The sequence below is a fragment of the Drosophila kikkawai genome, unplaced genomic scaffold (assembly GCF_030179895.1).
Source record: "Drosophila kikkawai strain 14028-0561.14 unplaced genomic scaffold, DkikHiC1v2 scaffold_180, whole genome shotgun sequence".
Lineage (NCBI taxonomy): Eukaryota > Metazoa > Arthropoda > Insecta > Diptera > Drosophilidae > Drosophila > Drosophila kikkawai.
This window is the reverse complement of record NW_027222516.1, coordinates 3,195-75,283: the sequence shown is the minus strand read 5'-3', so window position 1 is coordinate 75,283 and position 72,089 is coordinate 3,195. Positions and strand designations below refer to the sequence as shown.

Below are 72,089 nucleotides of genomic sequence, written 5' to 3'. Positions count from 1 at the left end.
AATTCTCGCGCCGGTGCAGAGTAGGGATTAGCTGCCTCTACGAAGCGCGGGGTGCTGGCGGAATGCAAGTCGCCCCCAGCTTGTGTCACGCAGCCGCGACTCCGCGCGGGCTGTGCTCCGTTGTTTCCGGAGCGGTCGCCCAGCATAGTCCTCTCAAAGGACGCCCACATCTGCTCGAACTTCTTCTCCAGCTTTAGGTTGAACGACTGATCCAGGTCCTCCATTTTCCGCTCGAGCAGCCGGACGGAGTGGTCGACGGCTCTATTTACGGCGTCCATCGCGGCGGCATCATCCTGTGGTTCTTCCTGGTTATGCCCTTCAGGGGAGGCTTGACGGCGGTGGCGGGCGGAGTTCTTAGGCATTTTCATAGGTCAGGGTTTTCGCAAACCCTAGGGACCCCACACCTGACACCAATGTAACGAATCTCGGCCGGGAGTAGAAGTGCCGGCCGAGTTCGCTACGGAAAGCCGAGCGGAACTTTTATTTAAAGGTGTGGCTGCCAAGAACTCAGCTGTGCCAATTGCCCCGTCGAAGCCACCCAGTGATCACACGAGGATTTCGGGATTATTTCCTTGACTTTATTTTGCACCCAATTGGCGTGTTGTTTTTCAGGAAGTCGGGCGAAGAACAAGAATAGAATCAGAGGGACCAGGCATCCTGGCTGTCAGATTCTCGGGATTGCGCAGCTTAGCTCGTTTTGAGTTCTGTGCCTTATTGCGCAGCTGCTCGCGCTGCCAACTGGCTTGAGGATCAAAAGCTCTATTTGGGCGGCTTTCGTTACAAAACTAACTTACAAAACTAAATAACAAAAAGGAAAACATTTTCAGTAGTTGCACAAATAGATTTGGTTTGATTTGGTTTAAGACCGTGCTGCCAAGAAAGCGAATATACGACTTAGGAATGGCGCAAACAAATTTTACATACATTTTCATGATATCAAAAATAATAATTAATTAGTTACATTTTGTCAGCAACAAAAAAGGAAGATATTTTTTAAACTATTAAAATCGTAAAGATTTACCTAGTTTAAATAATTAACGCGTCAAGAAAACATTTTTTAATTTAATGTAGCTGCCTCCCCTCCCCTCGCAGCGGTCATCTCAGTTATTGGCGGCTCTCTTAACTTCGAAGTTCTCTTAGCAGATCGGTCCGTAGAAGCTCTCTCAGCTCTTGTCATCTCTTTCTAACAACAGCCGTCAATGGTAAGAGTTTACTTAATGGCAGCGAACACATACATAAGCTCCTCCTCTGCCCATCCGCAGTCCGTACAAACAGAGATAATCGTCGTAAGGCAAATTATTTCATTTATTCGCCTCGAGTCTAATTCGCGATCGGTATCCAGCGCAGCAGTCAGTGAATGTAATTAATTTTTTTTTAAAGTGAGTGAGAGTGAGGTGAGTGAATAGAATATTTAAAGAGTGACAGTGGGAGTATGAAAGTCGGGGAAAATGGATATATATATGTAGAGTTTGTATTAAGTAGTTTATTTAAATATATTAAGTAAGGCTGAGATGGATTATAATAAGTGGGGAATAACATAAACTTTTAGCAACTTCTGTGATTTAACAACTGTAGGCGACTTTAGCAACTTTGACAACTGATATTTAACTTCATACGACTTTAGTAGCTTTCTTAACAATTTAATAGAATAACTCCGGAAACACGACTGCTTCTTACGACTTCTCTCAGCGACTGACTCTCTTCTCCTCTCGGCACTCTGCAACTCTCCCTCTTGGACTCGCTGCTCTCATGATCGGCTGATTGCCATTCGCAACGACGCAAAATGTGTACTCGCTGCCAGACTGTACCTCAACACCTTACACTCGGCCCTCCTGCTCATCTTCATCTGACCCAGATGAAGCCAACTCGTCGTCGTTATCGGCTATAAACCTCCATAGCTTCATGTTATCGCAGCTGGTACTTGTTAAGTTTGGCCCTTCGACTTGGGCTGCTTTTCGAACGTCGTACCGGCCATTTCGCTTTATTTGGATGACTTCGTACGGTCCTAAATACGGACTAGCCAGCTTTCTTCCTGCTACAAATTGAGTCCTCTTGATTGCGACGAGATCACCCAACCTGTAGATATGAGCACGCTTGCGCTTTTTGTCGTAGTTTCGCTTATATACCTGCTGGGCCTCTTCGATGTTCTTTTTGGCTTCGTCTCGCATTTAATGTCGCTCAAGATTAAATCATTCAGAATCTCTTGTAAACGCTCTTCTACCTGGCTGTACATTTTTGTGCCAAACAATAGCTCAAACGGCGACAGCTTTGTTGAGGAGTTAACATGTGAGTTAATTGCCTTTTGCACCTGAGGCACATATTTGAACCACTTGCTAGGTTCTTCTGCGGATATTTTGGCGATGACAGCAAGAATCGATCTGTTAATGCGCTCGACTTGGCCGTTTCCACGAGCTACTCCTGTAGTAGAGCAAATGTGTTCCACTTTGTTGGTATTCAGCCACTCTTCAAACGCTTCCGATGTAAAGGCCGAACCACGATCGCTGACAACTCGCTTTGGAAATCCAAATACATTCGACCATTCATTGAATCTCCTGATGACCTCTTCCTGCCCTGTTGTTTTCGTCGGGTAGAGCCACACAAACTTGGCGAAGCCATCCACAATTGCCCATATATATTTGTACTGCTTCGATGTGGCGTCCATTGGTCCCAAGTGGTCAATGTGTACTGTGTGCAACGGCATATCTCCTTTGGCAATGCAGTGTAAGAGCCCTTCTTGCTTTCCCAGCTTTTTGCTGTAAATAATGCATTTAATACAGTTGGCTATAAACTCTGTTACCTTCCGCTCCAGGTGGGGGATCCAAAACTGCTGCTTTACGGAATGAACCGTTTTTTGAACTGCAAAGTGGCCGGCTTCATGTGATTCACGAATGACATCTCTTTCCATTGATTTCGGAACAACTATAAGATCGTTGCCTTCAACTGTTCGGTATAGAATATCGCCTTTCATCTTGAAGTTTTGGTATGGACGATCCTGAAGAATGACCAGAATTGCTTTGATGTAGTCATCATTCTGCTGTGCGTTCTTGATGCGTGCTGCAACCTCCGATGCTACGATCCAAACCGACTCTGGATGGCGGCTTAAGTGATCTACGTGCTTCATCTTGTCCCCTGGCTTGTGGACCACATCGCAGCTGAAATCCTGTAGATACATCACGTAAGCTGCAACTTCCCTCGGAATATCGTCTTTTCTGGTCGTGTCCTTGTACGCTGAGCAATCCGTGACAAGCTTGAAGTAAATTCCCATGAGGTAATGCCGAAATTTTTTGAGCGCCAAATAAATCGCCTTCGCCTCTAAAATGTAGCTATGTCTTTCGGCCTCTGAAGGTGACGTCTTCTTACTCCAGAAATAGACTGGGTGCAGTTGACCATCAAATATCTGCAGAAGAACTGCCCCAAATCCGTCCTTACATGCATCAGTGTGCAGCTCAGTGTATGCCGTTCTCGAGTATATGTGTAGGACCGGTTCGCTGGTCAGAATAATCTTGAGCTCCTGAAGTGATTCCAATTCTGCATTTCCGATTTGGAATTCGACGTCCTTCCTGAGGAGATTAGTCAATGGTCGGGCAATATTTGCGTAACCTGGAATGAATTTTCTGAAGAAACCAGTTAAACCGAGAAATGACTGCACCGCTCGTATATTTTTCGGCGTTTTAAATCTGTTTACTGCTGATGTTTTTTCTTCGCCTGGCCATATCTTTCCATTTTCCACAGTATGTCCCAGAAAATGTATACGGGATTGCATAAATTGCATTTGATTGCATTTGATCTTCAGTCCAAACTGCATGGCTGTCTCTAGTACGCGTCTGGTTTTCCCCATGCATTCGTCAGCTGTGGATGCATATACGATAATATCATCCATATACAACTGCATAACATCGTCGTTGATCAAATCTTGAAATATGTGGTTGACAAATCTGATAAATGCAGCCGGCGAATTCTTAAAACCGAATGGAGTTCTGTTAAATTCATAGAGCCCTTCTTTTGTTACAAACGCAGTTAGCGGCTTGCTAGCATCTTCCACAGCCACGTGGAAAAACCCATTCTCCAGATCCAGAGTTGAAAAAAATGCTGCCTCTTGTAGCTTTTCCAATACCTCCTCCATAAGAGGTACAGGAAAACGATACGCCAATACCATGCTGTTAAGTTTCCTGTAGTCAATGCAGACTCGAAGGGTACCGTCTTTCTTCTTCACTACCACCACTCTGCTGGCTACGTTTGATGCTGACTTTCGTATTATTCCTTGGGCCAACCATTCATCGATTTGTTTCTTAACGGCCACCGCTTCGTTCGCACCCAGACGAGATGGTGACTGGTGAAATGGTTTTATTACGCCATCCGGGGTTATCTTTAGTTCGATTGGACACTTCTTTGAAGGTTTTGATGGCATCCCCTGAACTTCTTCGATGAGTTTTGTCACAGCTTCTTCATGCTGGCTGGAAACAGTAAACAAATTAGATGCTTCTACAATATTGTAAACATCGGAGCCAAACCCATCTGCTTCTTTTTGTTCAGCTCTCAAACCTGTCAATTTAAAGCCATTGTCGTCGCAGCAAAATGTAAACTTTTTAGTAAAGTCATATCCTAGCAAAGCGCCACAATCCATCACGTCATCGGGCACAACCAAAAATTTTTGTTGTGTGAGTAACTGGTCTGCAACAACATCAGCGGTAAAAAACCCAATCGGCTTTGTTTTCTTCTGGCCCAGACCACTTAACAAAGACGCACTTTTATAGATTTCAATGTTTTCAATTTTTTCAGCAATATTCTTGGTGACAAGCGATACGTCCGATCCTGTATCGATCAAGCAATCAATTTCGACTCCATTTACAGAGATCAACTTAAAACGACTTTGGTCGACAACCTTGCGAACACTTGGCTCTACAACCGGACAGTTTTTGGCAATATGACCGTTTTCATTGCATTTGAAGCACTTCGTCGGAGACTGGCAATCTTTGATTTTATGCTCTGCTGAACCACACTTGAAACAAAATTCCGATCTCTTCTGTTTTTCAAAAGGTGATGCACTCCGCTTGTTCCATAAATTGCGCGGCTTATCGTCCAGCTGCATTATAATATCATACTGAGTAGTTAAATAAGCCTGGTTTCGGGACCTTTGATGTCGGTAAAAAGGGTAATAAAAATGCAATTAATGGATTAGCTGTCAAAATTAGAGTGGTTTAGATAATAAAAATGCACTTAGTTAGGGGGAGATATGAACCTGTCATAAGAGGGGGTAATAAAGATGGAATAAATTAGGGTCAGTGCATGTAAAAGGACACTTGAGATCAAGTGTTCAAGGGGTTCCCACAGGGATATGGATACGAGTCTGAATGCAACGGAGCGATCCCGGTAGCGACCCCGGATCGATGCACGTGCACCGACGACCCCTCACTTAGAGGGTGAGGCAATTGAAAAAGGGCGCACGGCGGCGGTCCTGCTCCGCCCGGAGTGATCCTGAGCATCCCGTGTACGTTCACCCACGATCCTCGTTTGAAAAAGGGACAGGGTGTAAGTGAAGAAGGGCGCCAGACGTGAACGTTCAGGCAACATCCATCGCTTGATAAAGGGACGGGGTGTAAGTGAACAAGGGCGCCAGAGTCGAAACATGTTCCCACCCACGACTCAGGACTGTGATTTTCCCTGTGAGATACCTCACTTGATAAAGGTCACTTGTTTTCCCACTGAAGGGCCGCTGGAAAGAGGATCAGAGCAGTCAAATTTTCCCACCCTCAACCCACCTACACTAGATCAAGTGCGTGCAACAACCTGCTCAATTAGCTCACCAAAGTAGGGATGGTGAAGGATGCACTTGTAACGGTTTCTCAACGAAGTTGGATCACACATCAAAAAAGGATGGAAAGGTTGGGAATGGACATCAAGTGTTTGTCCCACATTTTTCGTATTTGTTTGTTGATCTTTTTGTGGGTCTACGAAAAGACTAGTTGTGACTTAAGAATCACTTCTAGTTTTGTGTCTCAACCGTCACCATCAACCGCCGCCGCAACCGCAACCGAAAATTTCAAAGTGAAATAAAAATCAAGTGCAAAGTGTAAAAAAGTTTGTAAAATATAATTTACAAAATACACAAAATCGAAAAAAACCTTAAAAAAATTAATAACAAAAAACCAAAAGTTTTTAAAAACAATCAAAAACAAACAAAACCAAAAACCTTAAAAAAAAATTAATATCAAAAAAACAAAAGTTTTTTAAAACAATCAAAAACGAACAAAACCAAAAATCTTAAAAAAATAATAACAAAAAACCAAAAGTTTTTAAAAACAAACAAATACAAAAATGTACGCCAACAACAACAACAACATCATCAACAACAACATGAATGCAATTTATTGCAACTCCTGCCAGCGGTACCTACCCCTATCCACTCAATGGCACAACCATGTGCGGACGGAGCAGCACAAATATTTTGCTACCCGACCCCTGGATGGGAGTGTAAAGCAAATCGTCGATGGATACAAGGGACGCATCCTTCAGTATATGTTCATAAATGAGGGAGCAGCTCTTAGGATTCCTGTTGAATTCCTAAATGAAGCGGGCCAAGCGCTGCTCCCTCATATCGAAAGAGTGCTATCGTTCCACACAGCTTCAAAAATAAATTTTGAACTGTTTGCAGAATACATGTTAATTAAAGAACATGAAACACAAGTGGAAATGAAATCGTTTCAGAGTAAGATGACTCTGCTTACGATTGGCTCAAATTTATCCGATTTATATAATTCCCACACTGAAGCCATTATTACGAAAATGGGTGAGTTCCAAGAGAAGGACAGTGGATGGACCCTAACACGCATAGTTAGGGTCGAGTTGAACATGATGCAATGTGTTCCTCTCAAGGGATCTGAGTATTTCGATCTCCCTCCCTCTCTTAAAAAACGCAGAGCATGCATCAATGTGCAGAATAGGGATGTTTTCTGCTTCAAGTGGGCAATAGTCTCAGCACTTAACCCCTTAAAAGAGAAAGGAGAAAGGTGCAATGCCTATGGTGTGGATATTAAATCACCAATTATCCACACCAATAATATAAAAATCGATTTTACTGGGTTGACGTTCCCAATGAAAATAAAGAGCATTGACAATTTCGTGCTTCAAAACCCTCACATAAGTGTAAATGTGTTTGGGTATGATGAGGAGAAGGACACCGTATACGGCCCACTATATTCGAATGGAAAGGAGAAGGAGAACCACGTAAATATGCTTTTCCTCGATGGACCAACCCCCGATAATTATGGCCATTACATGTGGATTAAAAATATGTCCGGGTAAGAAAAAACATAAATATATCAAAAAAAAATATATATATGAAATAATTATATTTTTATGTCAATCCACTTATACATATAAATACATTTTTGTTTTACAGACTTCTATCATCACAATTGGGAAAAAACGGTGATAAGCGTTGGTTCTGCAACAAGTGCCTCTCATACTCAACAAATGAGGCCAGAGCTCAACGCCATGCAGAAAGATGCACCAACATTGTGAGCGAAGCACCCAAGGAAGGAGATGTCATCAAATTCGACCATATTAACCGCCAGCTGGAGGTACCCTTTGCTGTGTATGCCGACTTCGAGTGTATACTCGAGCCCACAACGATAGATGTAAGTGAGAAGACGCAAATAGTAAATAAGCATATTCCGATTGCCTTCGGGTATTATATTAAGTGTTCATTTGACCCTGCCTTAGACAAATATGTTTCAAAGACAGGTTCAAATGTCGGGCGCACTTTTGTAGATAGTTTAACGTCTGATTTGTCTGCTATTTACGAGAAGTACATGAATTATATAGTCCCCCTTCAAATGAGTGCACAGGATGCTTATGATTTCGATGAGGCCCTTAACTGCCACATATGTAAGGGAGTTTTAGGAAATGATAGAGTGAGAGATCACTGTCATTTTACAGGTCAATTTCGAGGGGCTGCACATAGCGAGTGTAACCTTAAGTATAAGACAGGAGATTTCATACCTGTTTTCTTTCACAATATGTCTAAATACGATGCTCATTTATTTGTGAAAGAACTCGGGGAGATTGAGGGTGAAATTAAAATAATTCCCTTGAATAAGGAGGTATATATTTCAATTTCAAAATATATTCCTATAGGAAAAAATAAATTAGAAATTAGATTTTTAGATACTATTCGTTTCATGCCCTCTAGCCTAGACAACCTTGCAGGAACTTTAAATGAAGGGGATTTCAAAGTTCTTCGAAAACAATTTCCAAATAGTACTGATTTTAGTTTGCTTCGTAGGAAAGGTGTATTTCCCTATGAATATTTAGATTCTGAGCGCAAGCTGATGGAAACTTGTCTCCCACCAAGGAGTGCATTTTTCAGCAAATTAACAGACTCAGAATGTTCTGAAGCTGATTATCTCCATGCAGTTCAGGTTTGGTCCCACTTCAAGTGTAAAACACTTAGAGATTATTTAGAGCTATATTTGAAGACAGACGTTTTGTTGCTGACAGATGTCTTTCAGAATTTTAGGGCTATCTGTAAAGGTATCTACGAACTCGATCCTGCCCATTATTATACAACTCCGGGCTTCTCATGGGATGCGATGTTGAAGACTACCAAAATATCCCTCGAGTTAATATCGGATATAGACATGATTTCATTTATTCAAAGTGGAATTCGGGGGGGTTTAGTTCAAAGTAGTCATCGATATACAAAAGCGAACCACAAATACCTCAAAGATTTCGATCCAACTAAGGAATCGGAATATTTGATGTATGTGGACGCGAACAATTTATATGGATGGGCAATGTCTGAACCACTCCCCTATGGCGATTTTAAATGGATGGAACCTTCAGAAATAGAATCATTTAATATTAATTCTATTTCTGAAAGTAGTGAGTATGGATACATTCTAGAGGTCGACTTGAAGTACCCATATGCACTTCACGACCAACACAATGACCTGCCTTTCTGTCCCGCAAATAGACGTCCTTCAAAAAATCCAAGACTGCAAAGTTAATAGCGGATCTTTGCGATAAAAATAAATACATTATGCACTACAGAACTTTGCAGCAATGCTTACTTAATGGATTGAAACTTGAAAAGATTCACAATATCCTTCGATTCAAGCAAAAACCCTGGCTTAAAGAAAATATTGACATTAACACTGCACACAGGACTAGGGCTAAAAGTAACTTCGAAAAAGACTTGTATAAGCTTTTAAACAACAGCGTCTATGGTAAAACAATGGAAAACAGCTTAAAGCGCAAAGATATTCGGATAGTGACAGAATGGGAAGCTCCACCTGTGGGTCCAAAAGGTGGGCGTCCGAGATTATGTGCTAGGGACCTAATAGCTAAATCAAATTTTCACAGTGCAACTAAGTTTAGTGAAAACATGTACGCAATTCAAATGAATAGGTTGCGTAACGTTTGTGATAAGCCAACATATCTAGGTTTTGTAGTGTTGGAGTTATCCAAATGGAAAATGTACGATTTTCACTACTCTTATATGAAACCAAAATTTCAAGATGCACTGAAATTAAACTATATGGATACAGATTCATTTATCTATTCCATAAAGACAGAGGATTTATATAAGGACATTCGAGATGATATTCAATTAAAATTTGATACATCTGAATACCCTGATGAATTGGCTAGGCAATATGGTTTTCCGCAGTGTAACAAGAAGCGCTTAGGGTACTTTAAGGATGAGCTGCATGGCAGGCCAATGACAGAGTTTGTGGGTCTAAGGTCTAAGATGTACGCCTATACAGCGTCAAGTGCAGGTAGCGAGCCCGAAAAATGTGTCAAAAAAAATAAGGGCGTGAAGCGAAGTGCCTTGGAGAAAATTACATTCGAGAAATATAAAAATTGTTTGTTCACAGGACAACAAGAAAGTGATAGCATGTATTTGTTTCGGTCTAGGGGGCATGAAATTAATACATACAAAATTACAAAAATTACATTAGATAATAAGGATGACAAGAGGTTAATATGTGAAGACGGAATTGCCACAAAAGCGATAGGACACTATTCGACAAGAGAAGGGGAACTTATGGGGTGTATCTCATCTCTAGCAGACAGAGCACGGGGGTTAAATAATGAAACTCTTGCGATAATGAGTGAAAGAAAGAGAGAAGACTTAAAAAGAAAGTTGGAGGAAACAAACAGTGCGCTCGACGAATATGAACGAGATTTAATTTGGCATTATATTAAAATAGCTAAACTAGAAAATCCAGAATTTGTGATAGAAAATATAAATTCAAATTTGTAAATAAAACATTGTATTTAAGTTTTAAACTAAAATAGTTTATTCAAAATGTTTAGATCTAAGATTAAAATATAATCTATAATGTAAAGTTAAAATTAAAAATAAATAAAAATTAAAAAAATAAAAAAATAAAAATAAAATGTGATGTATGTGTATGTTTATTTCATTACAAAATTTCAGATGTATTTATCCAGCTGTCGTCACTTTTCGGGAAGCCCAACCAACGTACGAGTGCTCTTTTGCCTTGTCTTTTAAGTACCTTTTCAACTAGATATGTGTTGGGAAATCGGGTTTTTTTCAGCTCTTCCTTATAGAATCCGCCTTTTACGGGATTTCCATTCAAGTCCTTTAATAGGTATGTTACCGGATAAGTGTTTTGAATTTTGTATATTGTAAAAATTTCAACATTCCAATTCGGAGTAAATCCTTTTTCAAAAACTCCCTTATATTTCGAAATTCGAACATTGTCACCAATTTTCAGTTTGCTACCTGCAAACATTTTGATATTATTGTACACCGTTTGCAAGATATGCCTCTCATTCTCGGCGTTTACTTCTACGGGAGCCATTTTTATAGTCCTGTGTACTTTATTGTTGTAAAAGTTAATTAAGGCTTGATACATATCGATCCATTTATAGGTCCCATTGTAAGAAAACTCCTTCCACATTAGTTCTTTTAATGTCCTGTTGAATCGTTCCACAATGGAAGCCTTTAGAGTACTAAATGTCGAATAATGATTTATTTCATAACGATTCATCAACGACTTAAATTGTATGTTAAAAAACTCTTTCCCGTCATCTGTTTGTAGATGCTTAGGTACTCCATACCCAGAGTTGAAAATTTTTTCCATTGCTTCAGAAACATGTGAAGCAGTCTTAGACTTAAGTGCTTCGCCAAAGGCGAACTTTGAGAAGGTGTCAATAACTGTAAGAAGGTAGCGATATCCCTTATTCGTGGGAGAGTACTTTTGCATATCCACCAAGTCAGCCTGCCATAACCAATTTATTCCCTTTGTAATAACTCTCCGACGTAGAAAATGTTTTCGTGCAGGAGCATGTAATTCATTAATAATACCCCGTCTACTCATTTTCACACAAGTTACTTAGAATATCCTTTTTTTTCAATAATACTTGAAATAATAACCTCAAGTCTGTCTAAACGATCCTCAATATCGGTGGCCCTCACATCAGGAATACTAATAATTAACTCCTCTTGATGTGACATTAGCGATGCTCTTATATCGAGTATAGCCTTGTCAACATATTCTTTAATGACTAAGTCCGAATTCTCTTTTGGAAAGTCTCCATTTTTTAAGCGCCTTCGCTGAATATTAAAGTTTCCATCCGTATCTATGAAGAGTCCTGTCCCAGTTTTTTCATATCGTTTTAAATTAGTGTTCTGCTTGTCATGTAAAAAACATCCAAACCTGTCAACGGACATTATGATTATAATATTATTTGTAAATGTTTCATAATTATATACTTAATTAGAATATAATTTTAGCCTCTCTTAGTTCCTCAATTATCGATGTAATCTCATTATTGTGGTTTTGATTGCCTGCTGATTCCGATGCTATTAAGAGCTGAAGTCGTTCCACTAATTCGTTTGGGTCGTCCCAGTATATGAACTTAGGCTTATTCATCTCAAGTGTCATGAAACCAGACCCACTTATTATTTCTTTTTTCCCTTTGGGTGTAGATTCGGCGACGGGTACCTTAGCTAAAAGTGGTTTAATAATTTTCGAATATTTCAATGCTCTCGTTCCTTTCACTTGTCCATTTGGTTGAAAATTTCTTCGATACACATTTGTTTTTATTAATATTTCTCGATATATTTCCAGGTCATCTGCACTATAATTATTTGGGAGGTGGTGACATATTAGAGAATATAATCCGCTTGTGAGTCGCCAGTTTTGACCATCATCAAATTCAATTATATTGTTGGTTACATTTATTTTGTTATTTCCCAACATTAATTGCCCAGCTTCATTTTTGTATGGTCCATATGTCTTATCCAAAATTCGTTCTCGTGCCAGTTCACTAACATTAAAATTTTTCGGGCTCTCTTCAAACAGAGGTTGAGTTGCTATCAATGGAGATGAATTGGGGGAGGATTGCCTTGATAATACACTTGCTGCGTGGAGAGACGTTTGACTTGATATTGCAGGTGATTTATTTAAGTGGTGATCGGGTGGTGAGAATGAAAAATCATCGTCTATAGCGGGTTGGGAGTAAAATTGATCATCATCATCATCATCATCTCTATTATCATTGCGAGTATTCTCATAATCATCTTCTTCAGCACTTTTCAACCTCCAATCCGATAGATTGTATTCATCTTCTTCAGCATTTGAATTTTTGTTAGGCGCAGTATAAAATGTAAGTTTCCTCTTTTTCATATGCGGAGTTTTATTTTCAATCTCCATCTTAGTTTTATCATATTGGTTCTCTTTGTGTTTATTGTACTCAATTTTTTTGGTATTATTAACAAGTTCATTTAGCGGTTCAGTTATCGGCTTAAATGTTTCTTCTAAACCCATAGTATTCTGACTTTTAAATTGTTTTAGCTCAAAAAAATTTTTTTTTTAAAGCATTTCGAGTTTTATTCAATTGTGATAAAATATTTTGGTTCATTGTGATGAAATTTTAGAATGTTTCAATCGAAAGAACAATACTGGTTATATCTGTCTCGGAGTCCGGTATGCACTGAGAAATAATTAATAAATCATGATCATATATACCTAATCTGATAAACCGACCTGATAATCAGACCTGATAATCAGACCTGATCTGTTTACCAGGTCTGATAAACCGTATCAGGTCTGATAAACCGACCTGATAATCAGACCTGATCTGTTTACCAGGTCTGATAAACCGTATCAGGTCTGATAAACCGACCTGATAATCAGACCTGATCTGTTTACCAGGTCTGATAAACCGTATCAGGTCTGATAAACCGACCTGATAATCAGACCTGATCTGTTTACCAGGTCTGATAAACCGTATCAGGTCTGATAAACCGACCTGATAATCAGACCTGATCTGTTTACCAGGTCTGATAAACCGTATCAGGTCTGATAAACCGACCTGATAATCAGACCTGATCTGTTTACCAGGTCTGATAAACCGTATCAGGTCTGATAAACCGACCTGATAATCAGACCTGATCTGTTTACCAGGTCTGATAAACCGTATCAGGTCTGATAAACCGACCTGATAATCAGCTCTGATCTGATCTGAAATATAAAGGCTGAAAAATAAATTTCCCAAGTCCCCTTTCCCAATTAAAAATTTGTAATATTTTTTATATATATATAAATTTTTTTTTATTTATTTTTGTTTTCATTTTTTAACTGAAATATAAAGGCTGAAAAAGAATTTTCCCAAGTCCCTTTTCCCAATAAAAAATTTGTAATTTTTTTTTTTAATTTTAATTTTTTTTTTTTTTTTATTTAATTATTTTTGTTTTCATTTTTTAACTGAAATATAAAGGCTGAAAAACAATTTTCCCAAGTCCCTTTTCCCAATAAAAAATTTGTAATTTTTTTTTTTAATTTTAATTTTTTTTTTTTATTATTTATTGAAATTTGTACTTAAATCTATTATAACGTTCCCATCCTTCAGCTTTTGGAGAGAATACGACCCTGAAGAAATGTTTTGGATTACCTCATCACTAAGGTGCGAGAACCTCTGCGGGAGGAATACATTCCTTCTATCCAGTTCCACCATAATATTGGTGCCGTACCTTCCCGTCACCCGCCTGGCCGAATAAATATGAAACGGTATATTCATCGGCAGCTTGTGAAAGGTTAACTTCCTTTTCACTCTGCAGGCGTTGAAGGCCTGCATCTGAGGGTCTTCCTCAATATCCCTCAAAAGGGCATCGATGTCCTCCTGCGTGACCCCAGTGGGGAGGTTGGAGGCGGTTGAGTTGGAGCTGGTGGAGCTGGTAGAGCTGCCGGAGCTGGTAGAGCTGGTGGAGCTGGTAGAGCTGGTGGAGCTGGTAGAGCTGGTGGTGGTGGTGGTGAACTGGTTCATGATGCTGCTGTTGCTGCTACTGTTGTTGCTGCTGATGCTGGTGGCTGAATGATATTTTTCCTAGACGAGGTCCCTGAATTTATACCCGCCAAGGAGCATATTTCTCCTCCCACTGCTATCCACTTGTACTATGGTATTCGCTCTCAAGGGATAGAACGTCTAGCTTTGTAAAAGGTCAAAGTGTCCACTTCATGTGAAGTGGTTACGAAGGGTATGGGAAGAATTACAGTCTAGCAAAAATTTAAGGCATAAATGCCCACAGTTAAAAGTACCAAATTTTTGGAAACGCTGATAATTATATCTTATTTTTTCCCCTAAATATCTAATTATTTCTAAAGGCGGCTGCAAGTTACCAAAACTGTCAAAGTAGTACGAGTCTGATCCTTTCTTATAATACGCCACCCAATGCGTTCCTTCTGATGATGAGTCTGCTAAATTTATTATTCCACACTCGGAATAATGTGGTACTTTGGGTATCTCATCTCTCATATAAACCCCCCGAAAATGTGGAATATTTTTAAAGGCAAACTTCAATATATCAAAATTGGAAAGTGCTCTCTTGGGTAGCTCATTTAATAGTTTTTTTGTTTATTATTATTTTTTGAAAATGATATGCCATAGCCTTTCTTGTATGGTTGCAGGTACAAGCCTTTACCCAACGATACAGATTCCATTTTTCTGTTATGTCTCTGGTTTTCCTCAAGTTGTGCCTTTGCCATCTTTGCATTGTTAATTGATTTTACAATTGCAGCGCTACCTGACGCTAAACTACCCACAGCGCTAAGGGCTGTTAAAATAGGTACCAATGGTAAAAAACCACCAACTTTTGGAACTGCTATTACCCGTGGAATTACAACATTTTTCTTACATCCCATTGATTTCGATACTGCACTGCGTGCCACTTTAACAGCATTCAATATGTCAAGTGGCTTATGCTTTCGCAATTCGGTGGTTGCCTTTTTGATGATTGATGCAAGAGATTTTTTCACCACTTTCTTTTTCTGTTGCTTTGCTCCCATACCAAATTTCTTTTTTTAGCTTCATCATGTTTTTAACAAAATATGATGCAGCCCTCTCACTAATGCTGCTATCCGCTGCTTTTACTCGATCCCAAGCCCTATCAATTAAAATCGAGTCTGCTTTATGACGTTCCCCCAAATCCTTTGTATTTGAATATGCTATATCGTGTTCCCTACAAGCTTCGTCTAAGCCGTTGATCCCCCGATCACCGCGAGCTAATCGTTTCTCTAGCTTCGTACCAGGTCCACAGTAATTATACCCAGGTATATGAGCCTCAAAGGGAAGAGTGTTTATTAAATTATTTATGAGACCTGTACCCTGTTTGACATTTGATTTATGACTGGTAATATTATAAAAATGTTTACCCATTTTATATCAACCTCAATTAACGACTGGTTGTCTTTGAATGAAGTACTTATCTCTAAAACATGCGTTTATTAAGCCAAAATAAAAAAATCATAGTAAAAAACATTGAAAGTGGTGGTGATGGGGAGAGTAAACATCGACGTCATAGTTCGCTGCTCCCAAACACGATCAGAGCTTTGGTGGTAGGTCCGTCCAATTGCGGAAAAACTAATGTGATGATTGCCTTAATCGAGGACCCAAACGGCCTGAAATTCGAAAATATATACGTCTATTCAAAGAGTTTATATCAACCGAAATATGAGTATTTGGAAAAACTTGTAAAACCAATACGAGGAATGGGATATTATACATTTTCAGCGAATGACAGCGTTTTGTCACCAGAGGAAGCTAAAAACAATTCCATCATGGTGTTTGATGACGTAGCGTGTGAAAAGCAAACTGCTATTCGCAATTATTTTTGTATGGGGCGACATAGAAATATTGATTCATTCTATTTATGTCAAACGTATACACATATTCCAAAACATTTAATACGAGATAATGCAAATTTTATTATAATGTTTAAGCAGGACGATATGAACCTTCGTCACATATATCGAGATCATGTTCATTCTGATATGAATTTTGAAACATTCATGGAAATTTCACGAAAGTGTTGGGTCGATAAATTTGGATTTCTTGTAATCTCTAAAGACGATGATATGAAAGCTGGACGATATAGAAAAGGATTCGATCAATTTATTATACTTGAATAAATAATAATGATAATATAAATATAATAATATTATTGTGAATAAAGTCAGTTCAGACTCAAGCATCATAATGACTACATCATTGACAATAGCTCTAAATGGGAATACATCTGTACTTAGCGAGAATTTTTTCCCACAAATTGAGCTAAAACGTAATTATGAATGTGCTCTAATTGATTTTTATACATTCAATTCTATACCGAATGTTGATAAGGGGAACAACTTATTTCATATTGGGAACAAAGTCATTGAAATACCAATTGGCTCATATGAGTTTGATGATATTTCAAAATATATTATTAATAAGCTCAAGGAGTATGAGCTTCAAGACAGTATAAAAATAGAGTGTAATATCAACACTTTACAAGTTCAAGTTATTACTAAAAATGAGACCGTATATTTTAATCATGAACGATCAATTGGTCGTTTATTCGGATTTAATAAACGAAAATTAAGACCACATGAGAAAGAAGTTTACATCTCGGATAATCCCGTCAATATTTTAAAAATAAATTCTGTTAGATTGGAATGCAACATTATAAGCGGGTCATATGTAGGGAATAAACCAAATCATGTGCTTCATGAATTTGGAATCAATGTCCCCCCTGGATATAAAATGAACATAACACCACGAAATTTGATTTATTTGCCTGTGAACACCAGAGAAATAAGCACACTAGAAATACGGATAACTGATCAGGACGGAGATTTAGTTAATTTGCGTGGGGAAACTGTATCAATCCGTCTCCACTTACGACCGACAGAATGATTATTTACAATAAAAGGGGTACTCATCGATCCTTTGATAACATTATCAAATCTAAAGCTGAAGTGAAAGCACCATCATCTTCACATCAACGCCCGGCCCTCACATTAAAAATAAATTGATTTTGAAATCGTTGGGATTTAATATTAAATAAAGTTTATCAACTAATATTCAAATGAATGAGATCTTTTATGTCCAGGAAAAGCCTGCTAACGATGAATCTATTATTAAAAAAGAGTTTCATTCATATTATCCATATCAGCAGAACTTCAAAGCAAATGATGAAGTACGGATCAGTTTGCAAAACCAAGATTTGTATGTCCTTCCATGTGAAAGTTTTCTCCATTTTGAAGGAACGCTTAGCAAAATTATTGACTCAAATACAGGAAAGACTAGTACAAATGGCGTTAGCGGTTTGCTCAAAAATAATTGCATGGCCTATTTTCTGGATGAAATAAGATATGAGTTGAATGGGTGTGAATTGGATAGGACGCGTTTTACTGGAATAACAACGACTATTAAGAACTTTCTCTCAGTCGGCCAACAGGAAGGAGCGGCTTATCGCAATGCGGGGTGGAGTGGCGGGGACAATATCCCTTCTGGAGGACATTTCAGTTTTTCTGTACCTTTAAAAATGTTGATGGGGTTCGCTGAAGACTATAAGAAAGTCGTCTTAAACTGTAAACATGAGCTCGTTCTGTTACTTACGAAAAACCCTGATGATATGTTTGTGAAAAATGTTGATGGAAAAATCCATAACATTGCTATAAATAGTATAAGTTGGAAGATCCCCCACATCGTTCCAAGTGACAGTGCTAAAATTAAAATGTTTAATGTAGTAAAGAGTGGAGCTAGCCTCCCACTCGCATTCCGGAGTTGGGATTGTTATATAAATCCGACATTGGTTCAGGGAACACATCATATATGGAATGTCAAGATGTCTGCAAACAGAGAACGTCCACGTTTTGCTGTTATTGCATTTACATTGAATGGAGAACTAATTACAAACAATTTGAGAAATGCAAAGGTATATCTTAATTCTGAAGTATATCCCTATGAGGATTTGAATGTTAAATATAATGAGAATCGGTTTGCTGTCTTGTATGACATGTATACAAAATTTCAAGAGAGCTATTACAATCGAGAACCCCGAGCTCTTTTATCTCCGATGGAATTCATGTCGAAGGCTCCTATTGTGGTTGTAGATCTCTCATACCAGAACGAGAGTGTCAAATCAGGAGCGACTGATATAAAAATTTCCACTGAGCTAACTGTTGCGAGTGAGATAAATACAAAGGCATATTGCCTTCTCATCCATGATCGACTAGTTGAATACTCGCCACTAACTGGATTGGTTCAACGTATCGTCTAACAATTTGGAAAGGATTACTTCATTTAAATTTTTGAATTCATTGCAAGTAGACGTACACGGATCCATCAAAATGCTAGCACTAAAAAACAAAGACATCATCTCAACCAGTAATAGCATTCAACAACTTGTAATAAAAATAAATAATTTCATGAAAATGTTTAAACATCAAATTTTCCCCGAACATGAGCAATATCTGGAGGAGTCGCTCAAATATTTTTATAAAAGGATGGCTGATACACCGCTGGTTTCCAATATTCATGGGCAACATTTCTCATCTTGTTGTTGGGCACATGATAATGTCGAGGATGGAGTTGATACATGTGCTTGCCATTTCTTTACTGTACGCTCACAAAAATCATTAAAAATTATGAAAATGTATGTTAATTTGGAACATCGCTTTTGATTATTATACTTGAAAAATAAAATTATATTTACAAAAAAAATAAATAAATTGATAGCATTTTTTTAATGGTGGAAATGGGATATGGGATATTTCTTTTGCAGCCTTTACTTTTCAGATTGACTGTGGATTTGAGTTTGGGTGGATGGGGTGTTTCACATTGCACCGACTGTTGAGAAACCGTTACAAGTGCATCCTTCACCATCCCTACTTTGGTGAGCTAATTGAGCAGGTTGTTGCACGCACTTGATCTAGTGTAGGTGGGATGAGGGTGGGAAAATTTGACTGCTCTGATCCTCTTTCCAGCGGCCTTCAGTGGGAAAACAAGTGACCTTTTTCAAGTGAGGTATCTCACAGGGAAAATCACTGTCCTGAGTCATGGGTGGGAACATGTTTCGACTCTGGCGCCCTTGTTCACTTACACCCCGTCCCTTTTTCAAGCGATGGATGTTGCCTGAACGATCACGTCTGGCGCCCTTCTTCAAACGAGGATCCACCCCGTCCCTTTTTCAAACGAGGATCGTGGGTGAACGTACACGGGATGCACCGCCGCCGTGCGCCCTTTTTCAATTGCCTTATCCGGGCGGAGCAGGACCGCCGCCGTGCGCCCTTTTTCAATTGCCTTAAGTGGGTGAACGTACACGTGTGGGTCAGGATCACTCCTGTCGGTGCAGGATCTCCCCGGTGCGCCCTTTTTCAATTGCCTCACCCTCTAAGTGAGGGGTCGTCGGTGCACGTGCATCGATCCGGGGTCGCTACCGGGATCGCTCCGTTGCATTCGCACTCGTATCCATATCCCTGTGGGAACCCCTTGAACACTTGATCTCAAGTGTCCTTTTACATGCATTGACCCTAATTTATTCCATCTTTATTACCCCCTCTTATGACAGGTTCATATCTCCCCCTAACTAAGTGCATTTTTATTATCTAAACCACTCTAATTTTGACAGCTAATCCATTAATTGCATTTTTATTACCCTTTTTACCGACATCAAAGGTCCCGAAACCAGGCTTATTTAACTACTATACTGCTCTCTGAGTGATTTGTACGTCTTGCACGAATAAAGTATAGCCTTATACTCGTTTTTAACATCAATCAGCCCGTTGACAATGTACTGTAGCACCGCTGCTTCCTCTACATTTCCTGCCGCTGCCATCTGACGTAATTCTAGTATGTACTCATGGAAGGTCTCGCTCTGCCTTTTCTTCCTGCTTTGCAACTGGCGATGCACGTCGGCACTGTTGGTGCTGCACTCGTCGATCAGTACTCTCTTTAGCTCTTGATAATCGCTCACACACACTGACTGCAAAAACAATTTGGCCGCGCCCGTCATTTTGCCTCTGGCTTGTACATACATTTGTTTCAGCGTGAGATCGTATGCATCTGCATTTTTTTCAAATATATCAAACCACTGCTGCACTAATTGACCGTCAAAATCGTTGACCACTTTCTCAAAATTATCAATTTGAGGCTTAGCGCGATTATTTTGTTGTTCGTCAACTTGAATTTTTAATGACAGCAACTGCAATATGTTGTCGATTTTATTCTGCATGTCTGAAACTTCCAGTACGTTCTTTTCTTCCTTCTCTACCACTGTATTGTTCTGTTCATCTTCGACGTCTTCCAATTCCTGTGTTCCTTTTCTATTTCTTGCCGGGGTTCGACGCGTCATTTTGGGACAGTTCTGTGTCTATATCAGCGTCCAAATACCGAATACCGAACACCGAGTTTAACTGCGCAGTTTCTTTGTTTTTGTTCGATCGTGTCTCTTCACCAATCTCTTTAATGCGCAGTTTCCTTATTCTTGTTCAATCTTGTCTGTTCGCCTATAACTTTAATGCGCAGTTTCTTTCTGTTAAATGAATATCACAACTTCTGTTCTTCTTTCTTTAAGGCATTCACTTAATTAGTTTAACTCTGTTCATTACGTTTTCCGACACTTAATTGGTTATCTCAGACCCGGCACGAGCCCCCAAATGTAGAGTTTGTATTAAGTAGTTTATTTAAATATATTAAGTAAGGCTGAGATGGATTATAATAAGTGGGGAATAACATAAACTTTTAGCAACTTCTGTGATTTAACAACTGTAGGCGACTTTAGCAACTTTGACAACTGATATTTAACTTCATACGACTTTAGTAGCTTTCTTAACAATTTAATGAAATAACTCCGGAAACACGACTGCTCCTTACGACTTCTCTCAGCGACTGACTCTCTTCTCCTCTCGGCACTCTGCAACTCTCCCTCTTGGACTCCCTGCTCTCATGATCGGCTGATTGCCATTCGCAACGACGCAAAATGTGTACTCGCTGCCAGACTGTACGTCAACACCTTACATATATAAATATACTAGCGGACCCGGCGAACTTTATCTCGCCCCAACTTCGACTGATTAAAACAAATTAAATTGAGACGTTCTGTTTCTACTTTGACGTACATGTCGAAACAGTACTGTTGAAACATCATCAATCGATACGCATAAAAATTCATAGAGCTGACCTTATTCCTATCTTCTCCTAAAAATTTTAGGCTAAAATTTGAATTCAAAATTAGTTGAGAATCAAAAAGAAGTGATGACTTTTAAACACACCTGTCGTTGGATTGACAAATTTGAAATCAGTGGAGAGCGATCTGATAAACAATATTTTTTGTTTTATTATCCGGTGTAAAAATAAATAATGATGACGGCTTTCCCACACGCGAACAGGCTACGTATAGCTCGCCATGTGAAAAATATGGATATTTCAGATTTATCCCGCGGACTTCCAACGATTGGCCTTGCGATTTATTGATTGTCATCGCAAATGCCAATCAAACTGGGAACTGAATCCTCTTGAATCGGAAAGGAAGATCTGTTGGAATAATCGGAATTCGTGGGATACGAACTTCCTCTCCTTTAAATTTGCTCTTGCATATGGCGCGGACTTCCAACATAAGAAGCTGGGAGATTGGTCAAACAACCGATGTTGGCCGCGTGTCCTTCAGTAGCGATGGCGTCACGCATCTTGACCATCTTTATGTTGAAGTGATACCCATCTTCTCCACGACAGAACATCAACGGGTATTGAAGAGCATCATATGACCGATGAGTCTCATAAACTCGCTGCACTTGGACATTATCCCGACGCTTAAAAACAATATCGCGTGATTCCACATTCTCGCCAACAATCACCACTGCGACTTCATTGATAGTGGAAGCATTAAATTGCCTTGCATGGCTACCAATGGGTTTTTCGTCAGCGCTTATAATGATTTTGTGTTCGTCATAATGCATTATATCCAATGCGGCTTTGAACAATCTGACCAATTCATTATGCTCATGGAGAAGATTTTTCACTTGTTCGATAATTTCACGTTTAGTAGCGGTGAATTACCAATGAAATAGATCTGAAGGAATTCAAGATCTTTGTTTTGTGGTGATATTTGCCCTTGAATCTGAATGTTGGAATGCAATTTCGAAAAAATGTGAGTTGTTCATTTTGATAATAAAGAGACGCCATTACCTTATAACTTGGATTGTAGCCTGATTGATGAAAAACCTCGACTCCAAATGACGTAATTGGAAAGCATCCGTTATATTTTTGTGCAAGCTTTAGGAAACTGTTTGATTGTGCTGAATTTCCATATAGTAGCGAATACAATGGCCCTGGTGGATGAGCCAAGACGGGCAATTTAATTTTGCCACCTGCACAGCATAAGCCGGGGGTTTCCAACCGAAACTTCAGTGCATTGCAATGCTGACATACAACAGACAATGAACCAATAACAACGCAGGTAAGATCCTTGTAGGATGTTTCAGGATTGTATGCGAATGAAGCGCGATTCAAGTTTTCATTTGCGGCTCGTCTTTCTCTATTATTATGTCGGGCTTGAGGTGATCTTTGAGGAGCGCGAAGCTGTGCCATTTGGGCACGTATCGATGCATTTATTTCTGTACGTTCCTCTTGCGTCCGACTATTACGGGAATTCTGAATACTTATTGCATTGCGTGAACGCCGTCCAAGTCTTGATCGTTTAACAGCAGGCATTACTTCCAATTGGTAATGCTTCGTTAGCTCGATTTTTTTTGTTTAAATATTTTTTTACCGAGTTCATTGTGTAACAAACACACTCACCGAGCGTTGTCCACCTCAACACGCTCTGTCTACTTTTTCTGCTCGGCAGGCTCAGGGAAAATGGGCGTGGGTTTTGTGTTGACATGAACAATGGTGCTACATAACTAATATTGTAGACAGAGATACTCTAGCTGGGGATATGGTAAATAATATGAATCAGACGAAGGAAGTGTACCTATTGAAGATGAGGCTCCGATGTTATTGGCCTCAATCTAAACCCTCCCAACCTGTGAAGTCCATTCAGGCTCCACCCTTATACAACCAATGCTCTACATCCCCTTAGGTGCCCAACAAGATATCAAATTAGTTCATTTTCAAAGTCATATAATTGCAGGCTGAGATAATATTGAAAGACATTTTCCTAAATCTAATCCTTAAGCCTAAGTTTACGTTATTTACGTTACGAGACCTCTTATTGAGTCAGTTTGTTTTAGATCCAATGAAAGGAAATAAAATTTAAGATAAGAAAGAACGCTTTTTCCTTTTTTACTTTACATTAAATAGATTAACTTATTAATATTCTTTTGAATCAATTAGTTAATTAAGATGTGCAAACTATTTCAGAAGTCTTGGCGAAATTATAAGGATGGGTTCAGTTTTATTTTGTTGTTTTGCGGCTAGGCCGTACTCACGCTTTCTCCATCGACGTCAGCAGGCCTGATGACTGGTGATGTGTAGCTGTATGTGTTTTAAGTTATTTGAGGGACAAAACGATATTATAATTGCCAAATCTCCCAAAAAAAAAATTGCTAAATTACGACCGAAAAGGTTTATAAGTACGAATTCTTAAATCAAAAGCTCCTATATGCAAAATTAATTATATTTTAGACACTATCATTCATGTTTATCCGCTCCTGGAGCAGAGTGTGGGCCGGATCAGCCACCAGCTCTCAATACGGATATGTAATGCTACTTCCGTCGTTCGCGCTGATGAAGATGACACGCACTATGTGCGACAGGGATGGCCGCAATCCCTTGCGTGAGGCGTGAGCGGAACGAGACCAGCCCGCCAAGGTGTGGATGCGGCAGAGCGCACGCGATGTGGCAAAGATGCACGGCGATGTGGCAAAGAACGATGTGGCCACGAAAAAGACACACGGCGATCCAATAGGTGCGCCGAAGAAAAGCACGGTGATCCAATATGTGCACCGTGTGAGGGAACGGCGATCCAATATGCGCGCCGTGTGAGGGAACGGTGACACGTTAGCGAGGCGGTAAAGAAAATCCAAATCGAGGATCACCGCAATCGGCACGTGTATGGCCGCCGAAATGGGAAGCGCAGCCCCACGCTGTGCGTGCGAATGCTCCGATGACACGTGGCGTTGATCCCGCTGAGAAGCCACAGACAATGCCAACGATGAATGCCACAAATGACTGCCACCTCACGTGGTGGGCAATTGCTGGCAAAAACAATGCCGGTCGCTTGGACGACTCTGCCGATACGGCTGACGCTGTTTTGAAAAGGCAAAATTAGCACTCCGGCGATCGATTATTCACACAAGCTTACCAATATACGTTAGAGCACTAAATTTACTTAATATGGGTATGATTCGCTTTAACAAATACTGTCGGATCGACACGATGCTTGCGGATTTAGGATCGACAAAAATTAATCCGAACTCGGGGACGCCTTGTGAGAAAGAGAACGGAAGTGAGGGGATCCAATGTGACCGTGGCTTGCAAAAATCCTGTTCGCGAATTTTTGTGGTCTTTTTTAGGTCCTATCGCATATTAGCGATTTGGCAGGATCGTAACTTTAACAGCCCGGTTGTTTGAAAAATGTGGGCGATAAAACTTATCGAGTTGCCACACTGGCTCGATTCCCACAACCACAGCTTTGATTTTTAGTCCCTGTGATTAACAATAAAAGCTGAAAAAGGAATCAAGAGCAATCACCAGATATCCTTGGCATGAAATCTACCCAGTTCCTTTCCGTTCATGTCCTCTAAGAGGTAAATTGACTGTCCAATTCTTGCCTTCACTCGGGCCTTGATACCTACAGGAGCGAGTTTCGCATTAAAATCCTTTGCTGCGTTGCTAAGTACAAAATTCCTTTTGACTACTTCTTGGCCAACCTCAAAAGAACGGGGTCTTGTTCGAAGATTGTAAGACTTTTGGTTTGCCTCGTAAGCCTTATTCAAATGTTTGCCGATGTTAGAACGAATCCTTTGGAATTCGTCAGTTTTTGTCAGGCTTACTTCGCCTTCTGCAAGAAGGTTTAGTTTACGCAGCAGTTTGTAGTCATGACCGTGGGATATCATGTGTTGACCAAAAAACAACATGATAAGGCGATAAACCGATGGATTGGTGAATCGAGTTACGAAGAGAGCAGTTGATGCTACTGAGAAATGTGTCCCATTCGCGTTGGTCGGTGCGAATATATGCTCTTAAAGCAGCATTGATTGAACGGTTGACTCTCTCAGCACTGTTGGATTGTGGAGCATAGGCACCAGTAAACATATGACGAACGCCATATTTCGAAAGGAAGTCAGAGAAATCACGGCTTTTAAATTGAGTTCCGTTATCACTGACGACTGTTTCGGGTACACCAAAGCATGAAATATTTCATCGCGCAATATATTGATGACCACTTTAGCCGTAAACTTTTTTCACTGCTTTTAGAAAGGTGAATTTGGAAAAGTGATCAAGAATAATCAATATTCCAATATTGCCGGACTTGGAGCGCGGAAATGGCCCTATAAAATCGAGATAAAGTCTTTGGAATATCCTTTCACTTTGCACTTGTGCTCCCATTGGTGGTTTTAAAGAATGGGTAGGATATTTTGTGGTCTGGCATGTTTCGCAATTTCGAATGTAATCACGAACGTTGATAACCATGTTTGGCCAATAGAAACGTCGTCTGATACGCTCTAGGCATTTGGCCATTCCACAATGAGCAGATGTTGGTTGGTCGTGAGCCGAACTAATTACACTTTGACGCAACGACTCAGGAACGAAAAGTTTCCAGCAATCGTCTGGTGAAACGTCATAAGAATTGGGGAACGTTGCACGATGATAGATGAACTCATCTATGACTTTGAAATCCGGTGATTTCAGAGATTTGAATTTGTCTCTGAGAGCGGAGTACTCTTCCGATTGAAAAGCGCTTGATGATAGGTCAATTTCGGGATAAATTTCAAGGTCTATTGCAGAGATGTCAATCTCTTCGAACGATCGAGACAAAGCATCTGCCACCACATTTTCGGTTCCTTTGCGATGTTCGATTTGGAAAGAAAAACCCTGTAGCTTGATAGCCCATCTTGCCAATCTACCGCTTAGATCCGATTGGTTCATTAGCCATCGAAGACTTGAGTGATCGGTTACTACCTTAAAGCTATGACCGTCAATGTACATTCTGAACTTTTTAATTGCTAACACTACAGCCATGCATTCGAGTTCCGTAACTGTATAGTTACGCTGGGCTTTGTTTAGCTTTTTGGACATGAACGCTATGGGACGCTCACAACCGGAATCGTCGCATTGAGCTAGAACTGCACCCACTCCATGTAGTGAAGCATCACACTGCAAAATGAATGGTTTGTCGTAATTGGGATGAACAAGGCAAGGAGCAGAGCATAACTTGGCCTTGATGTTTTCGAAAGCTTCTTGGGCATTATCGTTCCAACTTAGTGTTTTGCCACGTAGTTGTTCCGTCAGATGGAAAATGACTGTGGAATAGTTGGATATGAACCGCTGGTACCAACCAGTCATACCAAGAAATCTTCGGAGCTGTTTTTGGGTCTTCGGAACCGGAAATTCGCTCACGGCTGCGATTTTGTTTGGATTTATTTGAAGAGTACCTTCACCCACCAGGTAACCAAGGTAGTCTACAGTTTTCAGGCAGAATTGACTTTTCTGAACGTTTATTGTTAATCCAGCCTTACGCAATTGGGTAGCTACTTCGGATAAATGCAGAAGATGTTCTTCGAAGTTGTTTGACAAAACAAGCAGGTCATCGAGGTAGACTAACACATGCGATTTTAATTGATAGGGAATAACCAAGTCCATTAATCGGCACATGGTTTGTGGAGCGTTTGACAATCCAAAAGGCATCCTCTTGAATTGATATAGCGGACGATTCGGAACGGTAAAAGCAGTTTTGGCACGAGATTCTTGATCTAAACAGATCTGCCAAAAGGCATCTTTGAGGTCAATTTTGGATATGCAGTGTACGGGTGGAAGTCGACTCAGCAATCCATCCATTATAGGGATGGGGTATGCGTCCTTCACCGTGACTGCATTCAATTTCCTTGCATCGAGACAAAATCGTACCTTGCCAGGCTTGATGTGCAAGATAACTGGAGAAGACCAAGGCGATGAAGGAGCCTCTTCGATGACATCCATTTTAATCATGCGGTCGATTTCTTCACATAAAAGTTTTTCTTTAGCTGGTGAAAGTGGATAGAATCGTTGCTTTATTGCCTTTGCATTGGATGTGTCGATATTGTGCTCTAACAACCTAGTTAATCCTAAGCCCTCGTTCTCGAATGATGGAAAAAAGTCTATTACTTTCTGCAATTTTGATTTTTGTAAATCGGACAATCTCACATTATTCGAGTGTTCTTCCGGTTCACAGTTAATTTCGTTGATCGCAACTGTTTGCTTGATCGAAATGCCAAAATTTTGCCAAAAATCCATTCCGCATATAACTTCATGCTTTATCGAAGGTACTATCAGGAATTCAAAGTTGTCACTAATTGAGTTATAAGTCAGGGGAATGTGTATCGTGCCTGCAACATATTGCGATTGCCCATCAGCGGTTCTCACTACCGATTTTAAATTTATTAAACGGCTTAGCTGAAATTATTTGTTTTGCTAGCTCACCACCTATAACGCTTTTGTTGGCGCCACTGTCCAAGAGAGCTAAATACGGTTGACCAAATATTTCTATGTTTGTAAAAGGCCGAATATCGCTTTTGTTTTGTGCGATTGAGGAAATCATAAAACGATTTAATGATCGCTTACGAGTCCAAAATTTACGAATTCGCCGTGAAGATCGCTGTTTGCGACGATAAACAGGATTAGCTTGCAAAATTTGGGATCTACGCTTTGCGTACTCCTGTACCCGCAAATGGTAAGGGGTAAAAGGTTTGGTTTCTGATATGTCTGGTTGAAAGGTAGGCAAAATGGAATGAACATCATTTGCCACAAAATCTGGTTCTGTTGGTATTTTCGAAGCTAGCGGCGGACATCCGTTTTCTTCGCGTAACGAATGTCCTTCTTGGGGTTTTCCGAAACCGAATTACATTTTGCACAGTTGGGCTTATACACCTCCGGTGTTCCACAACCATAACAAAAAATACGACGAGGTTTAATGCAATTGTGGTAACTGTGGCCTGTTTCCTCACAGTTCCAGCACTTAATTTTCTCAGCCGTCTTAACTACACAAATTTCATCCTCGACCTCACGTTCTTCCTCCGACTGAGATTCTGAATCTTCTTCCTGCAGAATTGCGTTAACGAAACGCTTGCTTGGGTTCGAACGTTGAATGGGCTTCATTCGGGTGTTAAGAAAGAATTCTTCGTGCCTGTGACACTCCTTTCGCAATGTTGCTAAGTTTGGGGTGTCAATGTGCAATAATTCGTGCTTGATCTCCGGTCTGAGATTATGACGAACTTCTACCGCAATTTCACTGTCCTGCATTGGTTCACGAAGGGAATCTGCGATGGAAAGCATTGCATCCAAAAAGTCATCAAAATTTTCCGTGTTACCCTGTTTGCGTCTACGCATGGCACATTTAATCTCACGATCAGATCTCTGATCTTGATATCTTTCCTTTAAACGCCTGCAAAGCAAGTTCCAATTCATGTTATCTGCCGATCTATGAACGCGCCAGTAAAAGGCTAATGCAGGGCCTGCGAACAGTAAGTTAGCAAAATGGGAGAGAAGTTCAAAGTTGCCGTTCAGGCATTGTGAAGTGAGGCAATTGACACGGTAAATAAAATCTTCTATAGCAATGTCGTTAGCTGAACCACTAAATTTAATACGCCAATTGGATATAATATTCGAAATTCTGTCTGGTCGATCCAGAGAGAGATCACTTCGATCACTGCGAAAATCTGGTGAATTCCTAGCCTGTTGAATGTTGTTTCGATCTGAGTTGGCATCGGAACCGTCTCGACTGAAATCTCGCTGCGGCTCACCTTGTCCATTATTGGCAAATGTGGACCTATTCAATTGTGTGAACGCCAAAGTTATTTGTTCTGTAACTGACTGCAGCATGTTAGCTTGGAAGGTCTGCATTGACTTCTGAATCAATTTTTCCACGTGATCTTCCGTTACCACCCTCGAGTCTGAGTTACCCTCGCTACGAATTTCCTGCAGTGAATTTTGCTCAGAACCACCGTTTTGCTTTGCCGCATTTCGCGACGCTGAACGTGTCTGTACCTTGTGTCCCTGAGATCTACTAAGAGGAGCCGAATGAGGTCCTACCTCGGTTGAGAGAAAGTTTGGCCACACCTGGGGCATTTGTCGTTGTTCTTGCTATAATTGTCAAGGCAAAGCTTGTGGAAAGAATGCTTGCAACGGGCTTCAAGTAAATCCAGATTACACACTGGTCCGTTGCAGATGATGCAATTTGCAGACTCATCAGTCTGAAGATCTACTAAATTTTCATTGCTGTGTGTCAACATTTTTGACGCTTTCGAAATATAAAACAAAAAAACGAAATGAGATACGGTAAGATAAGATAAGATACGATATAACGAAAACAAACTGGTCGTTCGAGATGAATACGATATACGATAAATGAGAAATGCAGTTTAGGTCTTACCCTGGGTAGTATAGCAATTGGTTGTGTCATTCAATAGGTACAAATGTTGTAAACGGAATGTAAATAAAGGGTAGTAAAATAAATATCAATTTATTTTGTCTTACCAATTAGAAGAGTAACTAGCCGAATCTATCCAGCCAGATAAAATCTCGATCCTAACTGATAAGAAGGTAGTGTTTGAATATTGAAATCCTGGTATAGAACCGACTTTGAATCAGAACTATAATTCCAAGGAATCAATTACTCAAATTGGAATGTTCTTTTAACTATAATGTTCGATTATTACCGAACTGATAGAAAAAAAACAGTTAAAAGTATTACATTTCCTCCGGTATGGCTCCGAACCTATCCAGATGCCATCAATTCCAGGACAGAATTTGAAATACTAAACGGAAACTAGAAGTGGATGGTTTGAATATTAACGGGAAGCTCGGCTGTCAAACGACAGGTGCCTAATCAGGCATCGGGCTGGCCCCACGTTGGGCGCCAATTAATTATGTAACAAACACACTCACCGAGCGTTGTCCACCTCAACACGCTCTATCTACCTTTTCTGCTCGGCAGGCTCAGGGAAAATGGGCGTGGGTTTTGTGTTGACATGAACAATGGTGCTACATAACTAATATTGTAGACAGAGATACTCTAGCTGGGGATATGGTAAATAATATGAATCAGACGAAGGAAGTGTACCTATTGAAGATGAGGCTCCGATGTTATTGGCCTCAATCTAAACCCTCCCAACCTGTGAAGTCCATTCAGGCTCCACCCTTATACAACCAATGCTCTACATCCCCTTAGGTGCCCAACAAGATATCAAATTAGTTCATTTTCAAAGTCATATAATTGCAGGCTGAGATAATATTGAAAGACATTTTCCTAAATCTAATCCTTAAGCCTAAGTTTACGTTATTTACGTTACGAGACCTCTTATTGAGTCAGTTTGTTTTAGATCCAATGAAAGGAAATAAAATTTAAGATAAGAAAGAACGCTTTTTCCTTTTTACTTTACATTAAATAGATTAACTTATTAATATTCTTTTGAATCAATTAGTTAATTAAGATGTGCAAACTATTTCAGAAGTCTTGGCGAAATTATAAGGATGGGTTCAGTTTTATTTTGTTGTTTTGCGGCTAGGCCGTACTCACGCTTTCTCCATCGACGTCAGCAGGCCTGATGACTGGTGATGTGTAGCTGTATGTGTTTTAAGTTATTTGAGGGACAAAACGATATTATAATTGCCAAATCTCCCAAAAAAAAAATTGCTAAATTACGACCGAAAAGGTTTATAAGTACGAATTCTTAAATCAAAAGCTCCTATATGCAAAATTAATTATATTTTAGACACTATCATTCATGTTTATCCGCTCCTGGAGCAGAGTGTGGGCGGATCAGCCACCAGCTCTCAATACGGATATGTAATGCTACTTCCGTCGTTCGCGCTGATGAAGATGACACGCACTATGTGCGACAGGGATGGCCGCAATCCCTTGCGTGAGGCGTGAGCGGAACGAGACCAGCCCGCCAAGGTGTGGATGCGGCAGAGCGCACGCGATGTGGCAAAGATGCACGGCGATGTGGCAAAGAACGATGTGGCCACGAAAAAGACACACGGCGATCCAATAGGTGCGCCGAAGAAAAGCACGGTGATCCAATATGTGCACCGTGTGAGGGAACGGCGATCCAATATGCGCGGCCGTGTGAGGGAACGGTGACACGTTAGCGAGGCGGTAAAGAAAATCCAAATCGAGGATCACCGCAATCGGCACGTGTATGGCCGCCGAAATGGGAAGCGCAGCCCCACGCTGTGCGTGCGAATGCTCCGATGACACGTGGCGTTGATCCCGCTGAGAAGCCACAGACAATGCCAACGATGAATGCCACAAATGACTGCCACCTCACGTGGTGGGCAATTGCTGGCAAAAACAATGCCGGTCGCTTGGACGACTCTGCCGATACGGCTGACGCTGTTTTGAAAAGGCAAAATTAGCACTCCGGCGATCGATTATTCACACAAGCTTACCAATATACGTTAGAGCACTAAATTTACTTAATATGGGTATGATTCGCTTTAACAAATACTGTCGGATCGACACGATGCTTGCGGATTTAGGATCGACAAAAATTAATCCGAACTCGGGGACGCCTTGTGAGAAAGAGAACGGAAGTGAGGGGATCCAATGTGACCGTGGCTTGCAAAAATCCTGTTCGCGAATTTTTGTGGTCTTTTTTAGGTCCTATCGCATATTAGCGATTTGGCAGGATCGTAACTTTAACAGCCCGGTTGTTTGAAAAATGTGGGCGATAAAACTTATCGAGTTGCCACACTGGCTCGATTCCCACAATTGATACACAATTTCAACGCAGCTATGATCTTTGTAGGGTGTTTCAGAATTTTACATACAACAGTGTGTCCATCTGTTGAGCCGCTAGCGACCTTTCCGGAAGGACTTCCCAAAATTTTCTTATTTAATAACCTTCTTCTGGCAATTACAAACAACTGAAAAAAAATTGTAGCCAAATCGGCCCAGCCGTTCTCTTGTGATGCCATTAGTAACATTTTTTGTCTCCATTTTTATATATATAGATTTATTTACATATATTCTTCTTTTTTTTATTGATTATTTCTTGTGCAGCATCATTGTGAAAAAAATCACTTTTAGCATAAATTATTGATCAAAAATGTGTATTAAAAAGTGGCATATTCGTCAAAGCGAATAGCAGCTAATTTCATTATTGACGTCATTAAAGATTTGCCTTGTCCGTTTAATTCGCCGAAATCAGTACAGTTCCAATAAGTTTTTCAATATTTGCACGTGCATTACCATACAGGCAGCCGTTGAAGTAATAAAGTTGTGTGTATGTGTACAACAACAGATTTAATATTGTGCATCGGCAAAGTCAAATGTGCGCACACATATATATCCAGTGTCGCATGTATGTGTCCGTGTAACTGAGTTATCTCGTTGACTCTGTGCAAGAAGAGCGGCACAAAGCAAAGTGTGCAATTGCCAAAGATGATACCCTATAATCAAAGGGTAGTATGGAGTTTCCAATCATGAGGTCAAGTCAACTTTAATGTGACGAGAATTGATTAAAATTTAAATAACAGTCGATTTATATTGCACAAGTTTACATTACGATTAGTTACCAGAATAATTTGTCAATTTATTATTATTTGATTTTGCCGCAGACGTAATAATAATTATAAGTGATGATGATTTTTTTTGTAAATCAATTAATTAATAAACTTTTTTGTTTTTATAGGCGTCGCTGGATAACAAACTGCCAATAGCAGTCGCCAAGGCCAGGATGGAGCTGCTGACTAGCAGAAAGAAAAGTGAGTATTATATGAGATTAAAATTTTTTGAGTTTTTGACTAATTATTTTTTAATCTTTTTTCAGGAAATTTATCAACAATTTTTATAATACTCCGCATGCATTGGGGCTCATTCGCGAATTGATTAAAATGTAAACAGCAGCCCGTCGTCAAATATTTAGATGGACAAATAAAGATTTTGCGTGATCCGAGCTCGTCGTCGTCGTTCAGGATCCCATTGCCAGGAACGAGTCCTGAAGTAGCCTCTGATGTCTCGCTTTTCAGAATTGTCCAGTAGTAGCGTGCAGTTTTCTCTTTTGATCGCAATAAAAATCATTTAATTGTCACTACCTTGAGAGTTAAATTTTCCTTCTTCTAGATAGGTCCATGTCGCTCAGAGAAATTTATATGTCATTTATTATGAATTGCCAGAGTCAAATTCTGAAGTGGCCCCTGAAGTCTCAGTTTTGAAATTTGTTATATTAGTAGCTTGCAGTTTAATCTTATGAATCCACTAAAATTCGTGCAGTTGTCGAATAATCCTACTTTCAGTTAGGTCCATGCCGCTCAGAAAAAAAAAAGAAAAACTCAAGGATCTCGAAGCAGCTAGCCCACATATGAGGCTAAAACAACTGGAGATGCAGCCGTGGAGCCAGGCGTTAAAGTCCTCATCCGAGGCGGTGGACGGATTAGGCATGGAAGCAATCGTCGCGCGTCCGAATTCCAGCATTTTATTGACCATGTCCGATCTGGGCAACATCTTGTCCATGCATTGAGGCGTAGCCTGCTCAGTCGCAGCAGCAGAAGGGGAATTATTTACATCCACATCCATGGCGTCAGAAGAAATGTCAGCATTAGGGGACGCGCGGTTGAGTCTGGCTGGATATAGCTTCTTACGCTTGAGTGGCAAAGTTTTAGACGGTTTTAACGCAGTCTTAGTAGTGACGCCCATCCGTTTTTTCGGCTTGGTCTGTTTTTTCTGTCGATTTATGCGCCTCCTTTTCATTCCCCGTCTCAGAATTGCGGTCAGGTATCATTTCACCTTTCCCTTTATTGGCAGTAGGGTTCGATACTCTAGTCTGTTTTTGTCGAAGGCTCTCCTGTAGTCGTTCCAGGTGTAGTTGCGCGGGATTTCGCACCCCTCCCCAAACCACGCTACTGTAGCTGGGCGAATTTTCAGCCCCATCCCATATGGCACGTATGCCTGGAGCCAGGACCTCATTGCTCAGCGGATTTACAGCCGGCGCCTTCTTGTGGCTACTTGTTTGAGGGTCTTGTTTAGGCTTCACTTTCTCCCATACTTTATTAGTGAGCAGCTGCATACGGGCCTCCTTCAGCACAGGGCAGCCTCTATACGCACTGATGTGATCTTTGCCACAATTGGCACATTTAGGAGGCAGATTTCTTGGCTTGCTGCAGGAAGTGGTGGGGTGATCACCCGCATACATTTAAATGGTTTCTGGCAGTAATTTTTAGAGGGACCAGGTGCTTGGCACCTAAAGCAGACAATTACATCTCTAGTGGGCCGCTTGCGCTCGAAACTAACCACCTGCCCACACAGGCTTTTTAAAGCTAGAATTTCGTCGTGCTTTGCCTTTGGGTCGGGCGGCAGTTCTACCTCGCACAGAGGCATGGATTTACCCGTAAATTTGTGGCGCAGCATGCTCGAAAATCTAGTCGATATACCCAATTTTGTTAACTCCTCTCTAACCCATTGGGCAGGAGTCGAGGGGTGCAGATGACGAATTACCACTCGGAAGCCTCTATCGCTCCGCTTTTGGTAGGAATGGCTGTGAAGACCCTGACCAGCCAGAGCTTAACTGGCGCGATCATAGCTATCCATGTTTTTGCAACTAATCTTGAGGCCATCGTCACTTTATGTCGAAGTTGCCTATGCCGACAGCGTTTCGCATTAGCTACCGGCTTGGATATAGCAGCATGGCCGCCAAGCCAATTTCTAACTGCGGCTGCTGGATCATGGTCATCGGCCAGCGGAGCGGGGAGGAGGAGACGGCGGGAGAAATACAAGACGCCTGAGAAAGCGCGCCATTTAGATTGCGTTTGGCGCTGCAATCGCGGCCCTTGCCGCCATCTTGGGGCTCCCAGGGGCATTTGGCACTTTTTTTCGGGCTTTCATCAGACTTATATGGACAAAGAAGGTGCTCCGGCGTGTCAAGAAGGCGGCTGGATGACCAGGAGTCATCGCTGTTAAGGAAATTGGCACAGAGCTCACCTCTTGCTTTATCCAAAAATTCTTTTACTGACTCGATCGATTTGCGGGGTGAGGGGGCGACGGCGTCTTCACTTTTCTTCTTCGCGGCGTCGGTTTTGACTGCAGGCATCTTGTTGGCTGGCAATTGTTTAATAATTATTGGCTGCTTCTGCACTTTGTATTTTATTTATTGGCAATTAATTTTATTTATTTTTTAATGGCAAATATATATATATATGTCGGCGAGTTGGTTTCTAAGTGCAAATTTGGAAAGCTTGTTGCTATGGCAACAGAATTATTCGGCATGCTCAGGTATTGGTAGCCTGTAGGTGTCGCTGGCGCGCAGGCGCAATGACAGTTGAGTCGGTAACAGGAAAAGGTTACTGAGTGAGGTCTGTTCGTCTGTCGCAACAATAGGAAAGAGTGAGAGAGACAGCTAGAGATTGTCTAGGATTGACGTTTGAGTGAAAAGTAAGAAAATGTGAAAAGGCTAAAGGAAAAGTGACGTGAGGACAGATACGTTTTGAGTGCGCAGGCGGACAGAACTCGCTGCTCGACTACGGTTAAATTAAATAACGGTTATCTCCGACATCAGAAGTGGGATTCACCATAGCCTCGCGGGCATTCTGATAAAGTGATTTTCGGTCGATATTAAATTCAGTAGCGCATCGAAAGCTTGCGCAGCCGCGTGGTGCGAGACACCGGAGTCGTGATAGGCAGTCAAATGCACTGGTCGCGTGTTGAGCCGGACGGTTGCAAGTGTCATCATTGTCGGCCAGAAAATTTGGGGAAGAATGGAAGACAACAACAACAGCACACGGGCGGAACTGCGGCTGAAGTGCCGAGAGCTGGAGTGACGCGCTTCAGGCGTGATAACAGTGGTCACATTGCATCTCTGTGCACGAGATGGGTATCAGCGGCTGCGAGCGGCAGCGGCAGCTGCATGTAGAAGCGAGTTGATTTGTGTGATTTAACATTGACAGTATCGGGTGAGCCCTTTCCAATTATTCTTTGATTTGGGAGCTGAATTCGGTTGAGAGCAATTTGCAAAAGTTGGCAAAAATACAGACTTCTAAATTCAGCTTGAGGATTCTATTTCATGTAATTATTGAAGATTGCCTACGAGTAGTGGCTGGTTGATTCAAGCAAGCGCTTTGCTCTCTGAGGGGCTGAAGTAATTAATAAAATACGAAATGAAAGCTGGAATATGTGATTAACAATAACAGCGAGTTGTATGTTGTAGTTGTATGTTGCCTGAAGGAAATATTAAACAGTTTTGTGTATGGCTTCATGTGTCGAGTTCCAAAATTTAGCGTGCTTATATACTGGTGCTTTAGAAATTTGCCTAGTAGACATGAATAGTGCAGAGTGTCCCCACACACATGGTTTGGACATAAAGTTGTTGGTTAAAGATGGGAATAGAGAAGTGTTTGATTGCAATATTGTGCAATGCGATAGGTTGTGCTTAGACTATCGGGAGCAATATTCGAAAATGGTTTTGGACAGTGGCCTTTGCCGCTTATGTCAGACCCTGTGAAGGAAAAATGTTTCTGTTGAAAAATAATTAATTAAAAAAATTACGAGTTGCCGTCTGTTTGGTCTGCCGTGCCGTTTGGTTTGAAGAGTGCATCTTCTACCTTCATCATGCAATTGTTAAGGCGTTTGGAATTTATCATGATTATTTGCGATAGTTTACATAGATGACGTGTTAATCATGGCAAACTCGGAAGAAAAGGCTTTCCGAAGGCTGAAGGTTGTATTAAATGTGTTGACTGTACCAGGGTTGTCATTTAACGTTGCCAAATGTGGGTTTCTTGAACCTACTATGCTGTGAGGTGTGCGGTGGAGAAATCAGACCCAATTCCTAGAAAATCCTTACGTTAAAGGTCCGTCCTTTTAATCGGTGCAATTAAGAGACCGTCGTAAGACCATTTATTGAATTGGTGCCTTATTTTCAAAAACGTGTGCCTCGATTTTCTCAGATCATGAGACATATTCTTCGGCTTCAGGTATCTTTAAGTAAAATGACGATATTCAGAAATTGGAACGAACGTTTTTAATATTATTACAAGTGAGCCTGTAATCGTTATTTGTTGGTTCGCAACATCCGATAAAATTTGAAACAGATATAAGCTCTTGTGGATATATTGGTAGAATTATGTGTCTTGATATCTATCTCTATATGAATTGGAAATATTGGTTGGCGTGCAATTATTCTGATATTTTTGGCATTATTTCATTCAGATGAGAGTTTTTAGTCTATACTTATTGCAAATGTAATCATTTCAAAAAAAAAATTATCTGAACATTGATGGACATACTTGAAATCGTATGATTTTAAAATAGAGTAGAGGAAGAGAAAGCGCAAGGCAAATGTAGAATTCTTTTTGTGTGCAGAATTCACGTGACTGATTTCAACTCCGATAAATAAAAATAAAGTGACGGAAAAACGTGTGAACTTAGAATAGAAATCTCAAATGAATGACTGATCAACATCAGGATTCAGAATTTATTGATATAGTCTATAAACAACTGAAGATAATTGAAATTAAATTGAGTTACGAAGAGGAGTATTGAAGTATACAGAGAGGTGTGAGGTAATGTTATCTGCCAGTAGTGTCCCTTAAATTTGGTTGATTATTAATCAAGGTTATAAATCCGTGATGTATTTGGGTGGAAAAAAAATAGACTCAGCAAGATTTATCAATATTGTTGGAAATGACTAAGTTTAAAGATTGTTGAAGGTTGTATCATGTGTAAAGTTTTAAAGTAGTCATCTGGCTGGATACCAGGACCGCAGAGGTGATGGCAAGATGCTCTTGGCGGGGTGCAACTTGCGGCGAACTGCACAGTTAGTAGTGCAATCAATGCAAGCCCTTAAGAGATGCCAATCGGACCCACCCTTTGGGCTTGATACCACCACATGACACAGAGAAAAGTATAGAGAAAGAAATTTAAAGTTACGTTATGCCGGTTCGGTAAAATTATGGAAGGAAGAGCACAAATTTTGTTAAGGCAAGATTAACTTAAAATGGATAAATTGGAAATTGAAATTGTTACGAATGAGAGAGAAGAGAAAGAAAGAGATAAAGAAATGAAGATTGTTTAGGAGGGGGGCGATCCTTCCACTGAAGATCCTTGAAGAGTAAATTCCACCGGCGCAGAGACCAGAAAAAAACCCAGGAGAGAAGAAAAAGTCGGGGGCGTCGTTGATGCAATTCACTCGATGACGATCAGCTTTATTCGGCTGCATACATGAAACTAAAAACTAAGCATAGAAAAAAGAGGCCAGAGAAGCTGGCTGCAGTGAGCATGGTGTTCGGAATGCACCCGAGGCCCGCGCTCGAGAGTGCGAAAGCGCTCAGCGCTGCGGGAGAGCGAGCGCGGGAGAGCAAGAGGGCGAGAGCGGGCGAGCGTTGCTACGCTGGGAGCGCTTGAGCTTTTGGACGCTCAGACGCTCGGCGGCCAGAGGGGGAACAGGGCCCCCTGGCGTGAACATTCTCCCCCCCCCTTGCAATCACTCGGGTTGCAAAGGAACCGTCCTCATCATGGCTGGTGACAAGCTCCGGACACGATCCATCCGAAGATTGTGCTCTGGGTCACCGGCAATCCGTCGTCGATCTTTCGAAAGCCCGGTCTTATCACCCGCGGGTACATGTCGGCGCCCAGGATCACGGAAATTGAAGCAGGGCGATAGAACCGCTCATCGGCCAGCGTGATGTCCCGGAAGTGGGCACGCACCGCATCGCTGAGCTCCCGAACTGGGGTGCGGATGCGCACGCGAGGCTCTATCTTAAAGACAACGTCGAGCCGGACGGCGCTGTCGATCTTGGAGCCGATGGTGGCAGAACAAATCTGTTCACCCCCGACGTTGGTAGTCGGCAGGCGAAACGCCGCAGCTAGCGACGCGTCGATGCAGCTCATGGGTGTGCACGGATCGATGAGTGCGGCCGTGTCGAAGCTCTGAGTCCCGGTGTGGATCCGCACCAACGCTGTCGGCAGGATGTTCACGCTGTGCCGCTGCAGAAGCGACGACAGCGACGGAGCAGTGACCGCGGTCGGCTGCGTACCCGGACGAGCGGCGGAACTATGCCTAGGGGTGTCGGACGAAGCGCGTGGAGCTGTTGACGAGGGCCGTGGAGCGGCTGACGACGGCCTGGGCGTGGCCACGGTATCCTGTGACCGGCGGTTTGCCGGGCGAGACTGGCGTGACGAAATCGGCGATTCGGAGAGATGTAAGAGCGTGTGGTGGTCCTGGCCGCACGTTTTGCAACGATCACCCCGACGACATGACCCGTCAGAGTGCACGTGGGCCAAGCATCTGGGGCAGTACCGGTTGGCCAGAACGGCCCGGAGCCTCTTCTCGGCACTCAAGCGGCGGAATTGACGGCACTTTCGTAGCGGATGGATCCCTCTGCAGACTCGGCATCGGTAGGATTGCATACCTCGAGAACATCTGCTTTCGGCTGTACGTGGGCTTGGCGACATCGTGCGTCACTTGACTGGAGGAATATAACACATGGAGAAGAAAAACAAAAAGAATTAATCAGTACTGGTAAGGACTACGAATTGGAGCTACGAATTGGAACAAGACATTGAAACTACGGAACGGATCGGTGGATTAATGGAGTGGAGGGGCGGTTGGTTACTGCGGGCAGGCGATCCTCCTCCATCGGAAGCAGGACGACCTTCGCAATGGGACGCTTGATGAGTCCTCGCGCGGTGCGGATGTCGACCACACGGACATGGCCATCGACTCCTGGAAACACCGCGTCAACTCTGCCTAATCGCCACTCGTTGGACGGAAGGTTATCTTCCTTGACGACTACCATATCCCCGGCACGGAGATTTCTTGTGGGAGCTCGCCACTTGTTCCGCTTATGGAGTTCCTTGAGGTACTCCTCCTTCCATCGCAGACGAAAGTGTTGATGGAGAGCCTTCAGATGTTGCCAGCGATTTATAATGGATGTGGTGACCCCCTTGATCTCGGGTTCAACCACGGCGAGGAGAGGGCCTCCAACCAGAAAGTGCCCAGGCGTAAGCGCCAACAAGTCGGCGGGGTCTTCGGACATTGGAGCGAGCGGACGCGAATTCAGGCACGCTTCGATTCTAGCCAGAAGGGTGGCAAGCTCTTCAAATGTGTACTTTCGCGTGGCCGTAGACTTGTAGAACAAGGTTTTGAAGCTTTTTACGCCTGCTTCCCACAAGCCTCCCATGTGGGGTGCTCCCGGAGGAATGAACTGCCAGAGCAGCTGATGGTGACTATAGGCCCCCGTCACAGCCTCTTTGAGAGCGTGGAGAAAGTCTCGGGAGAGTTGGGCAGCCGCCCCTACGAAAGTCTTTCCGTTATCCGACTGCACTTGACGAGGACATCCTCTTCGAGACACGAAACGGGCGAAAGCGGCAAGAAACTTTTCCGTAGTAAGGTCGGACGTAGGCTCTAAGTGAATGGCCTTAGTCGAGAAGCAAACGAACACCAACACATACCCCTTGGTGATGAGACAGGCTCGTCCCGTATAATTTTTGATGTCGAAGGGACCGGCGTAGTCCATGCCGGTATATGTGAAAGGACGCGAGAAGGAGGTCCGTTCCTTTGGCAAGTCTCCCATGAGTTGCGTTTGCAACTTCCTCTTGTGGATGACGCAGACCTTGCACGAATATATGACCGACTTAACCAATTTCCTCACCCTCGGGATCCAGAACTTGGAACGGATCAGACGGATCATTAGCTGATTGCCGCCGTGCAGCGTTATTCGATGCGTAAACTGGACGATGAGTCGAGACAGATGGCAATCGTATGGGAGGATAATGGGATGTCGTTCATCGTATTGGAGAAGCTCGGAAGCTGTGACCCGGCCGCATGCTCTCATGAGCCCATTCGAATCAAAGAACGGGTTCAAATTTTGAACCAGACTGGAGGTTGGAATTGGTCGCTTTTGGCTTAAACAGCCCATCTCAAGGACGAAGTGCCTGCGTTGCGTCACGGAAATAAGAAGTCGCTCAGCTGACACGATTTCAGAAGCCGTCAAGTGATCCTCCACCGACGACAGGAGCTTCCGTGAGCGCTGAATGAAGCGATGGACGTAGGCGAGAACTCGCAACGCCTTATTGAGTGTGGAAAAACGTTCAAGAATGTCTTCAGGAGGAACCTTCGCTACATGGACTTTGACTGCTCGCTGCTCGAGGTCAGTTACAGGGGAGACATCGCCTTGCATGGGCCACTCGCTTCGGGGCCTTCGTAACCAGGCCGGCCCATGCCACCACAGTTGGCTGTCCGCGAGGTCTTGGAGCGCTACTCCCCGGCTGGCGAGGTCTGCCGGGTTGTGCTCGGAGCGCACATGTGCCCACTTCTCCACTTCGGTAAACTGGGTGATCTTGGTCACGCGATTTGCCACGAACGTCGTCCAGTGACACGCCGGCTTATGCAACCAGGCGAGAACAATTGTAGAGTCCGTCCAACAGTGCAAGGCGGACGCAGGCCCGGGCATCTTCGGAAGGATGGCGGCAGCCATCTCGGACAAGAGCAAGGCTCCGCACAATTCGAGCCGCGGAAGCGACAACGTTTTTACGGGGGCCACACGCGTCCTTGCCGTCAGTAAGGTCACCTCTACCGTGGACCCAACCTCCACCCGGACGTAAATGGCGGCACCGTACGCCTTCTGGGATGCGTCGCAGAATCCATGATGCTCGATGTTCAAATGCGGTCGGAACGTGACCCATCGGGGAATACGAATATTGTCAAGTGCGGAGTAATTTTCCAGGAAGTCAATCCATCTTTGATAAAAATCTTGAGGAAGAGTATCGTCCCACCCTAGATCCTGGAGCCAAATGTCCTGCATGAACATCTTTGCCCGGACAACGAAGGGGGCTAGCCAGCCTGCCGGATCAAAAAGTTTGGCAATTTGAGATAGGACCTGACGCTTGGTGAATGACGATTCCGAGACCAATTTTGGCGGAATGAAGAAAAACTCGTCGGACGTCGCTTTCCACCGCACGCCGAGAGTTTTAGCCGTGCTCTCAGAGTCGAGTTCCAGAAAATCGGAGTGAAGGAGATGGTCACTCGGGATGTTGGCCAAAATCGCCCTATCATTGGAGGTCCATTTTCTGAGTGGGAATCCCGCCGAACTCAGGGCACCCTGGAGCTCTCGGATAGCCACCTGCGCCTCAGTTCTGGAGTCGGCCCCCGCGAGGACATCGTCGACGTACATAAACTGTCGAATGATCCGACTGGCCTGCGGATACCTCGACTCTTCGTCGTCGGCGAGCTGTTGCAGGACTCGGATCGCTAAGAAAGGGGCACAGTTGACTCCGAAGGTGACCGTTTTCAATTCGTAGTCACGGATTTCCCCCTCGGGATTGCGAAATAGAATGCGCTGAAACGGTGTATGGTTGGGGTCTACCCAAATCTGTCGATACATCTTCTCGATGTCGGCATTGAAAACGAACCTAAAGTATCGCCACTTTAAGATTTGAATTGTGAGGTCGGACTGTAAGACCGGGCCCGCGTAGAGAATGTCGTTAAGGCTTGTCCCGTTTGCGGACGGGCTAGAGGCGTTGAAAACCACCCGCACCTTAGTGGTTGTGCTTTCGGGCTTGAGAACTGCATGATGCGGAAGGTAATACGTAGCGGAACGGCTTTTTGGAGAAACTTCGGCCATGTGGCCTAAGTCGAGGTATTCTTGGATTACCGAGTCGTATCGGGCCTTGAGGGGAGGATCCCTTTTTAGGCGCTGTTCGTTACGCAGAAACTGAGCCAGAGCGAAGGATCTTGAAGATGAGAGCTCGGAACCACCATGCTCAGGGTCGCGCAAGGGGAGCGTCACAACGTACTTGCCACAACTGTCCCTGCGGGTAGTTCGGACAAAATTGCGTTCACAGACAGAATCAGACTCGGAGACGATCTGTGAGGGCCCTTCCTCGACTTCCCAAAATTTGGTGAGGAGCTGGTCCAGCGAGTCGTCGGAGCCGCAGGTGACTCGTGTGGAGAAGGCGGACACATTTCGGGGGGCATTCGGAGATATGGGACCGGTCAACACCCATCCAAAAATGGTTTCCTGGCCGAACAGAGAACCACAAATATTCGCTTTGGAGTTGCCTAGGAGGACTGACGGAAGAATGTCGGCTCCTATCAAGACATCGATTTGGGAGCTCTCAAAGAACTTGGGGTCCGCAAGAGGTATGTCAGGAAGCCCCTTCAGAAAGTCTGGTGGGACGGGGTACGAAGGCAGACTCCCGGCCAACTGCGGAAGGACGTACGCTGCCGTTTCCAACTGCAGTCCGGGTCTGGAAGGCGCTCGAATGGAGAAATGGCAGAATTTCGTAGACTGAGCAGCAATGGTTTGGTTAAGGCCGGAGACTTGGGCTTGAATGGTCTTGAATGGCAGTTTCACGAGGTTGAATAGCCTCTCAGTAATAAATGTCGCCTCGGAACCAGAGTCAATCAAGGCACGCGCTTGGAAAGTGCACCCCAGATGGCAAATGTCGACGAGAGCGGTACCCAACAGGACGGCCTTTGGGCCGGAAGCGAAGCACACTTGTACGTCAGGGTGATCTTCTGAAGTGCTCGCGTTTCTTGGGGAATCCGCGGGCCGCGGCCTCGCTGGCGCAGACGGAGTCGGAGCGGTCGCGAATGGATTGCCACGATGCAGGAGGGTGTGGTGACGGCTGTGACATGTGAAACAGCTATGGGCACTTGTACAGTCCCGCTGCTGGTGCCCTCGTGCGAAACAATTCAGACAAAGCTGCTTCCGCTTGATGTAGTCGGAGCGACCATTCACATCCATTTCCAGGAAGCGCGGACATACCCGAATAGGGTGGTTTTCCCTGGCGCAAAGATCGCACCCTCTTGGGGCTGGAGTCACTCGGGCCTCATACGAGTTGAGCCGGCGCGCAGGGGCGCTTGCAGGGGTCGATCGGGGGGGAACCTGCCCCGAACTGCTAGGTCTGATATCGTCGATAGCCTCTAGAGTGCGGTGACGCTCAGTCAAAAACGAGTTCAGCTCGTTCCAGGTCGGAATTTCGGCCTTGTTGTGGACGGATTGCTCCCACATGGACAGTGTGGTTTTGGGGAGTTTTACGGAAACCATGTATACCAGGAGACAATCCCAGGTTTCGACTTGGATTGAGGACATCGATAAGGCGGTTAGGCAACCCTGGATGGTGCCTTGCAGCTCTTTCAGAGCTGCTCCTGACTCTTGGGGGACTGCCGGAAGGTTGAAAAGGATTTTCAACTGGCTGTTGACGAGCAACCGCCGATTTTCGAAACGTTCGGTGAGAGTCTGCCATGCGGAGATGAACCCTTCGTTTGTGAGAGGAGCCTTCGACACAATGGCATGGGCATCGCCACTTGTCTTTGACAGCAGGTGGAACAGCTTTTCCACCGGTGTGAGGCGCGAATTCTGGATGTAGATCGCAGTAAAAAGGTCTCGAAACGTTGGCCACCGAATATAGTCCCCAGTGAAGACTTCTGTGTCCACTGGTGGCAGACGACAACCCGTAGAAGGGGGTGGTTGACTACTGGCGGAAGCCTGTGTGGGTTGGAAGGCGGCCCTGTCAATTACGCCCTGCAGCTGAAACACACACTTCGAAAACACAGAATAGCAGTAGCTATACTTCGATTCTAGCTCTGATGCAATGGTCGGAGGATCGTCGGCTTCGGCAAGGAGGTCGGAGCAGCTTTCATAGCTTTTCTCCACCTTTTCCCACAGGGCCCTAATTTGGTCCCGATGGATTTGGCACATGCCAGGGGGCAATCTGTCCGTGTCAGGGGCAGCCGGAGTGTGCAGGTTAGCCTCGAATTGGGTAACACGGTCTGTTGCGGCAATGAATTTTTTGAGGGCGATATCTATCGCCTTTTGAGCCATCTTGGACCCGGATCGCGTAGATCTGGATGAGGTACTGGGGGCAGTGTCAAGGGCCTCTTGACTTTTTGCCCTTGGAGTGGCAGTGGCCGCCTTTGGCTTTAATTGATCCGGCCGCGGGGATCCGGACTGGGACCCTTCCAGAGTAATTGCTGGAATCAAAGGAGTCTGTTCCTCGTCTCCCGTGGGCATTCTTGAAATCGAATGGGTCGTGACTCAGTTGGTCGCCGCAGGAAATCCACACGGATTGCGAAGGAAAGACGACTCAACTCTGGTTCGCGGAAAGCCAGTGGACAGCACCAGTGACAAGAAAAAATGTCGACGGCAAGCGAAAAGAAATTTCTCAGCGGAAAAGTTCGGCAACGAACCACAAACGATGGATGGGAAGCGATTGCAGCGATTGCTACTGCTGGCCGAATTAGTGCCGAATGTCGGACCCGGGCTTTGGATTTTAGGAGCCAATTGTATATTTATATGTATATGTATATTCCGTGGTTCGGGCGTGGAGCTCGTATGTAGAATTGGAAACTTTCTTTATTAATTTTACTCCGTAATAAAGAGAGACAAAAATTAATTTCAATGTTGGAAATAATTTAACGTGAAGTATTTGATTATTGACACGTAGTTGCCGCGGCACCGAAAAGGCTGACTTAAAAAAATATAACCCTTGGCGCTGGCTCGGAACAAAAAAGATTAATTTTTTTTGTGTTGGAAATAATTAGCGTGAAGTATTTAATTAACTGCACGTAACTACGACGGCGCTGAAAAGGCGGAATTAAAAAGGAATGACCCTTGGCGTTGACTTGGAAACCTCACTGTATTATGCCGTCGGCAAAGCAGTGCGTAAGCGGGGCGCTTACGAGAGATAAAGGCACCGAAAACCGAAAACAACAACAACACCAGCGCGGCTGATGCGGCGGTCAGCGCGGGAATCCGAAACTAACCGTAAAGCGAAGTTTGGTTTTGCCGTCGGCAAAACACCGTATGAGCGAAGAGTTCAGGAAGCGAGAACAAAGCGGAACGCAAAGAAAAAAAAAACAACAACAAAAAACGTCTGCTGTGGCGGTTGTGCGGATTTGGAGAAATAAACACTTGCACTTGAATTTCGAATCTTGGTTATTTTCGTTTGTTGGTTTTATTGTAATTTAATTCCTATATGGGCGGGCAGAAAATATAATGATATATGTATTTATGTGGTTGGATGTATTTGCACAGTGGAACCCCGCTAACGGCACTGCGGCGGCGTACAACAAAAAATATATAGTTGAGGCAGAAAATAGTTATATATGGACAAGCAGAGCGGATTTGTGTGGGGGTATGTGTTGGATGTTTCGACTTATGGTACAGTGGGAACACGAAGAGTGGACTGTATTTTTGGAATTTGGCATATAAATCTGTGAAGGCCTGTGAACCTTGCGTGGAGAAAACAAAAAAACCAAATGGCACACAACAAAAAATATATATGTTGACACCGGCGTATATTAATTGAGCCTTTTTGTTTTATTTATTTAATTTGATTTATTTATTTTCACCACACAATTTCACTGTATTTCGGCGGAGACGGACTTGCGCGAAAAAGTATATGCAGAAATTATCACACGTATGTCTGTATGTATGTTGATGTACATATGCCTTGGCCGTTGGCGAGTGGAGCGGAGAAGCGAAAGGCACAAAAGAAAACGGCAGGCAATATGGCGATCACACAAAACGGAGACGGATTGGAAAAAATTGACGGGAGAAAAAATTCGGAATAAATGGAATTTTCCTCAGACTGCCGTTGTGTCGGAAAAAACTCGGATCTGGAGTTGACGCAAAAAAAGGAAAAATTATCTTGCAGCAGTGTGAACGAAATTGAATGTTCGGACCACTGCTGAAGACCGGCAGAGAGAGGGAGACAGAGGAGGCTCGTACTTATCTTAAGCGGAAAAATCACCGGAACTGCTGGCTGTGTTGCGGAAGGATATCCGTATCCGGCTCGAAGGACCAATGTTTAGGAGGGGGGCGATCCTTCCACTGAAGATCCTTGAAGAGTAAATTCCACCGGCGCAGAGACCAGAAAAAAACCCAGGAGAGAAGAAAAAGTCGGGGGCGTCGTTGATGCAATTCACTCGATGACGATCAGCTTTATTCGGCTGCATACATGAAACTAAAAACTAAGCATAGAAAAAAGAGGCCAGAGAAGCTGGCTGCAGTGAGCATGGTGTTCGGAATGCACCCGAGGCCCGCGCTCGAGAGTGCGAAAGCGCTCAGCGCTGCGGGAGAGCGAGCGCGGGAGAGCAAGAGGGCGAGAGCGGGCGAGCGTTGCTACGCTGGGAGCGCTTGAGCTTTTGGACGCTCAGACGCTCGGCGGCCAGAGGGGGAACAGGGCCCCCTGGCGTGAACAAAGATGAAGATCGGTACATGTTAAAATCCTTAACAAGCAAAAGAACTTATAAGTATGCGCATGAGTTTTTGAGGGCATTGCCAAATAGACAAATAAGCATTGACGTTGATAAAGATTTAGACGACTCAAGTGGAGATGCGTCTGATTCCCATGTGGGGAATGATGATATGGATGGCACGGTTGATGCCGTGGAATCCCAAGAGCGGATATAATGACCGCATCATAACAGAAGGAATTGTTATGGCGGGGGTCAGTGGAGACCGCACCATAACAGAAGGAATTGTTATGGCGGGGGTCAGTGGAGACCGCACCATAACAGAAGGAATTGTTATGGCGGGGGGCAGTATGTGGGGGTAAAAGGAAATACACCAGTTGATAAAGCTATGTAATTAGAGAAGTCTGAATTGTAAATTATGATTAAAATGAAGATGTAATTTGTTATGTTATCATGTTATCATGAAACCAAGATGCTTATTTTGTCTAAATGCCTCAATACTTATGTTTAGAAAATTAATGAAATGATGAAATGTTTGTTGACAATAACATGTAACGAGTACGAGTAACGAGAATACTGTGATTTAAAGTTAACACACGAGGACGTGTGATTTGTCAGGAAGGCCGTGTCGGATCACATGAAACAGGGCCTACTTTATTCCTATGTGAAGCGGAGCCTTTTGAAATATGAAGAGAGCTTGTACTCTTTAGGTTCGAAAGGTTATCCCGCCAAACTAACATTTGAAGACACTAGAAGTGTAAGCGAGAGATCGCCGACTGAGGCACTCGTTGGTGGAATCATTTATAAGGCTATGAGGGTCCAGAGAGACCATGACGCAAGAGGTGCGTGTGAGCGTTGCAAAGTGTGCAGCAAGAGCCTGTATAAATTGATGAAGAGATGTTGAGTAAGAGTTGTGGTACGAGTAGAGAAAGAAGATACAGATTTGGTACGAGAAGAGAATGAAGTGGCGAGAAGAAATAAAAGTAAAGCTTATTTGACATGAATAAAACAGATAAAATGAAATGTTAAGTTGAGACCAAAGAGAGAAACATGAGAGAATGATAAATGAAAATGACAGTTATGTTTAGAGCTATTAGAAGACACGTCACGCGAGGACGCGTGAAATGTCAGGATGGCCGTGTCGGCGAGTTGGTTGCTAAGTGCAAATTTGGAAAGCTTGTTGCTATGGCAACAGAATTATTCGGCATGCTCAGGTATTGGTAGTCTGTAGGTGTCGCTGGCGCGCAGGCGCAATGACAGTTGAGTCGGTAACAGGAAAAGGACAGTAGACTGTCTGTTACTGAGTGAGGTCTGTTCGTCGGTCGCAACAATAGGAAAGAGTGAAAGAGACAGCTAGAGATTGTCTAGGATTGACGTTTGAGTGAAAAGTAAGAAAATGTGAAAAGGCTAAAGGAAAAGTGACGTGAGGACAGATACGTTTTGAGTGCGCAGGCGGACAGAACTCGCTGCTCGACTACGGTTAAATTAAATAACGGTTATCTCCGACATATATATATATTTTTTTAATGGCAAATAATCTTGCTAAGCGAGTTAATGGCAAATAATCTCGCTTTTTTAATGGCAAATAATCTCGTTTTTTAATGGCAAATAATCTCGCTGAGCGAGTACTTTATTGTTTGTTTTTAATGGCAAATAATCTCACTGAGCGAGTCCTTTATTGTTTGTCTGATTACTCAGTATAGCAACTTATACAAACATGTATGGCATTTGAGAATTAATACTAACTTTCAAAACTAAATAACAAAAAGTATTTTCAGTATTTGCACAAAAATATTTGGTTTGATTTGGTATAAGACCGTGCTGCCAAGAAAGCGAATATCAATACGACTTAGGCATGGCGCAAACAAATGTTACATACATTTTCATGATATCAAAAACAATAATTACTTAGTTACATTTTGTCAGCAACAAAAAAGGAAGATATTTTTTAAATTATTAAAATCGTAAAGATATACCTAGTTTAAATAATTAACGCGTCAAGAAAAATTTAATTTAATGTAGCTGCCTCCCCTCTCCTCGCAGCGGTCATCTCAGTTATTGGCGTCTCTCTTAACTTCGAACTTCTCTTAGCAGATCGGTCCGTAGAAGCTCTCTCAGCTCTTGTCATCTCTTTCTAACAACAGCTGTCAATGGTACGAGTATACTTACCCAGCAGACAAAGAGCGGTCTCAGTGCGGATGGATCCGAGAAATGTCCGCTAAAAATATTAAATGCGAACAAAGAATCGGAGTTTCCGCATTAGGTTCGGGGAATGCTCAAAAACGGACGCGCAAACGGACGAAAAGCAAAACTGTGGCGTTCCCCGAGAATGTACCGAAAACGTATTGCTAACGGACACTAAACCGTACAGTGGGCGGCCAAAAAGCGGACTTACCGCAATAGGTTTGCCAAATTGTCTAAACCTGACCCGAAAACGGATACTGAAACGGGCTAACACTGGGACCCGTGCAAATGCCGCAAATGTCCCGCTAACGGACACTAAAACGCACTGCACGCGTTAAAAATCTTGTCGTCAACGAAATTTCTAGAACTTGATGAACGGTTCTTCTCCTTCCTTTTTTTGTCGCTTGCCTGTTTTTTGTTATTTCGCTGCAAATGAGCGAGAGGCAAATATTATTGCATCATCTTTAAACTCTTTTATACCGTCGCGACACTTTTCCTTTTGACCGGCGAGTTGTGCGGACGTGAGTGAACAGTTTTTTTACAAGAAACACGTGTTTTCAACGGTAAGTGCTAAATTTAAATTGATTAATATGTACAATCTCTTACTAATGAACTAATATTGACTAGATTTATATTTATTTATGCTGGCGAGACTTAATTTCCGACGAAGTGGCGCGCCAAGGGTCCTGGTTTGGGACAGAGTCCAAAATGTCCATTCGAGAGATGCTTATTACGTCATCCGTCAAAGGTATGTATATTTTTCGTATATTTTTTAATACGTATATACTTATAATAATTAATATTTTTACAGCCGCTTTTATAAACAAATTTGCGTTGGAGGATGCAAGCAGACACAAAAGCAGAATGCACAGGACGGTTTGTATTAGTATTATTAGTTTTAAGGTGTGAGGAGGCCTCAGAACCAGGGGCAGTTTTGTAGTGTGTAAGATAATTTCCAGTTTTGTAGTATTTAAGTTCATTTCAATTATGTAGTACTTAAGCTCATTTCTCCTTAGCACGTAAGAACATCTACATTTAGTATTAAACATTAGGACGTAAGCGACGAATACTAAGACCCACGAAGGGCACACTAATTAGGGATTTAATAGTAGGGACTAAGGTTAAGAGAAAACGCGCTCGAGATTTAAGAGAAAAAAACAACGAAGAGACGACGAGCGGCCGAACACACACACGAGCGGCCACGAACAGCCGAAGGAAACAACGAGCGGCCGAGAACGGCCGAACATACACACGAGCAGCCGAAGCCGGCAGCCAACCGAGCCGAAGGACGGCTACCCGAACCGTCTTCGGCAAATACCCGAAAGCAAGGGCCGATCAGCCGAAGCATGGCGTCGGCACACACGACAGGGCCCGAGTAGCAGATCGGCGGCCATGACACCAGCCGAAGCTCACCCGAAGCTCACCCGAAGCTTCCCGGAGTCGGGAGTAAAACGACGCCACCGATCGTGGCAAGGACATAGCGAAGGACAATGCCAGCATCCTGCAAGGACATAGCAAAGGACAACGCCAGCATCCTGCCAGGACATACCAAAAGGATACTCCAGGGATCCTTCAAGGACATACGCCAGGACCCCCACTCGACTCCAAGGATACCTCAAGGGTCTTTGAGTGATCGACTGATCTCGATGGTCGACTGATAAATTCTCGCTCATTTTTTTTTTCCTATGCTTCCCTTCTACTCTTCCCGCTTCGGTCTATGCGGCCTAGCAACAGAAGTGCTCTTTCCTACGTTTTCGACCCTAACCTCGACCTTTCGACCTGAATTTTTTTCTGGTGGTGCTTTAAGCCACGTTAGATGGAATTATCCTTGAATTATCCTGCCTGGTCCCTGCTCGGGCGCCTTTCTGTAAGGATGCTATGGCCAGGATAATGACTCAGTCGGCCCAGGAGTCCTCTACAGAAAATATTTATAATTGTACGGAGACAGGCAGGAGAAAGGACGGGCCCGAAGGCCGGTATGTTTATTTGGGTGCGAAAAGGGGCCGGCGATGGTCACGCAAACTCCCGAAATCCGGGCAACCGGCTCCGCAAGCCGTAGTCCGATTGCCAGATACGAGACGAAGGTGCATCTTCCGAAGTCGGACCGATCCCGCAAAGCCGGGGTACCGGTGTTCCCTGATCTCCGAATGAGCGGCCCGAAATGAGGGCTGCCGGCCACGCAGTGTCATGTGCCGGCCGCCCTGGGTTCCCGATGGGATGTCGAAACGGCGAGTCGATCCCGCAGGCCGAGTACCGCTTCGCCGCCTTGGCAAAGAGAATGTGGATGCCTAACCAGGAAGAAGGCCGATCCCGCATGCCGGGGTACCGGCCCCTCCTCTAAGGAAGGAGAAGCGAAGGGTTGCCGACCACGCTGGCCATGTGCCGGTGGCCCTTGCTCTCCAGAAATCATGGGGCGCCAAGAGGGTAAATAATATTCCGCCGTTGGGTTCGTTTATATGAGTTTATTTTACAATGTTGGCAAACCTAGCTGTTCCCTAAACCTAGCTGTTCCCTATCGCACTCCGAGTTCTCCCCCGCAGGGGTTGGCCCTTGGCCAGCTCACCAGTAGTTTACTCCAACTCCATTTTGGGCACGTGGCCGGCGGCGTGGTTTTATTCCAATGGTATTCCTGTTAGCTCCGTGGCACGTCTGGTCTGTTGCTGGTATTCCGAGAGAAGAGACCGGGCTCGGCTTGCCGAGGCCCTTTTATAGGCCGTCGGCGATCGGTGGCGTCGTTTTACTCCCGACTCCGGGAAGCTTCGGGTGAGCTCGGGTGAACTTCGGCTGGTCTCATGGCCGCCGATCTGCTACTCGGGCCCTGTCGTGTGTCCCGACGCCATGCTTCGGCTGATCGGGCCTTGCCTTCGGGTGTTTGCCGAAGACGGTTCGGCTGGCCGTCCTTCGGCTCGGTCGGCTGCCGGCTTCGGATGCTCGTGTGTAGGTTCGGCCGCTCTCGGCTGCTCGTTGTTTCCTTCGGCTGTTCGTGGCCGCTCGTGTGTTTTGTTGTTTTTCTCTTAAATCTCGAGCGCGTTTCTATTAAACCTAGTCCCTACTACTAAATCCCTAACTAGTGTGCCCTTCGTGGGTCTTAGTATTCTGGTTGCTTACGTCCTAATGTTTTAATACTAAATGTAGATGTTCTTACGTGCTAAGGAGAAATGAGCTTAAATACTACATAATGGAAATGAACTTAAATACTACAAAACTGGAAATTGTCTTACACACTACAAAACTGCCCATGGTTCTGAGGCCTCCTCACACCTTAAAACTAATAATACTAATACAAACCGTCCTGTGCATTCTGCTTTTGTGTCTGCTTGCATCCTCCAACGCAAATTTGTTTATAAAAGCGGCTGTAAAAATATTAATTATTATAAGTATATACGTATTAAAAAATATACGAAAAATATACATACCTTTGACGGATGACGTAATAAGCATCTCTCGAATGGACATTGTTCGGAGCAGACCGCCGGCACCTAGTCACGCGCGCATAGGTGTGCCGCTGCACCTGCAGCGCTCTTATGTTTTCTCTTTTCTTATCTCGCTAAAGCTGTCGCGTTATCTATCAGCCAAACTACATTTGTTATCCCATAAACATATATATATTCTGAAGCCAAGCTTTTATACACTCAGTCTGCAGCTCCGATAAAACAAACACATTAAAACGGCTTATATTAAAATACCTATCGTGCGTCTTTTTATTATAAACTGAAGGGTGGCAAATTCGTTGTCTTCCCCACAAACATTTTGGTGACCCCGACGTGATATTTATCGGAGTCTGCATTTCGGTTTCGTAATTGTTTAATATCGTTTAAACAAAACGCTTGTTTGCGGTCGTTTGCGGGCATTCGGTCACAAACACACAAACATACATACAAACAGTGAGCAGCCGGCCGTTTGATTTTTTGTACATTTCGCGCTGTGAAAAATCAAAACTGTGTTGTGCAAATAATTTGGCATAAAAGTAAATCGAATTGAATCGTTTTTTATTAGCGCATAGTGCATATAGATATATGTACATATAGCCACCGCCATACATACATACATACATTCGTTCGCATATATTCGCTGTTGCTAAGCAGGCAACTTAACGGCAAAAACAACAACAACAAGTTTAAGGTTCCGTTGCATTTCGGCGACGCTTGTAACCTCTACATTTTCGCGGTAGAAAGCATAGGGTGTTTCGTGCCTCTGACGCGGTCAGACATTTTAATTTATTTTATTTTGTTTTCTCGTGATCGAATAAAAAATATGTCTGATACGGAAAATTCGGTTCGGGCACCAAATGAATCCCCAAGTGACGTGGACTTCTACCGAGCCAAAGCCGACTCTATTTTGACTCAAATAAACTCGATGAAGTTTTATTTAAATGGTGATTCGGTCAATCAGTTTGATGAAGCTGATTTACTCGCGCGAATGGATTGGATCAACTCCTTAAACGAGGCATTTGATGCTGCCCAGACATCGTTGAGACATCGTTGAGATCTCGAGCGACCATCGGATTGAATTTTCCGGAGTTTTCATGGATGTAAAGGCGAAACTAAGCCGAGGCTTAGCTGCTCATCGCAAGTCGCAATTGCCGGCTTCAACCGCTGCCAATTCAACATCTATTGAAATGCCTAACCACCCGGATCTTTCCTTTAGATCTAGGAAGCCTCGTTTGCCAAATCTGGAAATTGCTCGTTTTCATGGATCCTATGCTGAGTGGCCGGATTTTCTGGCGACGTTCCGGACGGTCATCGGAAATGATGATGAGCTAAGTGATATTGAGAAATTACAGTATTTGCGGTCGAGTTTAGGCGGCGTGGCTCTGGAGACCATACGCTCGCTCGAACCCTCAAATGCAAATTATCATAAGGCTATGAATTTGCTGCTAAATCGATTTGATAACAAGGTTTTACATTTTCAGGCACACGTACAGGCAATATTCGGTTTAAAGGGTGTCGAGAAGGGATCAGCAAAGGGTCTTCGGGAGCTCCGTGATTGCATGAATTCACATTTGCGAGCGATTCGAACCCTGGCCACTACGCATCAGATTTTGGATGGGCTTCTGATACACATCGTCACTCGAAAGCTGGACCAGAGGACGCGGGAAAAATGGGAAGAGGATTTATCAATCACCGAGCTGTCTAACTGGGATGCGATGGAGTCGTTTTTGGAGAAGAGTTGCAGGATGATGGAAAACTTGGATCAAGCCTTGGTAACGCAAACTCCAGGCCAACAGGTGGGAAAAAGCATGCACAAATTTAACCCAAATGCACTTATTGCTTCTGCCACTAACTCAAGTCAGCCGATTTGTTTATTTTGCGATGCAAGGGATCACTATTTGCCAAATTGTTCTCGATTTTTAAATTTGAGTCCGAATCTTCGGTATCGAGAAGCAAAGAAGTTGCACCTTTGCTTGAACTGTTTGCGCAAGGGGCATAGTTTGCAGCAATGCAAGTCGACGCACTGCAGATATTGTCGCATGAAGCACCATTCATTGTTACATATGAACCATGACCCATCCGCAACATCCATCTCATTTGCATCTCCATCAATCTCTCATCAATCCATCGATCCATCCTCGAGCTCTCAGCCACTGCCATCCACTTCATCATCAGCATTAGTGTCATGTGCTCAACCATCACCTCTTCCTGATCATCGCATATCAAGCCCTCCACCCAAAGCCTCAAATATTATGCCGATTGATTACGTGTTGCTTCCGACTGCAATTATTTACTTGAGAAATAGAATTGGAGCATTTATGCCTTGCCGAGCAATTTTAGATTCCGCCTCTCAGCTAAACTTCATAACTTCTCGCTTAGCTAGTCAACTTAATTTGAAGAATAAAAAATCGCAAACCTCGATTTCTGGGATAGGAGAATCTTCCCTGATTTCTGATAAGACAGTCGATATTGTTGCGCAATCACGGGATGCCAGCTATCGTGCGTCATTCGCTGCTGTTGTGACTCACAGTATCACGGATTATCAGCCTCACTTCAATATTAATGCAACAGCATGGAGATTTCCGCAGAACATTTCGCTCGCTGATCCGTATTTCAATCAATCGCAACGAATTGACCTTTTTCTTGGCGCTGGTTTGTTTTTCGAGATAATTTCAATGGGAAAAATTCATTTGGACAGGACTTTGCCTACTCTTCAGAACACCAAACTTGGTTGGATAGTCTCTGGAGGGATATCGAGTATGCCAAATCACAAATCGGTTTTAGCAGCCATCGTCAAGGACCCTGCTGATCATCCTGATGACACACTCGCCGCCATAGTAAAGCGATTTTGGGAAATTGAGGACTTCACTTCGTCAAAGCCATCATTATTGCCGGAAGATTTGAGATGCGAGCAACTTTTCAATCAAAATTGCACTAGACTTGGAAACGGTCAATACTCTGTTCGGCTCTTGTCTACTTCAGGATTCGAATCTCTAGGTGATTCTTACTGCTTGGCTCGTCGTAGGTTTAGGAGTTTGGAAGCCAAACTAGATGTAAACCCAGCCCTGGAAGCTCAGTATTCAGCATTTTTGAGGGAGTATATCGATTTAGGCCACATGTCGCTTGTTAAAAAGGAACCATCGGTGCCACAACTCTTTTTGCCTCACCATTGCGTGCATAAGCAGGAGAGCACGAGCACGAAGCTTCGTGTCGTGTTTGATGGATCTGCCAAAACGACTTCTGGTAGCTCTCTTAACGACTTACTTCTTGCAGGGCCAACTATTCAGCAGAAAATCTTTAACATACTGCTTCGCTTTCGATTTTTTATACCCTTGCAGGGTATTATAATTTCAGTCAGAAGTTTGCAACGCAGTGAAGGAGACGTTTCCGACCCTATAAAGTATATATATTCTTGATCAGCATCAACAGCCGAGTCGATCTAGACATGTCCGTCTGTCCGTCTGTCCGTCTGTCCGTCCGTCTGTCCGTCCGTCTGTCCGTTTCTACGCAAACTAGTCCCTCAATTTTAAAGCTATCTGAATGAAACTTTGCATATAGTCTTCTATATACTCTCACTGCTATATATGTCGGAACGGGCCGGATCGGACGACTATAACATAAAGCTGCCATACAAATGTTCGATAAATTTTTAGAAAAAAAATTATAACTGTGCTGTTTTTCAATATTTTTGCACCATTTTTTAGATATGGCCATTTTATATTATTTCTAAATTTTGCTAAAAATTTTGTGTAAATTGGACGACTATATGATATAGCTGCCATAGGAACGGTCGGAAAATTAATAGGAAAAAAATTATAGCTTCGTTGTTTTTCAACGTATTTTTATCTGCTCTGAGATATAGGCTTTTTTTATTGTTCTAGAATTTTGGTATAAATTTCATAAAAATCGGACAAATATATCATATAGCTGCCATAGGAGCGATCGGTAGATGTAGAGAAATGTAAGGCTGCGAATGTAAAACTGTAACTGTCAAACTGTAAACGTAATAAGTACAGGTAAACTGTAATGAAACTCTGTTTTGTGAGTGTTTTCAACATTTATATCTATAATATAAACATCAAAACCAATCTGCAAGGGTATACAAACTTCGGCGTGCCGAAGTTAGCTTCCTTTCTTGTTAAAGTTGCCCTTTGTGGAGATATCTGCAAGATGTACCGGTGCGTGCGTGTTTCGCATCCGGATGACTTTTTGCAGTGCATCGTTTGGCGAGAGAACCCAACGGATGAGTTGAGTGTTTTTAAATTGAACACTGTAACTTATGGAACTAAGCCTGCTGCCTTCTTGGCTATAAGAGCCATGCATCAGCTCTCTTACGATGAGGAGGAATCATTTCCTATTGGAGCAAGAATTGTTCGTAGAGATTTCTATGTGGATGACTTAATCTCTGGTGGGGACTCAGTTGAGGAGGTGAGAGAAATTCGTCGTCAGGTGAAGGAACTACTGTCGCGAGGCCACTTTCCAATCCGCAAATGGTGTTCGAATGAGTCAGCAGCCCTGGAAGGAGAGTCTGACTGCGACAAGGAGCAGCTAATCAAATTTCATGATGGATCGGATATCGCCAAGGCATTGGGACTAGTCTGGGATCCATTTTCTGATGAACTCCTATTTAATTTTTCTCAACTGCCAACCAATCAACGACCCACCAAGCGGGTTGCATTGTCAACAATAGCCAAATTCTACGATCCGCTGGGTCTAATAACTCCAATTGTCACAAGGTCTAAAATCTTTCTGCAATCTCTATGGAGTGCGAACGTAGATTGGGATGACGCACTGGAAACCATAGATTTTGATTGCGCCTTTCATTGTTGGTCGGACTCGTCTATTGTGTTAGCGTGGATTGGGCAACCTCCGAGGGAGTTTAACGTTTTCGTATCGAACAGGATCGCGAAAATTCAGGAGATGACGAAAGAAATGACTTGGCACCACGTTCCTACAGCCTTAAACCCGGCGGACGTCGTATCGCGAGGATGTACCCCGAGGGAATTGTTGGAACATTCCCTTTGGGCTAATGGGCCTCCATTCCTTCTGCAAAGTTCGTCGAATTGGCCGTCCCTGCTGGNTGTAGTAAAGGATCTTCCAGAGCGCCGTTCTGCGACTCCAATTGGGACCGTTTGCATGGATAGTTCTTCAAACTGCAAATACCTGAACTCTTTCGACAAGTTGCAGCGAGTATTTGCATACATTTATCGATTCATTTCAAATTGCAGAGCCAAATGTGCGCCGTCAAAAGGTCATCTCTCGGTGGAGGAGATCAACTCTGGAACTGTACTTCTTTTGAGGAGCATCCAACAGGTTAACTTGGCGAAGGAGTATGGATTTCTTAACCAGGGCAAGCCTTGTCCCCAGAAAAGCAAGCTGATTTCGCTTAGGCCTATAATCGGATCCGACGGGTTACTTCGAGTTGGTGGAAGACTTCAGAACGCAAACTTGGGCTACGATACGATGCATCCGATACTGTTGCCCAAGGATCATCCAGTCACCAAGGCAATCATCGTTTATTACCATGGAAAATATTTGCATGCAGGATCACAGGCGTTGCTGGCTGCATTACGACAAAGGTTCTGGCCGATTGGAGGCCGCAAGTTCGTCGCCAGCGTCATCAACAAATGCGTCCGATGTTTCCGAATGAAGCCTGTGACTTGGGAACACGTCATGGGTAGCCTGCCGGCAAATCGAGTGCAGCCTAATCCAGCCTTTCATACAACAGGTGTGGACTATTGTGGGCCATTCTATCACAAAGCAGAGACCAGAAATAAGGCACCCCACAAGTGCTACATCGCTGTTTTTGTCTGCTTTTCCACGAAGGCCGCTCATTTGGAAGTGGTTCAGGATCTCACGACGGATTCTTTCATCGCATCGCTGAGGAGATTCATCAGCCTTCGAGGCAGTCCGCGTACCATTTGGAGTGACAATGCTACGAACTTTGTCGGTGCAAAGAGCGAGCTTGCCGAGCTGAAGCTTTTCTTGAGCGAGCAACACACGGCATCGATATCTTCGGCCTGTTTAGCTGATGGGATCGATTGGAAGTTCATCCCTCCGCGTGCCCCGCACTTCAGTGGTTTATGGGAGGCCGCTGTGAAGTCAGCCAAATATCACTTCTATAGAGTCGTCGGTGCATCCGTTTTAGCCATCGATGAACTAAGAACTCTTGCCTATGAGATTTCTGCCATCCTTAACTCCCGTCCACTCTGTCCAATTTCAGAAAATGCTGAGAGCCTTGAGGTGCTAACGCCTGCGCATTTCCTGAAGGGTTCCAGCTTCACAAAATTTCCTCGCGAAGGCCGCCTCAGCAGATGGCAACGGGTGACCCAGATGCAACAACACTTCTGGAAAAAATGGAGCAGCGAATATTTGTCCCTTCTTCAAGAAAGGAGCAAGTGGCGCGTCGAAACGTCCAACATCAAGGTTGGAAGCATAGTGGTGCTGAAGGATGACAACATTCCCCCATTGAAATGGCAGCTTGGGTGCATCGAGGACGTCATACCCGGCGGAGACGGCGTCATAAGAGTAGCTATGGTCCGTACAGCTACGGGTCTTATCAAGAGAGCCGTCGGCAAACTAGCCGCTCTGCCTATCGATTCCGAGATAGTTGGAACCGTACCTCTTCCAACGGGGGGAGTATGTTCGGAGCAGACCGCCGGCACCTAGTCACGCGCGCATAGGTGTGCCGCTGCACCTGCAGCGCTCTTATGTTTTCTCTTTTCTTATCTCGCTAAAGCTGTCGCGTTATCTATCAGCCAAACTACATTTGTTATCCCATCTATATATATAAAAATCAATTGCTGTTCGTTAGTCTCGCTAAAACTCGAGAATGGCTGAACGGATTTATCTTATCTTGGTCTTGAATTATTCGTGCAGGTCTAGGGAAGGTTTAAAAGGTGAGAAAAATTCGAATAATTGCCGGGAAAATCCTCAAAACAGTATTTTTCTATTTCCCATACAAACGTTTTCTAAATAAAATGGAGAGTCAATTTGTAATTTATTACCGCTGTATAACAGGGGTGCCCAAACGTTGCTTATGGCAGAGCAACGCACCAATACATATAAATGAAAACACAAATACATTTACGCAAAAGTTTTTTTTTTTACTTCAAATTTCTGCACTGAAAAAAATGAAAGTAAATTCAAATTAAGATATCGGAAGTAATAAAAATACATGAAAATACATTTTAACAATGCATTGGGGCTCACCATAGCAATTTTTACAAAATAAAAAATTAGATTCTGCAATATCAAACATCTTGCCCGCAACGCAAAATACAACTGATTTTTCGCGATGTACTTTTTTCGGCGATCCAACAACAATTTACATTCGGACAAGCGAGATAACGGTGAAGCCTATGAAAGTGTTGTTGCCGAGATCAACGAAGACGTGGAGAATGAAGAGAATACGCAAAATTTTTTGTGTAATCTCCTTTGCTTATGGAGTGAGCCGTGCATGCATACGGCGATTGCTCTGCCTATGCTAAAGAGCAATTACAAAAACAATGCGAGCACAAAGAGCTATGGGCTGGGCATGACTGCTGTATAAAGTTCAAATTCGCATGCGCGTTGGAGGATCTAATATCGCGTTCCGAAACTCAACAAAAGTGAAAGTGAATCGCGAACGCGACAAAATTGCATAGTCTCACAGCTTCATATAGCTTCGAGAAAATTAATTTTAGCTAACTTCAGTTGTTAATCTGTCTTTTGTTTTTAATAAGACTATATAGAAATCGAAAGATAAATCTTAAGTTTTGTCACAAACGTTAAATTATAAATCTTAAGTTAAATTTCTGAACGCAATCATAATATTTGACATTAGATTTGACAACCAACTAATATGTCAATCCATCCTGTCTGTCGCTTTTCAGTCAGAGCACGGAAAAAAGTATCCATCCTGTCTGTCGCTATTAAATAAGAAATTTTTGGGAAGTCCTTCCGGAAAGGTCGCTAGCGGCTCAACAGATGGACACACTGTTGTATGTAAAATTCTGAAACACCCTACAAAGATCATAGCTGCGTTGAAATTGTGTATCAATGAACTCGGTAAAAAAATATTTAAACAAAAAAATCGAGCTAACGAAGCAATTGGAAGTAATGCCTGCTGTTAGACGATCAAGACTTGGACGGCGTTTACGCAATGCAATAAGTATTCAGAATTCCCGTAATAGTCGGACGCAAGAGGAACGTACAGAAATAAATGCATCAATACGTGCCCAAATGGCACAGCTTCGCGCTCCACAAAGATCACCTCAAGCCCGACAAAATAATAGAGAAAGACGAGCCGCAAATGAAAACTTGAATCGCGCTGCATTCGCATACAATCCTGAAACATCCTACAAGGATCTTACCTGCGTTGTAATTGGTTCATTGTCTGTTGTATGTCAGCATTGCAATGCACTGAAGTTTCGGTTGGAAACACCCGGCTTATGCTGTGCAGGTGGCAAAATTAAAGTGCCCGTTTTTGCTCATCCACCAGAGCCATTGTATTCGCTACTATATGGAAATTCAGCCCAATCAAACAGTTTCCTAAAGCTTGCACAAATATATAACGGATGCTTTCCAATTACGTCATTTGGAGTCGAGGTTTTTCATCAATCAGGCTACAATCCAAGTTATAAGGTAATGGCATCTCGTTATTATCAAAATGAACAACTCACATTTTTTCGAAATTGCATTCCAACATTCAGATTCAAGGGCAAATTCACCATAGAGCGGGCGCTTTGTTATCACCACAAAACAAAGACCTTAAATTCCTTCAGATCTAATTCATTGGTAATTCACCGCTACTAAACGTGAAATTATCGAACAAGTGCAAAATCTTCTCCATGAGCATAATGAATTGGTCAGATTGTTCAAAACCGCATTGGATATAATGCATTATGACGAACACAAAATCATTATAAGCGCTGACAAAAAACCCATTGGTAGCCATGCAAGACAATTTAATGCTTCCACTATCAATGAAGTCGCAGTGGTGATTGTTGGCGAGAATGTTGAATCACGCGATATTGTTTTTAAGCTCTTCAATACCCGTTGATGTTCTGTCGTGGAGAAGATGGGTATCACTTCAACATAAAGATGGTCAACCTAACTTCAGGTTTGTTTACAAGTCATCACTTCTTTTTGATTCTACAGCTAAGTTTGAATTCAAGTTCTAGGAGAAGAAACGAATAAGAAGGTCAACTCTATGAATTTTTATGCGTATCGATTGATGATTCGACTAGATGTTGACAATCATCTGTTAAGATACCGCCGTTTGTTTCAACAGTACTGTGTGGACATGTACGTCAAAGTAAAAACGTCTCAATTTAATTTGTTTTAATCAGTCGAAGTTGGGGCGAGATAAAGTTCGCCGGGTCCTCTAGTAAACATATATATANATTCTGAAGACAAGCTTTTATACACTCAGTCTGCAGCTCCGATAAAACAAACACATTAAAACGGCTTATATTAAAATACCTATCGTGCGTCTTTTTATTATAAACTAAAGGGTGGCAAATTCGTTGTCTTCCCCACAAACAGACATTTTGGACTCTGTCCCAAACCAGGACCCTTGGCGCGCCACTTCGTCGGAAATTAAGTCTCGCCAGCATAAATAAATATAAATCTAGTCAATATTATTTCATTAGTAAGAGATTGTACATATTAATCAATTTAAATTTAGCACTTACCGTTGAAAACACGTGTTTCTTGTAAAAAAACTGTTCACTCACGTCCGCACAACTCGCCGGTCAAAAGGAAAAGAGTCGCGACGGTATAAAAGAGTTTAAAGATGATGCAATAATATTTGCCTCTCGCTCATTTGCAGCGAAATAACAAAAAACAGGCAAGCGACAAAAAAAGGAAGGAGCAGAACCGTTCATCAAGTTCTAGAAATTTCGTTGACGACAAGATTTTTAACGCGTGCAGTGCGTTTTAGTGTCCGTTAGCGGGACATTTGCGGCATTTGCACGGGTCCCAGTGTTAGCCCGTTTCAGTATCCGTTTTCGGGCCAGGTTTCGACAATTAGGCAAACCTATTGCGGTAAGTCCGCTTTTTGGCCGCCCACTGTACGGTTTAGTGTCCGTTAGCAATACGTTTTCGGTACATTCTCGGGTGTTCAAACATGAACACGGTTTTAGATAAGAAGCATCTGTTAGCGATAAACTCCCAGCAGCAGAGCACGGCCTAGCACCATATCTATCTATTAATACAACCGGCACTTGAGCCTATGTAACAAGTAACCCGAAATATGACCTCCTGCGAGCGGTCTGGGTTTGTTTAAGATATGTTCTTTCAGGGTGACTGTTTGCACCCTTATCGTACTTTAAATACTTCCCACGATCGGGAACTGTCCGATGCGTGGGTCTAGAACTAAGATCTAAATGTACATCCTCATGTTAGCTATATAAGCTAGGATTGGAATGAAATAAACCAGTTTCTTACAAAAACTCAACACATGAAGACTTCTCATTTATTTGGGGTTTTCATTTTGGTCAATCGAGCCTTCGAAGAAATTTACTTCGATAACTCTGCAGTTTTCCCCCTCTATGGTAAGGGACTCAGAGTGAGGCCAGCTCCTTCAAGCGAAGCAAGTAACACTTGTAGCTAAAAGGTAGCAAAATAATTAACTCTTGTTTCCCCCCACCCGTGGTAAGGAACAGAGTATAAAATAAAAACAAAAAGACACAAAAGAGTCTTTTATGTTTTAAAAACATGCACCATGTAGGTTGCTGTAATACCATGAAAAAAATGGTAAGGCGTGCTGGAGCCAATAATATCAGTAGAAAATGTGCTTAAAGAAAATGTAAAAAAGTGCATAAAATTATGTTATGGTATTTGAAATGGCCAACACATACCATATATATGCAAAAGGATAAAAAAAGAGTCCTTCTTGTAAAAAAAAAAAAAGGGGTCGAGAAATCGGCAAAATTAAAAAATAAATATAACACGGGGAACGCCACAGTTTTGGTTTTCGTCCGTTTGCGCGTCCGTTTTTGAGCATCCCCCGAACCTAATGCGGAAACTCCGATTCTTTGTTCGCATTTCATATTTTTAGCGGACATTTCTCGGATCCATCCGCACTGAGACCGCTTTTTGTCTGCTGGGTAAGTATACTCGTACCACTGACGGCTGTTGTTAAAAAGAGATGACAAGAGCTGAGAGAGCTTCTACGGACCGATCTGCTAAGAGAAGTTCGAAGTTAAGAGAGCCGCCAATAACTGAGATGACCGCTGCGAGGAGAGGGGAGGCAGCTACATTAAATTAAATTTTTCTTGACGCGTTAATTATTTAAACTAGGTAAATCTTTACGATATTAATAATTTAAAAAATATCTTCCTTTCTTGTTGCTGACAAAATGTAACTAAGTAATTATTTTTTTGATATCATGAAAATGTATGTAACATTTGTTTGCGCCATGCCTAAGTCGTATGTATATTCGCTTTCTTGGCAGCACGGTCTTAAACCAAATCAAACCAAATCTTTTTGTGCAAATACTTAAAATGTTTTCCTTTTTGTTATTTAGTTTTGAAAGTTAGTATTAATTCTCAAATGCCACACATGTTTGTATAAGTTGCTATACTGAGTAATCAGACAAACAATAAAGGACTCGCTCAGTGAGATTATTTGCCATTAAAAAAACAATAAAGTACTTGCTCAGCGAGATTATTTGCCATTAAAAAACGAGATTATTTGCCATTAAAAAAGCGAGATTATTTGCCGTTAAACTCGCTTAGCAAGATTATTTGCCATTAAAAAAAATATATATATACTAGAGGACCCGGCGAACTTTATCTCGCCCCAACTTCGACTGATTAAAACAAATTAAATTGAGACGTTTTTACTTTGACGTACATGTCCACACAGTACTGTTGAAACAAACGGCGGTATCTTAACAGATGATTGTCAACATCTAGTCGAATCATCAATCGATACGCATAAAAATTCATAGAGTTGACCTTCTTATTCGTTTCTTCTCCTAGAACTTGAATTCAAACTTAGCTGTAGAATCAAAAAGAAGTGATGACTTGTAAACAAACCTGAAGTTAGGTTGACCATCTTTATGTTGAAGTGATACCCATCTTCTCCACGACAGAACATCAACGGGTATTGAAGAGCTTAAAAACAATATCGCGTGATTCAACATTCTCGCCAACAATCACCACTGCGACTTCATTGATAGTGGAAGCATTAAATTGTCTTGCATGGCTACCAATGGGTTTTTTGTCAGCGCTTATAATGATTTTGTGTTCGTCATAATGCATTATATCCAATGCGGTTTTGAACAATCTGACCAATTCATTATGCTCATGGAGAAGATTTTGCACTTGTTCGATAATTTCACGTTTAGTAGCGGTGAATTACCAATGAATTAGATCTGAAGGAATTTAAGGTCTTTGTTTTGTGGTGATAACAAAGCGCCCGCTCTATGGTGAATTTGCCCTTGAATCTGAATGTTGGAATGCAATTTCGAAAAAATGTGAGTTGTTCATTTTGATAATAAAGAGATGCCATTACCTTATAACTTGGATTGTAGCCTGATTGATGAAAAACCTCGACTCCAAATGACGTAATTGGAAAGCATCCGTTATATATTTGTGCAAGCTTTAGGAAACTGTTTGATTGGGCTGAATTTCCATATAGTAGCGAATACAATGGCTCTGGTGGATGAGCAAAAACGGGCACTTTAATTTTGCCACCTGCACAGCATAAGCCGGGTGTTTCCAACCGAAACTTCAGTGCATTGCAATGCTGACATACAACAGACAATGAACCAATTACAACGCAGATAAGATCCTTGTAGGATGTTTCAGGATTGTATGCGAATGCAGCGCGATTCAAGTTTTTCATTTGCGGCTCGTCTTTCTCTATTATTTTGTCGGGCTTGAGGTGATCTTTGTGGAGCGCGAAGCTGTGCCATTTGGGCACGTATTGATGCATTTATTTATGTACGTTCCTCTTGCGTCCCACTATTACGGGAATTCTGAATACTTATTGCATTGCGTAAACGCCGTCCAAGTCTTGATCGTCTAACAGCAGGCATTACTTCCAATTGCTTCGTTAGCTCGATTTTTTTTGTTAAAATATTTTTTTACCGAGTTCATTGATACACAATTTCAACGCAGCTATGATCTTTGTAGGGTGTTTCAGAATTTTACATACAACAGTGTGTCCATCTGTTGAGCCGCTAGCGACCTTTACGGAAGGACTTCCCAAAAATTTCTTATTTAATAGCGACAGACAGGATGGATACTTTTTTCCGTGCTCTGACTGAAAAGCGACAGACAGGATGGATTGACATATTAGTTGGTTGTCAAATCTAATGTCAAATATTATGATTGCGTTCAGAAATTTAACTTAAGATTTATAATTTAACGTTTGTGACAAAACTTAAGATTTATCTTTCGATTTCTATATAGTCTTATTAAAAACAAAAGACAGATTAACAACTGAAGTTAGCTAAAATTAATTTTCTCGAAGCTATATGAAGCTGTGAGACTATGCAATTTTGTCGCGTTCGCGATTCACTTTCACTTTTGTTGAGTTTCGGAACGCGATATTAGATCCTCCAACGCGCATGCGAATTTGAACTTTATACAGCAGTCATGCCCAGCCCATAGCTCTTTGTGCTCGCATTGTTTTTGTAATTGCTCTTTAGCATAGGCAGAGCAATCGCCGTATGCATGCACGGCTCACTCCATAAGCAAAGGAGATTACACAAAAAATTTTGCGTATTCTCTTCATTCTCCACGTCTTCGTTGATCTCGGCAACAACACTTTCATAGGCTTCACCGTTATCTCGCTTGTCCGAATGTAAATTGTTGTTGGATCGCCGAAAAAAGTACATCGCGAAAAATCAGTTGTATTTTGCGTTGCGGGCAAGATGTTTGATATTGCAGAATCTAATTTTTTATTTTGTAAAAATTGCTATGGTGAGCCCCAATGCATTGTTAAAATGTATTTTCATGTATTTTTATTACTTCCGATATCTTAATTTGAATTTACTTTCATTTTTTTCAGTGCAGAAATTTGAAGTAAAAAAAAAACTTTTGCGTAAATGTATTTGTGTTTTCATTTATATGTATTGGTGCGTTGCTCTGCCATAAGCAACGTTTGGGCACCCCTGTTATACAGCGGTAATAAATTACAAATTGACTCTCCATTTTATTTAGAAAACGTTTGTATGGGAAATAGAAAAATACTGTTTTGAGGATTTTCCCGGCAATTATTCGAATTTTTCTCACCTTTTAAACCTTCCCTAGACCTCCACGAATAATTCAAGACCAAGATAAGATAAATCCGTTCAGCCATTCTCGAGTTTTAGCGAGACTAACGAACAGCAATTGATTTTTATATATATAGATATGTCGGCGAGTTGGTTGCTAAGTGCAAATTTGGAAAGCTTGTTGCTATGGCAACAGAATTATTCGGCATGCTCAGGTATTGGTAGCCTGTAGGTGTCGCTGGCGCGCAGGCGCAATGACAGTTGAGTCGGTAACAGGAAAAGGACAGTAGACTGTCTGTTACTGAGTGAGGTCTGTTCGTCTGTCGCAACAATAGGAAAGAGTGAAAGAGACAGCTAGAGATTGTCTAGGATTGACGTTTGAGTGAAAAGCAAGAAAATGTGAAAAGGCTAAAGGAAAAGGGACGTGAGGACAGATACGTTTTGAGTGCGCAGGCGGACAGAACTCGCTGCTCGACTACGGTTAAATTAAATAACGGTTATCTCCGACATCAGAAGTGGGATTCACCATAGCCTCGCGGGCATTCTGATAAAGTGATTTTCGGTCGATATTAAATTCAGTAGCGCATCGAAAGCTTCCGCAGCCGCGTGGTGCGAGACACCGGAGTCGTGATAGGCAGTCAAATGCACTGGTCGCGTGTTGAGCCGGACGGTTGCAAGTGTCATCATTGTCGGCCAGAAAATTTGGGGAAGAATGGAAGACAACAACAACGGCATACTGGCGGAACTGCGGCTGAAGTGCCAAGAGCTGGAGTGACGCGCTTCAGGCGTGATAACAGTGGTCACATTGCATCTCTGTGCACGAGATGGGTATCAGCGGCTGCGAGCGGCAGCGGCAGCTGCATGTAGAAGCGAGTTGATTTGTGTGATTTAACATTGACAGTATCGGGTGAGCCCTTTCCAATTATTCTTTGATTTGGGAGCTGAATTCGGTTGAGAGCAATTTGCAAAAGTTGGCAAAAATACAGACTTCTAAATTCAGCTTGAGGATTCTATTTCATGTAATTATTGAAGATTGCCTACGAGTAGTGGCTGGTTGATTCAAGCAAGCGCTTTGCTCTCTGAGGGGCTGAAGTAATTAATAAAATACGAAATGAAAGCTGGAATATGTGATTAACAATAACAGCGAGTTGTATGTTGTAGTTGTATGTTGCCTGAAGGAAATATTAAACAGTTTTGTGTATGGCTTCATGTGTCGAGTTCCAAAATTTAGCGTGCTTATATACTGGTGCTTTAGAAATTCGCCTAGTAGACATGAATAGTGCAGAGTGTCCCCACACACATGGTTTGGACATAAAGTTGTTGGTTAAAGATGGGAATAGAGAAGTGTTTGATTGCAATGTTGTGCAATGCGATAGGTTGTGCTTAGACTATCGGGAGCAATATTCGAAAATGGTTTCGGACAGTGGCCTTTGCCGCTTATGTCAGACCCTGTGAAGGAAAAATGTTTCTGTTGAAAAATAATTAATTAAAAAAATTACGAGTTGCCGTCTGTTTGGTCTGCCGTGCCGTTTGGTTTGAAGAGTGCATCTTCTACCTTCATCATGCAATTGTTAAGGCGTTTGGAATTTATCATGATTATTTGCGATAGTTTACATAGATGACGTGTTAATCATGGCAAACTCGGAAGAAAAGGCTTTCCGAAGGCTGAAGGTTGTATTAAATGTGTTGACTGTACCAGGGTTGCCATTTAACGTTACCAAATGTGGGTTTCTTGAACCTACTACGCAGTATCTGAGCTAAGAGGTGTGCGGTGGAGAAATCAGACCCAATTCCTAGAAAATCCTTACGTTAAAGGTCCGTCCTTTTAATCGGTGCAATTAAGAGACCGTCGTAAGACCATTTATTGAATTGGTGCCTTATTTTCAAAAACGTGTGCCTCGATTTTCTCAGATCATAAGACAGATTCTTCGGCTTCAAGTATCTTTAAGTGAAATGACGATATTCAGAAATTGGAACGAACGTTTTTAATATTATTACAAGTGAGCCTGTAATCGTTATTTGTTGGTTCGCAACATCCGATAAAATTTGAAACAGATATAAGCTCTTGTGGATATATCGATAGAATTATTTGTCTTGATATCTATCTCTATATGAATTGGAAATATTGGTTGGCGTGCAATTCTGATATTTTCTGATATTTCTGATATTTTTGGCATTATTTCATTCAAATGACAGTTTTTAGTCTATACTTATTGCAAATGTAATCATTTCAAAAAAATTATCTGAACATTGATGGACATACTTGAAATCGTATGATTTTAAAATAGAGTAGAGGAAGAGAAAGCGCAAGGCAAATGTAGAATTCTTTTTGTGTGCAGAATTCACGTGACTGATTTCAACTCCGATAAATAAAAATAAAGTGACGGAAAAACGTGTGAACTTAGAATAGAAATCTCAAATGAATGACTGATCAACATCAGGATTCAGAATTTATTGATATAGTTTATAAACAACTGAAGATAATTGAAATTAAATTGAGTTACGAAGAGGAGTATTGAAGTATACAGAGAGGTGTGAGGCAATGTTATCTGCCAGTAGTGTCCCTTAAATTTGGTTGATTATTAATCAAGGTTATAAATCCGTTATGTATTTGGGTGGAAAAAAAAATAGACTCAGCAAGATTTATCAATATTGTTGGAAATGACTAAGTTTAAAGATTGTTGAAGGTTGTATCATGTGTAAAGTTTTAAAGTAGTCATCTGGCTGGATACCAGGACCGCAGAAGGTGATGGCAAGATTCTCTTGGCGGGGTGCAACTTGCGGCGAACTGCACAGTTAGTAGTGCAACCAATGCAAGCCCTTAAGAGATGCCAATCGGACCCACCCTTTGGGCTTGATACCACCACATGACACAGAGAAAAGTATAGAGAAAGAAATTTAAAGTTACGTTATGCCGGTTCGGTAAAATTATGGAAGGAAGAGCACAAATTTTGTTAAGGCAAGATTAACTTAAAATGGATAAATTGGAAATTGAAATTGTTACGAATGAGAGAGAAGAGAAAGAAAGAGATAAAGAAATGAAGATGGAGATCGGTACATGTTAAAATCCTTAACAAGCAAAAGAACTTATAAGTATGCGCATGAGTTTTTGAGGGCATTGCCAAATAGACAAATAAGCATTGACGTTGATAAAGATTTAGACGACTCAAGTGGAGATGCGTCTGATTCCCATGTGGGGAATGATGATATGGATGGCACGGTTGATGCCTTGGAATCCCAAGAGGGGATATAATGACCGCACCATAACAGAAGGAATTGTTATGGCGGGGGTCAGTGGAGACCGCACCATAACAGAAGGAATTGTTATGGCGGGGGTCAGTGGAGACCGCACCATAACAGAAGGAATTGTTATGGCGGGGGTCAGTATGTGGGTGTAAAAGGAAATACACCAGTTGATAAAGCTATGTAATTAGNTCAGTATGTGGGTGTAAAAGGAAATACACCAGTTGATAAAGCTATGTAATTAAAGAAGTCTGAATTGTAAATTATGATTAAAATGAAGATGTAATTTGTTATGTTATCATGTTATCATGAAACCAAGATGCTTATTTTGTCTAAATGCCTCAATACTTATGTTTAGAAAATTAATGAAATGATGAAATGTTTGTTGACAATAACATGTAACGAGTACGAGTAACGAGAATACTGTGATTTAAAAATAACACACGAGGACGTGTGATTTGTCAGGAAGGCCGTGTCGGATCACATGAAACAGGGCCTACTTTATTCCTATGGTCAGAATATGTGAAGCGGAGCCTTTTGAAATATGGACCAGGGCCTTTTGAAATATAGAGCAGGGCCTTTTGAAATATGGAGCAGGGCCTTTCTGAATCGGTAAGAATTGAGTGAAAGCATGGCAGAGCAGGATAGATATAGACTGCTGCCAAGTGAGGTCTGTTTGTTAAGCGCTGACATACAGGATAGAAAGAGACGACAACAATGATTATGATATGAGTGAATTGAGTGAAAGTAGAAAAAGTCGAAAGTAGACTTTTTGGAAGTTAGCTGAGAAAACGCTTCGAAGACGCAAGAAGCGTTGGTCATAATTTATATCCAAACTGTTGGGTTTGTGCGGAAGAGAGCTTGTACTCTATAGGTTCGAAAGATTATCCTGCAAAACTAACATTTGAAGATGTTGGGTTTGTGCGGAAGAGAGCTTGTACTCTATGGTTTCGAAAGGTTATCCCGCCAAACTAACATTTGAAGACACTAGAAGTGTAAGCGAGAGATCGCCGACTGAGGCACTCGTTGGAGGAATCATTTATAAGGCTATGAGGGTCCAGAGAGACCGTGACGCAAGAGGTGCGTGTGAGCGTTGCAAAGTGTGCAGCAAGAGCCTGTATAAATTGATGAAGAGATGTTGAGTAAGAGTTGTGGTACGAGTAGAGAAAGAAGATACAGATTTGGTACGAGAAGAGAATGAAGTGGCGAGAAGAAATAAAAGTAAAGCTTATTTGACATGAATAAAACAGATAAAATGAAATGTTAAGTTGAGACCAAAGAGAGAAACAAGAGAGAATGATAAATGAAAATGACAGTTATGTTTAGAGCTATTAGAAGACACGTCAGCGAGGACGCGTGAAATGTCAGGATGGCCGTGTCGGCGAG

At 42.5% G+C, this 72,089-nt stretch overlaps 1 protein-coding gene, 3 long non-coding RNA genes and 1 pseudogene across 4 annotated transcripts; 1 reads left to right on the top strand and 4 right to left on the bottom strand.

Annotated features, from left to right (window-relative positions):
• Positions 1-17,347: 17,347 nt before the first annotated feature.
• Positions 17,348-18,255, bottom strand: LOC138929389 (uncharacterized). Its single transcript, XR_011445768.1, has 3 exons — positions 17,914-18,255; positions 17,707-17,862; positions 17,348-17,650 (listed from the first exon to the last, which is right to left on the bottom strand). It is a non-coding gene; the product is annotated as an uncharacterized lncRNA (long non-coding RNA).
• Positions 18,256-23,401: 5,146 nt separating this feature from the next.
• On the bottom strand, positions 23,402-27,864 carry LOC138929387 (uncharacterized). Its single transcript, XR_011445766.1, has 2 exons — positions 24,602-27,864; positions 23,402-24,545 (listed from the first exon to the last, which is right to left on the bottom strand). It is a non-coding gene; the product is annotated as an uncharacterized lncRNA (long non-coding RNA).
• Positions 27,865-38,941: 11,077 nt separating this feature from the next.
• LOC138929390 (uncharacterized) lies at positions 38,942-39,838 on the bottom strand. Its single transcript, XM_070288825.1, has one exon. It carries the CDS (start codon positions 39,836-39,838, stop codon positions 38,942-38,944), a length of 897 nt encoding a protein of 298 aa, XP_070144926.1.
• A 158-nt stretch (positions 39,839-39,996) lies between these two features.
• LOC121501971 (uncharacterized) lies at positions 39,997-45,447 on the bottom strand (annotated as a pseudogene).
• A 16,003-nt stretch (positions 45,448-61,450) lies between these two features.
• LOC138929388 (uncharacterized) lies at positions 61,451-62,607 on the top strand. The gene is made up of 3 exons (XR_011445767.1): positions 61,451-61,873; positions 61,942-62,351; positions 62,407-62,607. It is a non-coding gene; the product is annotated as an uncharacterized lncRNA (long non-coding RNA).
• The last annotated feature ends 9,482 nt before the right edge of the window (positions 62,608-72,089 follow it).

Coding starts and splice junctions, on each gene's coding strand:
- LOC138929390 (XM_070288825.1), bottom strand. CDS start 39,838: ATGCAATCCTACCGATGCCGAGTCTGCAGAGGGATCCATCCGCTACGA.